The 72,089-nt window shown below is 43.3% G+C and overlaps 3 protein-coding genes across 3 annotated transcripts; 2 read left to right on the top strand and 1 right to left on the bottom strand.

Annotated features, from left to right (window-relative positions):
- The first annotated feature begins 20,013 nt into the window (after positions 1-20,013).
- On the top strand, positions 20,014-28,292 carry LOC123119177 (anaphase-promoting complex subunit 5). The gene is made up of 20 exons (XM_044538885.1): positions 20,014-20,794; positions 21,345-21,504; positions 21,585-21,700; positions 21,828-22,071; positions 22,844-22,937; positions 23,031-23,109; positions 23,204-23,289; positions 23,766-23,898; positions 24,414-24,446; positions 24,623-24,877; positions 25,090-25,167; positions 25,286-25,560; positions 26,100-26,159; positions 26,315-26,382; positions 26,485-26,590; positions 26,677-26,818; positions 26,952-27,050; positions 27,142-27,406; positions 27,494-27,561; positions 27,686-28,292. The coding sequence occupies exons 1-20, from the start codon at positions 20,549-20,551 to the stop codon at positions 27,839-27,841; spliced, it is 2,763 nt and encodes a 920-aa protein (XP_044394820.1). The 5' UTR covers positions 20,014-20,548; the 3' UTR covers positions 27,842-28,292.
- Positions 28,293-28,352: 60 nt separating this feature from the next.
- On the bottom strand, positions 28,353-30,897 carry LOC123119178 (basic leucine zipper 23). The gene is made up of 3 exons (XM_044538886.1): positions 30,640-30,897; positions 29,596-30,437; positions 28,353-28,872 (listed from the first exon to the last, which is right to left on the bottom strand). The coding sequence occupies exon 2, from the start codon at positions 30,396-30,398 to the stop codon at positions 29,598-29,600; it is 801 nt and encodes a 266-aa protein (XP_044394821.1). The 5' UTR covers positions 30,399-30,437; positions 30,640-30,897; the 3' UTR covers positions 28,353-28,872; positions 29,596-29,597.
- Positions 30,898-46,408: 15,511 nt separating this feature from the next.
- On the top strand, positions 46,409-46,896 carry LOC123124141 (putative ripening-related protein 7). Its single transcript, XM_044544821.1, has one exon. The coding sequence runs from the start codon at positions 46,414-46,416 to the stop codon at positions 46,852-46,854; it is 441 nt and encodes a 146-aa protein (XP_044400756.1). The 5' UTR covers positions 46,409-46,413; the 3' UTR covers positions 46,855-46,896.
- The last annotated feature ends 25,193 nt before the right edge of the window (positions 46,897-72,089 follow it).

Genomic DNA, 72,089 nt, shown 5'->3' with positions numbered 1-72,089 from the left:
TGGAATAGTATGGTCTATGGTCATATCACTGTGCTTGTTTGTGATTAGAATGAAAATCCATGAGATGTTAGTTGGAGGTTCCTTGTCAACCGGGTCGTGAAGTGCGATACTTGTGGAAAGTGTGTGCACATATGTGATATGTCATGTTCTCCACTCCTCCTGCTCACTCCTAATAAGAATCGAATTGAGTGGTTCCCTTTCCTTACTCTTCTGATAAATGCACCACCCGGGGTAGACTATTTTTACATTGAGTGTTATGTGTCCATGCTATCATTGACTCCAATGCTATATGGTGCACCATGCAGTACGTGCATTGATTTAGTTGCTTTACTGATAGAGTATTTATGCATCATAGAGTAATACAATAGAGTCCTACTTTAGAAAATTGTTTAATAGTATGAGCCATCTATTTTTAAAGGTGTGTAGTTCAAGGGCTCAAGAGTGCGCCGAGAAGAGGAAGAGTGAGACTCTAAGAGCATTGGGAAGAGGATCATAGAGGAAAGTCTAGAGCTCAATTTCTCCTCCTGTGTCAGAGGTAGAAATTTGCTTTGTGTTTTCCTGATGCCTCATATTCCTATCGATCTTAGGCACTCCTTCCTCTTCCTTTTGGCTTGCCCAAATATTTTGACGGGAGAAGGTGGAAAATACGAGTGCATATGATGTTTCAGATGATAAAGAGGTGGAAATGAGTCGGGGAGAGGAATAGAAGAGGTCCGAGAATGGTGGTCATGGAAACATGGAGGAAATCCAAAATTCTTGTCTAGTGGTGGAGCTAGGATTTCCGACGTGGGTATGCAGAGTTCGAATTTTATGCACTACGATGTAACATATAAGAAATTCATATAACGACAATGAATGTATACATTGTTCTTTGTAGCAACAATGTCTCCAATAAATTAGTTACATTGCAAGAACAAGGAGAATCATGATATAACTTTACGATCGCCCTTTTGAAAATGGGAAATGATTGCGTCTTCCTATAATTGAATGAAGAAATTAAGCTCAGGTAAAGTAACAAGCAATCATTTCAGTACTTTTATCCCCATTTTGTTTGTTATATCTTATTCCTCACATAATTCATTGAAGAAAAAATATTAATCAAACAAATATTAAGGACTGAAGAAAAGTATCTATTCTTGATTAACAATTCCGAGAAAGAAATATTAAAATAAATAAATAAACATAACACTCACAAATTATAAACAGACAATGGGTGAAATTGCATACGCCACCGTTGGTGACTTGCCTGCTAGACAGTGGATACGTCGTGCACGTCGTGCCGCTCCCGAGCGCGTACTGTGGTGGATGTGTATGGTTCATCGATCATTGGCAGGTGGCTGGTGGCAGCCTAATTGGTGACAATCCACGATGAACGGTGCGACGGTTGCTTTCGGTGGCCGATGTGGCTGCCGTGAGGCCCTAGTTTTACGATGCGGCAATTCAATCAGCGGAATCAGACATCGAGTAAACGCACTGGATCCTAGTCTGACGTTTCTCCTCGGCTTAGATCGTTCTCTTCTTCTTTTCTCATGTCTTTTTTTAAGACAGTACAGACGCAAACGCTCATATATACGCGCATACATTCACTCATGTGAGCGCACACACGCACACCCTACCCCTATAAGCACCTTCATCTTGAGAAAGCGTATCACCAATCCTAAAATAAATTCAGAAATAATGCGAGCACCAGGATTTGAACCCTGATGAGCTGGGGATACACTGTCCCTCTAACCATCCAACCACAGGTTGGCTCTCTCATTTCTCATGTCTTGTACGCATAACTAGGCCGCCATATGCTATATAAATCCATATTAGAGCTTAGGCCAACTGTAGCTGATCCCCTAAAAAATAGAGGATGATCCAGTCTACTAAATTTAGTGGAATAAACTTTTACTACTCTGTGGCCGCACCTACCCTATCCCCTAACACTAGTAGAAAAAGGGCCTATTGTCCCGGTTCGTGAGGGCCTTCTGTCCCGGTTTGTGAACCGGGACTAAAAGGTCGTTACTAATGCCCTTGGCCTTTAGTCCCGGTTCTTACACGAACCGGGACATAAGGTCCTCCACGTGGCCGCTGCGGCCAGCCCAGGACGGAGGGCCTTTGGTCCCGGTTGGTGACATCAACTGGGACCAATAGGCATCCACGCGTCAGCATTTCAGGGGCTGGGTTTTTTGTTTTTTTTTGAAAGGAGGGGGGGTTTGGGGGTTTTGGGGGGTTAATTTAGGTTGTTATTAGGTAGCTATTAGAGAGAAGTGTCCTCTCTTATATCTCCGTGCTTGGTTTACCAACGCTACGTACTGCTATGCCTAAACATGGCTTAGATTGAAGTGAAGGCAACATGTGGTGCATGTCGAAAGTAATACTAATCCTAACTTGATCAAGTTTGGATTGTACTACTTTCGACACGCACCACATGCATGTTGCCTTCACTTCAATCCAATCCATGTTCATTTCACCCGCTGATATATAATAACTCTTCATGCGCGCATCATGCATCATCATATATAATAACAAGTCCTACTAATCATCATCATACAACTTCTACTCGTTATTAATAACAAGTCATACGATCATCATCCTCACAGTCATCGAACCAACCCTACTTAATTGTTCTTAGCACATGATCATCAGTATTAGGTAGGACCGAAATACCCTCTTTAAGGTAAAATAGCATAAAACAATATAGACCCTGACTCTCCATTATGGAGAATGGAGATCATCCTGTCTCCAATTCTTGCGCCTCGCTTCCTTTTGCTTCCAAGAACCTCCTTGCGACTGTCCATACATTTTTTCCATTCTTTGATTTGCATGTCTCCACTTCTTTTAGAAATCCGGTATGGACAGTTGAGATTCGTAGGATGACCTGGTTGTATATTCAAAACATCAAGCCTACCATTCTGATACATCAAATGAGGCACACAATCCTCTGGGATTATCTGTTGAAAAACATAGTAATAACTTCATAGTTAGCAATGATGTACTAGTTTTAGAACTATGCAAAATATGCACGGATGTCGTAATAGTAAGAAATCTTACCAGGGTATCTCCATAGTAGTTACCGTAGTTCAACACGTGCACTAGTGGCACGTATTGACCATAATGTTGAGGAGTTTGATTGTAGATATTGTAATTCTCAATATCAGTACAAAATCCGACCAGATGAGTTTTCTCCTTATAAGTTAACTCAGAGCCATCGGTGTAGTAGGTTCTGTCTACCATGTTCCGCACATTGTTTGAACAATCAAAATAAGCTGTCAATGAAAATAAGCTGTCAACTATTTTGAAATGAACAATATAAATTAGCTAATAACTATGTTTGAGAAACTCACATAGCGGTAGAATTGGAGGCGTATCAACAAGGACCCAAATGTCCATATTGTCTTGCTCGATGTCAGGATCACCAAGATCCATGGTGACAAGCATACCCTCATCAAAACCATACATCTTGCAAAATGCTTCCCAATTTTTGCAACCAAAATGGGTTACGCTCTCAGAATTATACAGCTTTACTTCAAAATCTATATCATGATGGGTCCTTAGGTGAATTTTCTTTGTTTCCATACTTTCATGGTCTTCAAAACCCATCCTCTCCAAGACGTAGCGTCTTGCATGGCATGGGATAAGCTAGCCGAATTGTAAAAGATGAAAAGTACACGTTGAAATAGTTGAAGTCGTGCTTAATTACGAAAAAATAACACTTGTCGTCGTTGCGTACCGTTTCAACATCGAAGGTCTCCTCCAGCTTAATACTGAAGCGCCGATCTTCGTCCAGGTGAGGCCTGTCGCACTGACCTCGGTCGTCGTGGCACCAGTCGCACTCCCCGGGAGACTTTCGTCGTCCGAGTACGACATTTCCTATGTTCATAATTCAAATATTAAACATCTACAATTAAATATATGTACTAAAAAACCTAAGTTAGATCATTATTATTCATCACGGGTTGACTATCGGTTTGTCGAGTCTTTTCTTGAAAACTCTCAGCTCACGTGGTGTATACATTCGACCGTTGGTGATGGTCGCTCCTCCCTTTGTCCCCGTGTGCATTACACCAAAATGTCTAGCACACGGGAACAAAGGAGAAGCGACCCCCACGACAACAGTCGGGATTCTTCGTCCTCTCATATATATATGGTGGAACTCTCCCTCACTGATTCCTCTCTGACATTTGCGACCGTCGGTGATGGTAGCTCCTCCTTTCGTTCTCGAGTGCATTACACCAAATTGTCTAGCACACGGGAACGAAGGAGAAGCTACCCCCACGACAACAGTCGGGATTCTTCGTCCTCTCATATATGGTGGAGACTCGACAGACTTACAGTCAACCCGAAATATCGTTTAATTATCTTTCTAAAAGAGGATTTGGCTGGTCTCACCTCGATGTCGGAGGGGGCGGTGACGGGGACGACGGCGGGGATGATGGAGGGGCCGGGGGCTCCTAGATTTCTGCGAAAACAAAAACCCTATAAGCTATCAACTAATCATAGTGCTCTCCAATTTTAGCATTCAAAGTAGGATCGGAGTAGTTTTCCACTTTGAGCATTCAATAAGCAAAATCAAATCACAAAATAAAGTAGTATTCAAATTAGGATGCATTCAATTATAAGCAAAACTACATCATCTCCATGCGTCCGTACATCGTCGAATATTATCACTAATACACCTCGAATACTATCATACATATAGCATCGCTAGTACAGCTAGAACAGTAGCGCCCGACGGGTATCGGCGCGGGCGGTGGACACCCAAAGGGACGGAACCATCACAGGATCATAGCTCCAGTGAGATCCCTGAAGAACCTGCCAGGTATTGTCGAACCTGCCCTCCAACGCAACCATGTAGCGACGGACGTGCTGGTCCTCCTCGCTGACACGGTGACGTACCACCTCCGCGGTGTCCGGAAGCCTCGGCACCGTCACTGGCCCACGCGAGCGCCACCAAACAAGGATCGGGTCAACGACGGGCTGGTTCCTCACCAACCTACGCCCACCGGAAGGTAGCACCTCCCAAAACCAGCCCGGCGGAGCCCAGTCCCGGACATGGCCCCTCTGATCAAGCCGGCCTCCTCCGCCGAGTCGACGACGAGGATGCGGGATAGGCATCGTCGACGTCGATGCGGGAAAAATTGCTTTAACTAAAAAAACAAACTAGTTCTATTAATTTCCTTGCTAAAAAAAACTACTTCTATAGTAAAATAAACTAGTTTTGTTAAACCAACTAGTTCAACTACTAATTAAGCACTTACTATAAATAAAATAAAGTAGTTTTATTAATTAATCAACTAGTTCAACTACTAAGCACTTACTATAAATAAATAAAATAAAGTAGTTCTGACTAAAAATAAACTACTTCTATATATAGTAAAATTTAATAAAATAGTTCTATTAATTAATCAACTAGTTCAACTACTAAGCACTTACTATAAATATATAAAATAAAGTAGTTCTTACTAAAAATAAACTACTTCTATATATAGTAAAATTTAATAAAATAGTTTTATTAAATCAACTAGCTAGTTCAACTACTAAGCACTAACCTAAAATCGATATGTACTAATAATTAACCTCAATAAAAAATTAATACATATATGAAAAAACGTATATAAACAAAAAATTGTATGAACATTATATTCATACATACATAGCCACATCCATTCATCATATAGCTACCACATACATATATATATACATTATATATATGAAAAAATGCAATGAACAAAAAAAAATACAAATTATATGAAAAAAATAAACAGAGCCGTGGCGTGGCGGCGGCTCACATCGGGCGACGGCGTGGGCGGCGGAGGGCGACGGCGTGGGTGGCGGAGGGCGATGGCGACCGCGGCGGGCCGGGGGCGGAGGGCGACGGTGACGTACGGGCGACGGCTCGGGGGCGCGCGGCGGAGGCCGACGGCGACGGCGGCTGGGGGCGGAGGACGACGGCGACGGGTGATGGGCTCGGGGCACGGGCGACGGCGACGGCGGCGGGGCAGCCTGGCGGCGTAGATCGAGCTCGCGGCGTCGTCGGGCGGGGGGAAACTGGCGATGGAAATCTGAAAATTTCCTAAGTGCTGGCTTATATAGCAAAGGCTTTGGTCCCGGTTCAACGCACAAACCGGAACCAATGACCACCCTTTAGTCCCGGTTGGTGGCACCAACCGGGACCAAAGGCCTCTTTTCACCAGCCCAAAGGGCGGGAAGCAGAGGGCTTTGGTCCCGGTTGGTGGCACCAACCGGGACCAAAGGGGAGCATTGGTTCCGGTTGGAGGCACCAACCGGGACTAATGTGCTGGCGCGGTGCGATGGGAAGTTTAGTCCCACCTCGCTAGCTGAGAGAGCTCAGCACCTGTTTATAAGCTGCGTTGCAGCTCAGGTGCTGAGCTCCTCTCTAATATGCAGGCATTACATGCCTACCTTTGTCACTGCCATGTTGGGCCTATTGGGCCTGCGGGCCTGCATCCTGGCCCATGTGCAGATGGCTTTCTAGTCGTATGCAGGCCGTGTGGCCCATTAGGCGGCATTTTTTTTATTTTTTCCAGTATTTTTTTGTTTTTTGAATTATTTATTTTCTTTTGATTTTTGCTTTATTTTTTTATTCTTTTTGCTTTTAGCTCAGAATAATTATAAACTTTCTGTTACTCCATTAGTTTCCAAATTTGAATAGTTTAAATTTTATACGGAAACTCGTCTGTTACAAAGGGATTTCATTTTTTAAAACTTATTTGAACTCCTGACTTTTTGTGTGTTCAAAATGCATCATTCGAAGCCACATCATCATTTTTCAATCCTTTCTGACTTCATTTGTTATTTTTCATGCATTTACTAATTATTTTGAGCTATAAGACCCTAAAATTGAAAAGCATTTCAAATGAACTCTGAAAAGGTTGAAAGTTGGCATGGTATCATCATTTCATCCACATAGCATGTGCAAGAAAGTTGAGAGGGTTACGGCAAAAACTGGATGCACTTCGTGTACAAAACGGACAATCTCTTTCAAAGTATCAGGATTTCATCCGGAAACTCGTCTGTTACAAAGGGATTTCATTTTTTAAAACTTATTTGAACTCCTGACTTTTTGTGTGTTCAAAATGCACCATTCAAAGCCACATCATCATTTTTCAATCCTTTCTGACTTCATTTGTTATTTTCATGCATTTACTAATTATTTTGAGCTATAAGACCCTAAAATTGAAAAGCATTTCAAATGAACTCTGAAAAGGTTGAAAGTTGGCATGGTATCATCATTTCATCCACATAGCATGTGCAAGAAAGTTGAGAGGGTTACGGCAAAAACTGGATGCACTTCGTGTACAAAACGGACAATCTCTTTCAAAGTATCAGGATTTCATCCGGAAACTCGTCTGTTACAAAGGGATTTCATTTTTTAAAACTTATTTGAACTCCTGACTTTTTGTGTGTTCAAAATGCACCATTCAAAGCCACATCATCATTTTTCAATCCTTTCTGACTTCATTTGTTATTTTTCATGCATTTACTAATTATTTTGAGCTATAAGACCCTAAAATTGAAAAGCATTTCAAATGAACTCTGAAAAGGTTGAAAGTTGGCATGGTATCATCATTTCATCCACATAGCATGTGCAAGAAAGTTGAGACGGTTACGGCAAAAACTGGATGCACTTCGTGTACAAAACGGACAATCTCTTCTGAAGTATCAGGATTTCATACGGAAACTCGTCTGTTACAAAGGGATTTCATTTTTTAAAACTTATTTGAACTCCTGACTTTTTGTGTGTTCAAAATGCACCATTCAAAGCCACATCATCATTTTTCAATCCTTTCTGACTTCATTTGTTATTTTTCATGCATTTACTAATTATTTTGAGCTATAAGACCCTAAAATTGAAAAGCATTTCAAATGAACTCTGAAAAGGTTGAAAGTTGGCATGATATCATCATTTCATCCACATAGCATGTGCAAGAAAGTTGAGAGGGTTACAGCAAAAACTGGATGCACTTCGTGTACAAAACGGACAATCTCTTTCGAAGTATCACGGTTTCATACGGAAACTCGTCTGTTACAAAGGGATTTCATTTTTTAAAACTTATTTGAACTCCTGACTTTTTGTGTGTTCAAAATGCATCATTCAAAGCCACATCATCATTTTTCAATCCTTTCTGACTTCATTTGTTATTTTTCATGCATTTACTAATTATTTTGAGCTATAAGACCCTAAAATTGAAAAGCATTTCAAATGAACTTTGAAAATGTTGAAAGTTGGCATGGTATCATCATTTCATCCACATAGCATGTGCAAGAAAGTTGAGACGGTTACGGCAAAAACTGGATGCACTTCGTGTACAAAACGGACAATCTCTTTTGAAGTATAAGGGCATCTATTTTCACTTTAAGAGAAGCCCAACAAGGCATAGAGGGACGGGCTTATAAACTGGTGTGAGCGCCCTTCGGTTGGCGAGGTGGGACTAAACACTGGCCGCAACTAGGACCAGCCCTTTAGTCCCGGTTTGTGGTATGAACCGGGACTAAAGGGTGGTGGGCCAGGAGCGTGGCCCATTGGTCCCGGTTTGTCCCACCAACCGGGACCAAAGGGTCCGGACGAACCGGGACCAATGCCCCCACGAGGCCCGGCAGGCCCCTGGCCGCACGAACCGGGACCAATGCTCACATTAGTCCCGGTTCGTGACTGAACCGGGGCTAATATGAAAACTGCCCTGTGACCTAAGCCCTGTTTTCTACTAGTGTAAACTTAGTGGAGTAAAATAAATTGCATAGGTTATGCGTCCTAGCCGCATGAACTTCAAACACTTCGCAATATGTATCATAAAATATTCAAATTTAAACATGCATAACGTAATCGTTAACAAGCATATAGTTTCATCATTGCGATTTTGAAATTAAATTATGCATAGTTCATCCAAAAGGCATCACTTGAAACACAATGTTTGGTCCAAAATCACCACAAAGATAGCATGTGTATGTTGTGGATCGAGCCAACCAATGGATGGGGCAGCCGGACGCGCCAGAGCAGTGTCCGTAGGGTGGGCGAAGATGCTGCACGAAGCATTGAGCATGGATGGGGTGCCGGAGTGGCCGTTGGTTTTCTAGCTCTCTTGGCGCTGGCGGGAGGGTGGCCGAGCATTGCCAGAGAGGCAGTCGCCGCCCCGGTGGCCTTTGGTGCGGTTGGAGCTGGTGCTTGTGGCCGGTGGAGGTTTTTCATCCCCAACCTTTTTTCCGGCGTGGGGGTGGTTTCCTGCAGCGACAAGCCGACCGTGGTGGCGGAAGCGTCTTGGCTATCCATTCCAGCGACAGGGCCGGTCATCAGTGGAGACCACGGCGCATGGGGGCAACAGTGGCGGGAATGGCGGAGCCACGAGGGCGGGAGAAAGAGGCACGCAACTTTTACTTGGAGGCGCAAGCGTTAAGTATATTTAGGCGGATTGGAGGGGGTTTTCGGCGAGGGAGTAAAAATTATCCCCCCTTATAGATTTTAGTAGTTCAGATAGGTGCGGCATAGAGGAGTAAAACCCAAATTATCCTCCCTTATAGACTTTTAGGAGATCGGCTAGAGTTGGCCTTATACACTTATATCTTTTTGCAAAAAAATATTGGGTATGCATTGCATGCCCTTGATTAGCCTAGCTCTGCCTTGTTTCCCTTCCTGACTATGCCTCACATGCCTATTGTTCTCTGATGCTCCTTCCTCTTCCTTTGGACTTGCTCGATATAGATTTTGGAGATAACAAAAGATATTAAGTCATATACTTAGCATATATGGCTTTGAGGATGAACCGGGAAGATGAAAAGAAAAAGTATCTGCAAGCACACAAGTAGTGACCATGGGAACAGAGGAAAGAACAAAAAGTTCCATCTAAAATTAGAGACTGAGGTTTTATTATTTTCTATTATTTTTCTTAAAAATATCCTTGGCAGACAAACAAGAGACAACTTCATTGTTTAGTTGATCTTTTTGGCTTGCACGATTTCTTGGCTCATTGAACAAAAGGAAGTTTCAACTTTCATGGTTCAATTGGTTTGTCGCTTTTTTACATTATGGAAAGTAAGTACTAGGTGTTAATTATTCATTGGCATGCGCGGAAGCCCTGCATATGCTATTCCTAGATCAATAGTTTGAGTTAGTAGCTATTAACTAGTGGCACAATGGCTCGTGAATGGCGATGCCCTATACGAACTAGTGAAATAAATTATAGGATGGGTAAGATGCCAACTAGTAGTCAACCCTATTTGTTTTTTACCTGAAAACCTGAAGGAATTTCTTCCCATATAGTACTTCAGTAAAAAAAATAGTTATGTACAAAAGGGAAAAATAGCCATCCCTAATGAGATATTTCTTTTAAGAAAAAGGCATAATGTATTTGAAGTTAGCACATATGCAAGGGTACATTCTTTTTTCTTGCGGGGATGCAAGGGTACATTCTAATGTTGCTTGTAAGATGTTAAATTTGAATGTATACAGATTACTTATGAAAAATGCAAAAGGTACATTGGTAAACAAAGTTCAGCAGGAATCACCATTGTAAACAAGTGTGGTCCCACTTGTTGGGAATCGTAGCATAATTTTAAAATTTTCCTACGCTCATCAAGATGCATCTATGGAGTGTACTAGCAACGAGGGGAAAGGAGTGCATCTACATACCCTTGTAGATCGCGAGCGGAAGCGTTCCAATAAACGTGGATGACGGAGTCGTACTCGCCGTGATCCAAATCACCGATGACCGAGTGCCGAACGGACGACACCTCCGCGTTCAACACACGTACAGTGCAGCGACGTCTCCTCCTTCTTGATCCAGCAAGGGGGAAGGAGAGGTTGATGGAGATCCAGCAGCACGACGGCGTGGTGGTGGATGTAGCGGGTCTCCGGCAGGGCTTCGCCGAGCTTCTGCGAGAGAGAGAGAGGTGTTGCAGGGGAGGAGGGAGGCGCCCAAAGCTGTAGGTTGCTGCCCTCCCTCCCCCCCTTTATATAGGCCCCCTTGGGGGGCGCCGGCCCAGGGAGATGGGATCTCCAAGGGGGGGCGGCGGCCAAAGGGGGGGAAGGGGTGCCTTGCCCCCCAAGGCAAGGGGGAAGCTCCCCCCCCCCAAGGGTTCCCAACCCTAGGCGCATGGGGGGAGGCCCAAGGGGGGCGCCCCAGCCCACTAAGGGCTGGTTCCCTTCCACTTTCAGCCCACGGGGCCCTCCGGGATAGGTGGCCCCACCCGGTGGACCCCCGGGACCCTTCCGGTGGTCCCGGTACAATACCGGTAACCCCCGAAACTTTCCCGGTGGCCGAAACTTGACTTCCTATATATAATTCTTCACCTCTCGTGACGTCCAGGATCTCATCCGGGACTCCGAACAACTTTCGGGTTTCCGCATACATATATCTCTACAACTCTAGCGTCACCGGACCTTAAGTGTGTAGACCCTACGGGTTCGGGAGACATGCAGACATGACCGAGACGCCTCTCCGGTCAATAACCAACAGCGGGATATGGATACCCATGTTGGCTCCCACATGTTCCACGATGATCTCATCGGATGAACCACGGTGTCGAGGATTCAATCAATCCGTATGCAATTCCCTTTGTCAATCGGTATGTTACTTGCCCGAGATTCGATCGTCGGTATCCCAATACCTTGTTCAATCTCGTTACCGGCAAGTCTCTTTACTCGTACCGCAATGCATGATCCCGTGACTAACGCCTTAGTCACATTGAGCTCATTATGATGAAGCATTACCGAGTGGGCCTAGAGATACCTCTCCGTCACACGGAGTGACAAATCCCAGTCTCGATCCGTGCCAACCCAACAGACACTTTCGGAGATACCCGTAGTGCACCTTTATAGTCACCCAGTTACGTTGTGACGTTTGGCACACCCAAAGCACTCCTACGGTATCCGGGAGTTGCACGATCTCATGGTCTAAGGAAAAGATACTTGACATTGGAAAAGCTCTAGCAAACGAAACTACACGATCTTTTATGCTATGCTTAGGATTGGGTCTTGTCCATCACATCATTCTCCTAATGATGTGATCCCGTTATCATTGACATCCAATGTCCATAGTCAGGAAACCATGACTATCTGTTGATCAACGAGCTAGTCAACTAGAGGCTTACTAGGGACACGTTGTGGTCTATGTATTCACACATGTATTACGATTTCCGGACAATACAATTATAACATGAATAATAGACGATTATCATGAACAAATAAATATAATAATAACCTTTTATTATTGGCTCTAGGGCATATTTCCAACACCACTAGTAGAAAACGGAGCTTTATTACCGGTTCGTAAGGGCCTTTAGTGCCGGTTCAAGGGTGGAGACTAAAGCCCCCCCTTTAGTCCCGGTTCAACACGAACCGCCACTAAAGGCCCACCACGTGGCGCGAGCCCGCGCCGTGGTATGGGGGACCTTTAGTCCCGGTTGGTAACACCAGCTGGTACTAAAGGTTTTTTTTGAATTTTTTGAAAAAAAATGATTTTTTTTATTTTTTATTTTTTGAATTATTTGACGATTTAGTCTCTAATCACCCCTCATAACTGCTCAAGTGTGGATCACTCATTCTAAATCGTCTAACTTTCCGGCCGATCACCCATCCTCTCACTACTCCGGCCTGAGCACGCTTAACTTCTGAGTTCTATTCCCCCTAGTTTCCAAGTCTGCACTTGTTGTTTTCCTGACAATAGTAAGTTGTCAATCCTATTAACCCTCAGGAGTTTATCTTGAGCATTAGGTCACACGTTTCACCGTTTGAGTTTGAAACTATGATTCTAAAAAACAATAATTATTTAGTAACACTAATATTTCTTGAATAAGTAGTTTGACCATAGTTTGATCAGATTTGACCAAAATTCAAAAAACTGAAATAATTATTTAGTAGCACTAATATTCTTGAATAATTATTTAGTAACACTAATATTTTCTTGAATAAATAGTTTGACCACAGTTTGACCAAAATTCAAACAAACTGAAATTTGAACATATCTTTTTCTCCTTTTAGAATTTTTGACGGCCGTAGGCCGTTCTGCAAATTTTTAGAATCCTCAAATTCTAAAAGGAAAAAAAGATATGTTCAAATTTCAACTTTCATCACACTTTTTTGCAAAACATGTCCAAATTTAAGTTTTTTGAATTTTCCTAACTAGTACATGTAGTAACATAACTGCATCTCGAAGGATTTTAATTTTTGAAGTTTTTAACATTTTTTTTGTTTTCTTCAAACTGAAATGGCGATACACCGGGGGGGGGGGGGGGGGGGGGGGTGTAGAGTTTGAAAATTGCCCTATAGTACCGGTTTGTGTCTCCAACCGGGACTATAGGTTAAGACCCCTTTAGTGCCGGTTTGTGACACAAACCGGGACTATAGGTTAGACCTTTAGTCCCGGTTTGTGTCACAAACTGGCACTAAAGGGGCTCGTGGGGCCCCTGCCTGACGCCAGCCTGCCATAACCCCTTTAGTACCAGTTCGTGGCACGAACCGGTACTAAAGGTTCAACACGAACCGTCACTAATGCATAGCCGTTCGAACCGGCACTAATGGTCACATTAGTGGCAGTGCCGGTTCAGTTACAAACTGGGACTAATGTGCTTCACATTAGGCCCTTTTTCTACTAGTGTCCCTACGCAGTATGAATGAACATTGTCACATGATAAATGCAAATATAAGAATACTATGAAGATATTACAACATTGATACTCTAGAGCTACTTGATACTAAGAGATCAAGTGTACACAAGCTCAAAACGAGAGTTGGAACAAACCATGGAAGGGAATATGACATAACATGAACATGTAAGAATTGCAATATTTAGAATAACTAGAGTAACTTATAGGCTGAATCCTGATGAATTAATTCTTCATCAAAATAAGAACGCTAAGAAAATTTCTTAGCAGTGAGCTAACATGTTCTCAAAAGAAGATAACTCAGGATGATGCTATCGAGATGAATCATGAGGCCTTCAGGTGCCTGAAGCTAACTTGTTCCGGCTGTAAACACTGATCAAGCATTAGACGGACCCGCTCTGGAGAAAAACATCGCTAGTCTAATGCGACCTCGATTAAGATCAGATAGTTCACGGTCCTACTACTATTGAGTATTGACCAACATAACTATCAACCACTTAATTAAGAAGGACAAACCTTCACGTAGCTAGCATATCAATCTTGTGACAAACTAACAATTGGTCTTGAGAGTTGAGAGCACCCTACAATTTCCATGTCAAATATAGAGTTTCCTTGGAATCTTGGTTGGTGGTCATTTGGTATGTGCTCTTTCTGTATTTATCTTTCTTAGCATGTTAGTGTTTATAGGATCTCCCAACATAATATTGGTGCCTTTTGGTTCCTCCTTGCCCTCGCAACTTCCTTGGTTCCTCCACATCATCATCACTGGTGGTTGCCCGATGTGGCGCGGTTCCTCCCTACGATCCACCTCATCCATCCACCCACCCTGACGTCCGGCTGTCCGGCGTCCTCCCGATGGTGGAGCCTCGTCCCGGCCAATCCTTGTCCTCTCAGGTTGGTCGTGGGGATGCTGATGGCGGTAGATTTGGGCCTCCTGTTGCAAGATCTGGCATGTGGCAGTTTTCGGTGCTGGCGCCACTAGTATAGACTAGTGCTATTAATCCCCCCTATCGTGTGTGTGATTAATGCATCACATACAATATATAAATAAAACTAAAACAAAAATGTGTGCAAAGCTGGAATCATCACACACACATATTTTCGGACAAACTGGGTGTGAAATATTGCACACATTTCACATAATGATGCAAATGAACTATGCACAATAAATTTCGTATCATACACACCTTTATTACATGACCTGTATGCAATGTATTGCACACGATTAGGCAAAATGAAATTACGTGCAATGAGTTCAACTATAAAACAAGATTCTGTTATGTGAACTATGTGCGATATTGTTCCACGTTAATATCAAAACATTCGTGTGTGCTATTGCAAAATCGCACATGGGTGGATAAGAACGCCCGTCGGTCCACATGTCTTCTCTTCGCTTGTCAGGAATGACTCGGCTGGATCGGCCTAGTTTCCACCTGTGATGACTGGGCTGGACTGGGTTGGTTAATTTCCACCTGTGCGCTAGGGCGTGATTACCTTTGATCTAGTTCCAGATGTAGATAGTCCCTTCCTTTTTCCCAAAGGTGACCTTGGGTATCAAACCCACGCGAAGGATGATAATTGAAAGGCGATTCTTGCAAGCTTTTGTTGTCGTAAAGAATTCCAGTTTCCTAGACCAAAATCACATAGGTTTTAGAGTCAAAACAATGATAGGAAAATTGGCCAAGGCTAAGGTCTTAACTTGCAACCATATACTTGCACTTGCAATTTCATCTAAATATTCAACATGGTCCCGGTAGACACCACTATTATGTGTTATCAACGTGTATATGTGGGGGATGCGTCCTATTGACCCCGCCACGGATCAACAACTTGCATTGTAAGACAGTTCCATCTATTGAACAAAATGATACACCGATTTGTGTATTCTCTAATACAAAAAATCTAGCTCATCTAAAAGTAGATACCACATGCAGGCATATGCTACAATTGACACCAAATCATTAAATATAACATATGCATGTCTAAAACAATACATGATTCCAAATTGTAAAGGTTCATGATAAATTAGTCTAGTTATTAGCACAACAATATCAAGTAATTTTGGTACCAGAATATAGGAGAAATCTTGTATCGTGCGAGGGTACATACTGAGTGAACCAGAGTAAGAATCTGAGATATCAAATTTAACAAGCTTTGAATTACTGTCAGGTATATTTGGTAATAAAGATCGATTGAGAACTCTAGCGTATATGGAAAACTATAGAATAATTACAATTTTATCATTGTCAGTACTAAGTGCATATTGCATAAAATGCATTAGTGCTATCTTATTACTTCTAGCACTTTAAAAAAGAGCAACACCCCATATATTGATTAAATTAAAATATTGTTACAATCTTTCGTTATAGGATATGCCATGAGGGCGGAACACTACTAACAAGAATCCCATCAGAAAGGTTATAAAAACTGAACTTTGCTAACTCATGCACCACCACATTTGCGTTCCTACTTATCTTAACCAATTTAAAACTTTGAAGAAGTTTTGTGATGCCCGATGCTTCTTCAAATCAACAAGCGGGGGTCTGTCAAGGAGCTCATTTGCCAGGAAAAATCTTACACAAAGGAACAATCAGTTACCAGAATAAACGATCAATATCCGATGAGTTATCCGAAGTTAATATTAGATGTTTCTCAACCAATCAACACATCCGGGAAGTTTTCAAACAAAAAATAAATCTCATGCAATTTATCGAGAATCATCCGATACAACGATATGTTCCTTAGTTCAAGGAATTCCATATTGGTTTGTAATTGTGACAATTATTTGCTTGGTTCTGGTGATCTTCCATCACATGGACTATTCTCTCTTCATCTACCTTACTCTCATAAAATATACTGAAGGACTGTATGGTTTATTGCCTTTCCACTTCCTGTGAATGCAAGTTGAGGGTCAATGACAAATCTTTTTGTTCTTTATCTGTAAATGAGAAAAATACCTCCTAGTATCCTCCCTCCACATGCCCATAATAGCAATAGACGTTCGATGGCCAATGTCATTCATTGATACACTATGGTGTACCATGCAGATATACGTGTGTTTTCATTCATTTCAACATTTTGCTCACAAGATTCAGCACAGTTTACACTAGAGCCCTTCATGAGAGGCCTATATATACCTCACGAATTCAAGCTTCTTCTTGGATTTTTAGAGTCATACTCCTTCGAGGTGAGCTAGGAAGAGGAATAGATAGTCTAAGAGCCTTGAGAATGGAAACACAGAGGAAACCCTGAGCTATCCGTATGCGCCTCTAGAACCAGAGGTGTATATCTGTCTTAGTGTTTCCCAATGCCTCCCATTCCTACTGTTCTTAAGTTCTCCTTCCCCTTCATTTTACCCAGGAAAATATCTCTGTGCTGAAAGCTTAATAAATTTATGTATGTAATGTTTAGGTCATGAGGTCTTGAGAGCGAGTAGGGAAAAGAAAGCCATGAGTATCTTAGAGCTATGGGCATGGGAACATGGAGGAAAGCCTAGACTTCTTGGCCTCTAAATTTAGGGGCCAAGACTGATTTGTATTTTCCCGATGCCTCTCATGCCTATTATTCTTAGATATTCCTTCCTTTTCCTATTTGCTTGCGCAATTATCTTAAAAAAATGTGCACATTTTAGGTTTAGATGATGGGGACGTGAAGGCAACTGGAAGAGGAAGAAAATGAGCATCTCAGAGCATTGGACATGGGAACATGGAGGAAGGTCTAAACTAGTGTGTCTCTCTACAACTAGGCCAACCTTTTTCTTCGGAATTTTCTCAATGCCTCCCATGCCTGTTGTTCTCAGGTGCTCCTTCCTCTCCCTTATGATGTGCAAAATTGTTGTGAAAGAAGTGACAATAGATATCTTCGTGACTCCAGTTCCAGTTTCTGGTTGTGCTTCTGTTTTAGTCCTATTTCTTTATTCTCTTTCACTATTTGTTTGGATAACTTAGGTACCTTTTCAGCTTTGATTGGGCTTTTTTGGATATACTCAAGGTCACCTTGACAACTTTCTTTAATAGAAAACAACAAGCAATTGGCTGTGTGTTAAGGGCTCAAAAAAATTGGGTGTGTGTTCAAGAAAAGGACATGTATTGTACGATGCTTGGCCTTAGAGTTACTCATATGCACCAGATAACTGGATACGCATGCCACATTTCCATCGAATTGCGTCATATGAAATCTTACCATCAACTTGACCTATGAAGATTTCACTTAATTTAACCGAAGGCATTAACATGGACAATTCCAATGCAGTGACTTTGACAACAAAAACCACATCGCATATAAACGAGCTATCACGGAAACAGGAGCAACCAATTATAAATATAGATGATGAGAAGGAACGATTGAAGAAGGGAACTCACTGTACAAATCACTCTGTGCATTTTAAATCCAAACCGGAAAACATTGAAAATAAACCGAACTGAATGGTTTTTTGTTTAGGTATGGTATGAACTTTCCATACCGGTTTGAATTTCAGTTTTTATGGTATATACCCAAAAACCGAACGGTTTACCGAATAAACCAAGATAAAAATGTATTTATATTTCTTGAGGCAAACAACGATACAAGTTGTTATTTTTCTTATATAGGAGCTAGATTTCTTGCTAAGCACGTCCATTTTCTTGTAACGTAGTCATTTTTATCTTAAAATAATGCTAAGCACGTCCTTAACAATCAAGGCATGAATACAGGCATGCATATATACTTATATATAGTTAAACTACATTTGTGTAAAAAAGTATGTGTTTTGAGTCATACATTTGTAAATTATTATTATTATGTTATTTTCAAATTCACGACATCTTTGGTTATTATGGTATATACCAAAAGTACGAAACCATACCAAAATAATTTGGTATGTACCAAAACTAAATTGTATTTACCAAAGTACAAATCACATAAATCAAACCATGTAAACCGAAAAAACAGAATGCAGAGATTTACCGTACATAGTCGATCCACCGCCTTATCCATCCGTGCAGAACATAGGTGGCCCCTGCCTTAGCCCATATCCCAGGATCCCCGTTCCAGCGCTCACCCACGACCCCCAGCCTCGCCATAGCGGCTGTTCCTTCAGAGGAGTGGGCGAGTGAGGATGATGGCTACTACTCTAGGTCTCTGTTGTGCCTCAAACTCCAATACTCCTTAGCCTGTACGGCTTCCAGCTTCTCCCTAAAAAACTCAGAGTTGAAGATGCTTTTTTAGGGCATTTGAAGATATGTTCAGCATCGCAGCTTCGTGGTTCAATCATTGTACCAGGCCGCCGATCCATTTAGGCGTATGTGGCCTGATGGCCTACTAATGTAGCAAAACACCATACCTAAGCTAATCAAAAGATTAGCCACCACTAGAAAAACAGACACAATGTAAAGGGGCCTGTCCTAAACAGATTGACAAGGCGAGCCTCGACCAACACCGGCCACTCCAAAGAGAAACAACTTCCACTGAACTTTCCTCGTCGACGCACCAACCTCTCCTGTATGCCTACTAAGAAGAGACGGTGAGTGGGTAGTGGGACTTAGTTGGACCTGAGAAAGTCATCATCTTGGCTCACTAGCAGTTGCGTACATAGCGCCCATGAAGATCCACTTTGACGAGCAGCAAGCACCGGAGAAACACATCGGAGGACCTCCAAGCCAAGTCTCCATCCACGATGCTCCCAACGGAGTAACGACGCCATGGCGCCGCCATCGCCGGTCCGCCAAAGAACCTTGGGTTTCGCCCGGAGACAACACCCCAATCGAGAGAGGAGAGATGCCGACACACATCAACGTTCCATCCATCCTCCAACACACCAGCGCCACAAGCAGCCCCTTCCGTATTCCAACACCCGCACCAGCACGGCCAGGCCACTGGCACCACGATCAGCAAGTCCACCACTCCAGGCGGACAACCGAGTGACCCAGATCAGATCCGGTCGACGCTGCCGCCATCCACACGTGCGTTGTAGCCTTCGATAGACTCCCATGACCCCAGGCACCCACGCACAACACAAGTGATGCAGCTTCAGTGACTTTATGAAGCCAAGTCTCACCGTAACTTAGCCCCTATTATCAGCCGTCCGTGAAAGATCCAACGTTTCAGATTGACCTATTTTCCATACTGAAAATTTTAAAGTGTTAAAAAAATAAAAAAAATAAATCATAAATGTTTTGTTTTGTATTCTGGGAAAGTTTCAACCCATTTGGATGCATGGTTTGCGATTAAATAGCCTTTTGAGCTCAAATAAATAAAAATGTGTATTCACAAACTGTACATCCAAACGGATTGATTTTTTTCACAGAATACTAAACGAAACATTTACGATTTATTGGAATCTATTCAAAATTTTCTGAGCACTTTAATAAAATTCAGTTGAAATATGAATCAATCCGGTCCGTCGGATATTAATTGGATGACTGATAGTCGGTGAAGCTGCGTTGGTCCCAGCACAAGCCGCCGCTCGCGCAGCATCTTCGGGCCGAGCCGAGCCGCGCCGCGCCTCCCTCTGCAACCACAGCCCAACTGCGCCGCCACCGACGCGTAGCCTGCCGGCCACTCCTCTGCGTGCTCCCGAGTCCCGACCCATCTCCGCCGTACCACGAGCTCCCCGCCGCACCGGAACTCATCCCGCGTCGCCCCTTGACGCCGCTCCCCCGCGCGAACGAGGCCCGTCGGGGCGCGCCGTCCACGCCCTCCCTCCGCCTTTGGCGGCGGCGGCCAGGGGAGCACAGGGAAGGGGGTGTCGCGCGGGGCTCCCCTCCGGAGCCGCCCGGGACGGAGAGGTGAAAGTCGCATAGTGTGGTGGCGGCCCGATTCAGTGGCGGCCTTTGAGCCCACGAGGACGAGCCTGAACTGAAAGCCCGAAGCCCCCACTCCACCACACTCCACTAGCTTTCGGGATCCCCTAGCTTTCCCAGCCAAAAATTTCAAAACCCTCGTCTCCGGCGGCGGCGGCGGCGGCGCCATGAATGTGTTTGCGGGTGTTGGCGGCAGCGCGGGGGAGGGCGGCGGGGCGGGCGCGGGGACCGGTCCGGCGGCGAGGGACGCGGACTTTGGGGCGCTGCTGGAGCTGACGCCGCACAAGATGGCGGTGTGCCACCTCGTGCAGGTCTTCGCGCCGCCGGCGCAGCAGCAGCAGGCCCCGCCCTTCCCCTTCGACTCCGTCGCCCACCACAACCGCCTCGGCCTCTTCCTCTTCGCCCTCACCCGCGTAACTTCCCCTCGCTCCTACGCTCGTGCCCCCTCTCACTCTTGTCCCTGTGCTCCCGCTGCTACCATTTGGTGGAGATTAGCTTTACCGTTATCTCTAAGCCCCATTGCATACAGTAATGTAATTAGCATCAAAATGCAGAATGGGCTCCATCTGCTCAAGTACTCATCTAGTGAGCAGCATTCAGTAAAGCATCAGTTGTTTGCCAGTTTAGTCGATTTTGTTATTGTAACTTCTCCGTAGCTGCTATATTTTGTATGAGAAACTTGACAGCTGATGCTGCCACATTATCGCTGATTCGCTATGACCTTGCGAATGACGGTGTTGTTGACATATGCAATCTGGACTTGGCTCGAGGGAATGTTCATTAATACATTTGTTGTTGATCGATTACATGTAGTTCTTCTACTGTTTTTGATATATACAGCTATATGTTGCCAAGTTCGTGGGCTTGTGTGTATTGCATTGTAGCTTCCCTTTTCTTGTCTCCTTCTCCAATGCAACATTTTGACTCATAGATGTCCTGACTCGCACCTTATTCTTTTTGCAGTCATGTGAGGATTTTCTGGAACCGCCGCTGGAACAGCTTTTAAGGCAGTTGAAGGCGATAGATGATTTAGTTAATGGTTGGCTTTGTGAGCAGTTGACAACCACACTGGCTGGGCTTAACTCACCAGACGATTTGTTCAACTTTTTTGATAAGCTGAGAGGTGAGCTTCACAGTATGGATGGATTTTTGAGTCCTTGCTATTCCCTTCAGCAGTTGACAACTTGCAGTGTTTTTCGCCAGGTGTGCTCACTTCACCAGAGGGTGGAAATGTGGAAGATGAATTTCTGGACCCAAATAGCCAGCTTGGAGTTTTTCTTCGTTGCTGTATACTGGCCTTCAATTCCATGACTTTTGAGGTGCTACAAGTAGAATATTGCACTCAGAGCCCTTCCTTTTGATATTTATGCCCTTCTTTTGATTATTTATATGCCCTTCTCTTTTCTTATTTGGGATATTAACTGAGTAGGCTGAAAATTCTTGTAGGGTGTCTGCCATCTGTTGGCAAATCTTGTGGCGTACTGTAACTCCGCTGACGCTTCATATGATTTGGCAGAAGATGAGGACTTTAATGGTGAAATAGAAATGAGCGACCCGATGGATGCAGATATAGGGGTTAGATCTGGTGTATTTGACAGATATACTCAAGGCTATGCCACTGAGAGCCATATGGGGGAGAGCTCTTCGTCTCTAATCCATGCACCTATCTCACTTCATAATTTTGATGAAGGTAAACTTGAATTCTAAACCCTTTTAACCTAATTTTAAATTTTAAATTTAACTTTGATGGGACTGTGGAATTATTTGAATTTGCCAAGGAAGAAAGAATAAATGGCACACCAGAATTTTTAAAATCATCTGTGACCAATAAGAAAGACAGAATGCAACAAGTACAACATGGAAGCAATGGTAGCTCAGAATTTAGCATGTAGTCAGTCTTTTTTTTTGTGCTGTCATATGTGATCATGCAGAGTTATCCGCCCCTGAGTTAGTATTGACATTAATGTCAAGCTTGTAATGTTTGCCTCCCAAGATGCTATCTTGACATCTGGATCTGGTATTAGAAAAATGCACACTATTATTCAACCGATTTCCTCCAAGCCATTTAAATAATGTCATCTAGCTGTGTCAGAATTGCTACACTTTCTTTTTCCATGATATAATTATTTGGTTATAGTAATGCCAGCATTTGCGGCTTCACCACCTTGCTTCTTTTTCTAATGCCATTCATGTGCTGGAAAGTGAACCATTTGCCACTCTGGTTATGTGAATTGTGATTCAAAATATTACCAAATGATGCTCCACCACAAATTATTGATGATTGATCTTTTATTTTTTATATATGCTGGTTTTTTTGTTAGCAAACAGATTAAGTGACTGAATTTTAGTCTTCTTATCCATACCACATGAAATCTATTTGTGAGAGTTACTTCGGTTTTACCAGGATGGTGGGATGTCAATGATCAACTATACTTATTAAGTATTTGTCTTTTCTTTTCCAGCCGATATTTTCAAAGCAGAGGATAATCCAACTTGTCTGAGATCAAGGTGGCAATTGGAAGCATATCTGAACCAGCAAGCTGATGTTCTTGAAAAGTGAGTGCTGTTTCCTACATTTAATCAGCTAATCCACGTATTGAAAACTGAAGGATATGCGCAGTGCCTTTAACGACAGCTCTTTTACTGCAGGGATCCCAGCTCGGTGCCTTTGAATTCATTTAACAACACTATGACACAGCTTCAGACATTAGCTCCGGAGCTTCATCGTGTAAGTTATGCCACAGTATAATGCATCTGATATGTGACTATGCAGGACAGTGAACAGCTCCCAATTTACTTTGTACCCTTGTTCTACCTGTCAGGTCCAATTCTTGCAATACTTGAATGCTCTTTGCCATGATGACTATGTTGCTTCATTAGACCATCTTCACCGCTATTTTGATTACAGGTCAGTCCCAGACCCTCAACCATAGGGGAGTGCTGATATTGTGACCACATTTTTCCATAATTCAATGTTACTATGGGGAGTCGCTGATAGTGTGACTTTTTGATGTTTTAACATCTGTTCTGTCCATTTAAGCAATGCGCCAATGCCTGATGACATTTTTAAAGTTAATGAATGCCTTTTGTATGGAATGTCCTGATAAATCAGCATAGTCATGTTATGCTATATCTAGACTGTTGAAGCATATACACGAAATGAAACCACCAAAAGTCTTTTTCATTCAACAGTGTCACTTATATTACCCTAGTGTAGTGTTGCTCAATGCTACAGCTTATTTGTTGGCCTGCTCGCTAGGCTGAAAGGTTGGAGTCTTTTGCCCACAACCCAAGATGTGATAATGGCATGTTGCGTATGCTGTATATTGGAGACACAGTAACCTCTTGTAAATTTATTCTTAACTGGTTATACTTTATTTATAGTGCTGGGATGCAAGGACTTTTCAGTCGTTCTTTATCTCCCCACCAAGATAATATTGTCGGAAAGTATGAGAGTGCTCTGCTCTGCTTAGGCAACTTGCATTGTTATTTTGGACATCCAAAGAAAGCCCTAGAGGTAATACCATCTTGCAATATAGACCGTCCGATCTATATCTGACGGATAGAAAGCAAACTATGGCAATTTTGCAAAAGGATACCCGCACCTCTCTCGTTCATCCTTATCTCCCACAACTTCATTGTTGAGTAATTAAAAAAGGAAGCCTCTGGAACAATCTGGCATGGTGGCCGCTGCCGGCATCGTCCATCCCCATGCCTCTGCTAAGTCCGACCACCAATCACCACCGCGCCCCACTCCTCCTCACCTTATCTCTCATCTTTCTCGATATATCATTTTTTTGATGAAATTCTCGAGATATCATTAGTTTTTACACATGGGATTACTCCTACATGGGTCAATCACAACAGGTGTTTTGAAAAAAAAATGCATCTTGATGTTCCGTGCAATGCACGGGCATCTTGCTAGTAAGGTATTGGTTTATCTTGTTTTCTGCTATCAGCATATCACTCCATTGAGCTATTTATCTCAACATTGCACATTAATTATTGTTCTGCTGGGTTGCTTTCTTGCAGGCATTCACAGAAGCAGTGCGTGTTTCTCAAATGGTTAGTTTACTGAACTTGTCTCTTTCTCAAATAGAATTCTATCCAACCATTTTTAAAGAAACAATGATGATTCATGCCTTCCATATGTGTTACATTTTTTCAGCGATATTTCAGTATTAATGCAAGCCACTCTTCAGTTGGCTGCTTAACAGATGCGATAATTTGGTTTTTTTCAGAACAATGATGATTCATGCCTTGCATATATATTAGGAGCCATTTCGAATCTATTATCAAAGATAGGAATATCAAGCACAGTTGGACTAATTGGTTCTCGATATTCCCTTGGAAACAATATTGGACTGGGCACGCCATTGTCCATTCAGCAGCAGCTGCTTGTTCTTTTGAAGCGATCCCTTAAGAGAGCTGATATGCTGAAACTCACAAGCTTACTATCCTTTGATCACATCTCTCTTGCAAAATTTGATTTGAAGGTAAGATCACAATTTGGTATTATTTGCCTTTATAAGGTCTTTAACATACTTAGCTATGTTTAAGTTTCTTTGTTCATCTTCCTGCTTTTGTACGCTGTCGGGCTGTCCTAGTTCTATTTTTCAGACATGGCATCACAACTTTTATTATACAGTGTAGTTGTGCATCCTTGTTGATCTGTTTTTTCTTTTGACTCTAAACCTTTGCTTGCCAGCATGTCCAAAGACCGTTGGTGTCCTTTGGCCCTAATGGTTCTACAAAGCTTAGAACATGTCCTGCAGATGTCTGCAAGGTATGTCACACTTAAGCTATACTCAGTAATATCACACTCAGTCACTCATCCTCAATATGGAGGATGTATATGTTTGCTTCTAAATTAATTAGTTTTTCTTTCTTATGTTTTATTGCAGAATTTGAGATTAAGTTCCCACGTGCTGTCCGACTTTGGCACAGATGGCTTATCAATTGCGAATGATAATGGTAGTTTCAGCACGTCATGGCTTAGGAATCTGTCTGATGCTTCCAGTTCTTGGCGTAGTAGTTCAACAAAGCCTAGAAAACTTATTACAAATGACTTTGACAATTTCCACTTTCATGCACAACCAAGTCCAATACCTACATCAGTATTGCAATTAGCTGGCTCAGCATATTTGATGAGGGCCACTGCCTGGGAGCACTATGGAAGGTACTTATCTGTTCTCTGTTAATGTTTACTATAAAAATGCATTTTCATAGCAGAAATTGCAAGTTGTATAATTATTTTGCCAGCTTGGCACATAATTGTGGATGTGCTGGCGAAAGGGAGCGTTAGATAAACAATGACCAAGTGTCTCAGTTTAGGAAGTGCAAATACTTGGGCCGCATGTTGTTGGACTATTCATTGATACTGCTAAATATTAGATACCTTTAAATACTAGAAACAGCGGGATATTGGCCCCACCTGTTGTTACTTGTTTGATGTGCATAAGACCTTTTAAAAACTTTTGGTCTTACATAGCGTTAATTCAACCCTTGGTCTGCTTCAGCATCGTGCTACATGAAACATTTGATTGTCTCTTTGTTGCCAACTTTCAGCTGACGTTTTATTACATTCCATTGTTACTTGAAGTTGTGGTAAATCATATTAGGGAATGAACTCCAATGTTTCTCCCTTTTTATTTTATTTTGCCAACTTGCTATCTATATCCTTTCTAGAAAACTGATTTCGGTTAACCCTCTCCACAGTGCTCCGATGGTTCGAATGAATACGTTGGTCTATGCAACCTGCTTTGCTGATGCTGCAAGGTAGAACATAATGAAATTCTGGCAGTTATATTTGTGTAACACTTAAACTTTATGTACATAATTATCCTGTAGAATACAATGCAAGCAGTAGCTTTTAAATCATCTTGATGCTTTGCTAATCTAGATATGTGATAGTATTGTATTTTCTTTAACAGTTCATCGGAGCTGTCACTGGCATATGTCAAGTTAATTGAACAGTTAGCAGTCTTCAAAGGATATTCAGGTTAGTTACTTGTATATGACCAACATGTATGTGCTACAACCTCCAAGAGCTATGTAAGTTTCCATAGTTTCTTATTGCTTGATAATATCCATTTTTCTGCAGCGGCATTCTGTGCGCTCAAGCTTGCCGAAGAGAAGTTCCCATCCTCGACGAATTCACAGATCCACCTTCTCAAAATGCAATTGCTACATGAACGTGCCCTGCATCGGTACGAAGCTGTTTCTTCACTTCTATCAACTGCACTGCGTCCACAATTTGATCTGTTATTATTTGGTGTAAAATTGATCTATGTAGAGGACACCTGAGAATTGCGCAACAAATCTGTGATGAATTTGGGGTGCTCTCATCTTCTGTCAGTGGAGTAGACATTGAGCTAAAGACTGAAGCTAGTCTACGGCGTGCCCGCACGTTACTCGCTGCAAAACAGTTTAGCCAGGTTCTGAATTTACTTGCTTACTAGTGTTTACCCAAGAAGCACGTCATCTTATTGATCCTTTTATCTTTCATCCCTGCAAGTGGATTAACATATTTTGAACGTGTTTACTGTCTCCTTTGTGTCCTTTGTGCAGGCAGCAGCTGTGGCGAATTCCCTTTTCACTACATGCTACAAGTACAACATGCAAGTAGAGAATGCAAGTGTCCTTTTGTTACTTGCCGAAATACATAGAGTAAGACAGATCATTTTTGTTGAGACTAGAACCTCATAAATATTGCAATGCCACACAGAGAGAACTAATATTTTCCCTCCCTCTCCCACAGAAGTCCGACAACGCGGTCCTTGGCCTCCCTTACGCATTAGCCAGCCAATCGTTTTGCAAATCGTTTAATTTGGATCTGCTTGAAGCTTCAGCCACACTTACTCTCGCTGAACTGTGGCTAGCTCTTGGATCTAACCACGCGAAGAGGGCCTTAAGTCTTGTTTATCAAAGCCTTCCTATGATTCTTGGCCATGGCGGTCTTGAGCTGCGTGCTCGGTCTCAGATAGTCTTAGCAAAATGTCATTTAACTGATCCAGAATTTTCAGGTATATAACTGGATGATGATTTCCTACCGCATGCTTCCTACTTCACATTCAGTTGCTTGATGGACCTCTCGTTATTTATTATGACAGTTTCTGAAGATCCTTGTGCTGTTCTGGACCCTCTAAATCAAGCGGCTGAAGATCTGCAGGTTTTAGAGGTGAGCTGACGGCTGCATCTCAAACTTTCCTTCCTGAATTGCTGAGACCTTACCAGGATCGATTCAAAATGCATAAAGAGGATTATAAATCTCACGCAAATTTAAAATCCATTGTGATACGCAGTACCATGAGATGGCGGCAGAGGTGTACTATCTCAAGGCGATGACGTATAACCACCTGGGCAAGGAATATGAGAGGGAGGAAGCCGCGGCTCGTTTCAAGGAGCACGTCACTGCCCTCGAGAACCCGCGCGACGAGGAGGATTCACTTGTTTACTGACGTTGCACAGTTAATCACTAGATTCTACAATCGCCGTGTCACAACAGTATTGCAGACAGGCAGCAGAAGGACAAACAGAAGTGCCTGCTTTGTCCACCTGATCTCGAGACTCTTTCCATGACTAACTCTGCAAAGTTGCCTCACCGGTGAGTGAGCGAGTACCACACTGGCTAAATTTCAGCATGGTTCGAGAGAGCGTCGTACGAGGAAGAAAAAAATGGGTGGTGTCACTAGGTAGTCATGGCCTGATGCATTCTATTGATGCCTACTGAGTTGTGAAATCAATTGAACTTTGCAACTGCATCATCTCAACTTTCGACCAGTTGTCTCAAGAGTGAATGTATATCAGGCATGTGATGCAACTTTTTTAACAGCTTCTTATTGTTTTCCTGCCTAGAACTTGTTCTTGTACCGTGTTTGTCTGATGATAATAACATATATGCTTCAGCCATCCAGCTCGCTCACTTGCAACGGATGTTTCATGACAATTTTTGTTCACTCAAGATTCAAATAATGAAACATCTAAATGAATAATTGAATCAACAACATCAAAGGCACATACATGCATACCAACTACTCTGAAACAATCCATGCAAAATGTGCTTTACACAAGGTTCATATATCATATCCACTGTTGGGGTCTATATATCCTGGTTGCCACATAACATGGATGACTGCTTTCTGGCCATTATTCATGGTTCCCTAGGATCCGGTCCATGGCACTTTGACCCTTTTGTAAGAGAGGGTGCCTCGAACCGGGAGCAAAGGCTGTCGAACTCCATAGCAAAACTTGAAATGGCGACCAGGGAAAATTGAAGGAGAATGCCCAAATGGCTCCCAACAAAGTTTCAGCGCCTCAAGCCATCGTCAAAGAAGCATCATTGGCGACAGAATCACACACACACACACACACACACACACGCACGACAGTTTGAACCAACACGGCCGATAGAAGCTAGCAATTTATACAGTCTTCCCTCAACGGGAACCGAAAGTGCCTGCCTAAGGAGAAGATTCACGCCATGGAAATCCTGAAAAAGGGCAGTAGAAATGTGGGTTACTAGTTTACTGGAAACAGACAAGATACAGCAGCAGCAACAAGACAGCAAGTTTGCACACTAAAACAGGAACTAAAGCAATGTTCACAACTAAAACAGCCTAAACTACATAAAGAAAATCAATACTAGTGAAAGGCAGGCCCAGTCTAAAATATGCAACGGGCCACACTTCATAAATGAACGAAGTTTCTAGTGATAAACTGGCAATCACTACTTGCTCTTCATATAAATAGACGACGCAAAATACCAAGCACAGGTCGCAGCTGGAATGTTTGCAACGAAACCAATACTGTAGAAGTAAGTGAACTAACAACTGGTGCTGAATTGATAAACACAAACAAGAGCAGATTATTCATGGAGCACATAGGTCCTTCCAGTTTCATTATCACTTGACACACAAAACTGACTATTACTACAACTTAATAATGATACATGGACAACCATGAACAACGACACAAAAATCACATTGTGACATTGCTAATTGCTTTCTAATAATATAATGTGTTACTTTTCCTTTAAAACAAAGTTATATTATCCAAGGAAAATTAGTTCGCAAACAGATATTTTCTCATGAGTATGCATATACATAATTTGAACACGAAAGCCCAACAAAAAATTAGTTCGCAAACTATTGTCGTAGACTGGTCTGGCCAGAAAAGAATTTATCTAACAAAAGCAATAAAAGAAGACACTAACCTTCATTGCTTTTCAGAACCGGGTAAGCAGCCAGAAGGCATTGTCCCCATACCCCCACAGCCTGGGGGCATTGTGAATCCAGATTTGGCACCCCCCATGCATTGGATGTTTGCAATATCCCCAGTGCCTTGCCCAAATACCTGACCACTCATAGCACCATCATCACCCATTGCTCTCATCTGCATTCCTGGATTGCAATACATCTGATCGTTGCATCTGAAATCACACGAGTTCATAACCTGGGCACTGCCAAGAAACCCCCCCTGATCAACACCAGAAACCAAATCGCCGTTCTTCACAGGCCGCTGGTAAGGGAAAGTGCCAATCTCCCCGTCGATTCTCCCCCTGATATCAACAAGCAGGCAGCGGAGCCTGGCAGCCTCGGCCTCAAGTGCCGCGTGATTCTGAAGCTTCTTCAGCAGCTGCTTGTTCAGAGCCTTCAACTGAACCACCTCTTCCTCCAGCAGCGCCGTGTGGGCCTTCTTCTTCTCCCGGTACTTCCTCACGGCTGCGCGGTTGCCAGACGGCCGCTTCTTGGAGGCACCGCTGTTCTCGGCCGGGGAGTCGGCGCCGCCATCGGACGACGCCGAGACGATCTTGGTGTGGACGTGGACGCAGGTGTGGGTGTGTGAACTGTCGTCGACGGGCGGGTTGCAGGTGTGGGTATGAGTGCAGGCAAGGTGCTCTGTGTCGTTGAGGTATTCATCAAAGTAGCTGTCCATGGAGCAGCCACCGCCGGGCAGATCGGCGCCGGTGTCCAGGTACGCCTCTGGGTTGGAGAAATCGAGGTCCCCATCATCCATTGCTACAACCAGCTGCTACCAAGAACGCACACCAGTCACCTGGCAATGGAACAACAGGCATCAATCAGTTCTAGACAAAGGGGAATTCGCACCATAAAAATTATTAAAATTAAAACTAAAAGGGAATTCGCTGCCAAAATTGGATCTCGTCTAGGTGGTGCGCCGCTCCCAAAATTCGTGGAGGTTAACTGGCTGATTGGTTGATTAATAACTGGATCGATGCCGAGAAGCTCATACGTACCTCAGGAAGCAAGGTTGCGGACGGAGCAGGGGCGCGACGAGGTTGGGTAGATGGGAACTGACGGAGATGGCGACGCGCGCGATAGGTGCGCAGCGGAGGGGGCGCGAGTCGCCGGCGGTGAGGCGGCACGGCGGCGGCTCTAGGGCGTGGCGGTGGTGGGTCAGATGTATTTTTCGCAGGACGAGATTCCCCGCAAAAGAAACAAACAAATAAACAAGAGAAGAAAAGGGGCCGTGTCGATTTTGACGATGAAAGGCTAGACGGCCGATTGTCTAGAAGAAAAATAGTATTGTTAGAGACTCTTTTAGCAACCCTTCTATCTTTGATGCCTCTGAATTTGCTCCCTTCTAGTTCACAAAAGATTTACATTATTGATATTATGGTCTTAGAAATGTAGTTTTGACCGCTATTTCTTGTTGTAATATATGTATGATGTCGAGCAAAACCGTAATATTGCAAACAATACTTTTTGAGAGAAATTTATATTTGTAATGTTGAAGTTTTAAATCCAAATAAACAGCATCGCAAGTACAACAACGTGGATGAAGCTAGATCCAAGACGGTTAAGGGAGTATTCGGTTAGCACGTACAACGACGGTGGTTGATTTTGCGGCATGATCTCAAGGCAAGATATCATCCGAACATTCTCGCACTTCATTGAACTTTCCAACTTCACGAGTGCACAGTTGTACGAGCTGATATGAAGATTTATGCCATAGTCACACCTAGACAACAGAGTACGAGGGAGATGCACCACGTAGGTGAAAGGGACAATGTGCATGCCATTATTCTAGTTATCCATTGGTAATTCCGGATGCCTTCTATGCCTATATGTACCAAATTAGGATCCCTAATATGTAGAGTCACAACAAATAATGGATAGAATGATATTAGATAATTCTAAGACATCATTTGCTTGGAGAAGCCTTGCTCTTTTATAAGGTCGTGGGTGCCCCTCTCCACCTCCGTCAATAACCAACATGGACCTCAGGTAGGTCAGATTTTACAAGAGCTTTAAGCAAGTGATGCATTCACTTAGCCTTTTATTTTTGGAAAGGTATTAATTTTATGGACATTTTGACCTCTACAACGTAACGTGATGATGCACAAGGACAACACACAATTTTGGAGTACAAAGTCTGGATGGTGCGCCTCCCGAAAAAACATGGAAGTTAACTGACTGACTGATTGATTAATAACTGGATCGATGCAAAGAAGCTCATACGTAACTCAAGAACCAAGGTTGGCAGACGGAGCAGTGGCTCGACGAGGTGGGGTAGATAGGAACTATCGGCGATGGCGATGGCGACGGCGGTGACACGCTAGAGGCGCGCACCAGAGGGGCTGACGGCGACGGTAAGCAGCGGCACGACGACATCTCTAGGGCATATGGGCGGTGGTGGGTCAGATGTATTTTCCACAGGACAAGATTCCCCACAAAAGAAACAAACAAATGAACAAGAGAAGAAAAGAGGCCATGTCAATTTTGAGGATGGAGACGGGACGGCCGACTTTCTAGAAAATATACATATTGATATTTGGTAGGGACTTTTTAGCAACCTTCCTATCTTCTATGCCTCTGGACTTGCTCCCTTCTGGTTCGCAAAAGGTTTATATCATTGATATGGAGCATAGCTCTAACGGTTAGACTTGTGGTGAAATAAACCCACCTGGGTTTAAGTCCTGGTGATGTTGGTTTAGTGAGAGGAGGAGTTTCGGTCAACTACAAAGGCGTTTGTGGTGACTTTGTCAATCTCAGAATATAATGCCGACTCAGTATATCAAAGGGTCTGTGTGCATGCGTTTGAGTGTATGTGCATATATGTGGGCATCAATGATTTTATTGTATAAAAAAAGCAATTTTTGCTAATATTTTTTGTTCTAATATATGCATGTGTGATGTCGAGATTTTTTTTTTTTTGATTTTCAAGTTCTAATTCTAAATAAACAACATCACATGTACACTGTACCGTGGATGAAGCTAGATCCAAGACTCCACTCTCTTCCAAAATGAAGGGAATACTCTGTTAACACTTATAACGATGGTGATTGTTTTGCAGCATGCCCCCGCAGCAAGAAATCCGTTAAACTTTCTCGCACTTCATTTAGCTTCTCTTCATGATCATGGCTGCACAGTTGTGCGAGCCGATATGTGACAAAGAAGGCCATAATCACACCGACCCGGCATAGTAGAAGGGGGATTCACGATGAATGTGCAAGACAAATGGTGCATGCTATAGTTATAGTTATCCATTGGTAATTCCGAATGCCTTCCACGTCTATACATATCCAATTCGAATCTCTAATATGTAGAGTCACAACAAATAGTGAACATGACGGTACTAGATAATTTTAAGACATCTCTTGCTTGGGGAATCCTTGCTCTTTTATAAGGGGCATGGGTAACACCCTCCCACGATCATTAAGTAGCTTGGACCTCGGGCAGGTCGGAGGTCACGTGAGCTTTAAGCAAGAGTCCTTTTACGGTACATCAAGTATATTAGGGTCGTTGATTTTTGTGATTGAAGGCCTAGATTAACCAACACTACAACAGATTTTCAGTAGTGTATTGATTAATTAGGGGCATTTTAGGTAGTTCACTATGTTCATCAATCTCGTAGGCAGGTTCACGCATGCAATTTTCCTCCCCGCCATGGCCAAGTCTTTCTCCCATCATCCAAGCGTCCTCCAGGCTCCAGACTCCAGTTAAGTATCAGTTCTATGGCTAGCACTCGTCGTGCTACACGTGCGACTTCTCGTTTCGGCCACGGCGAGCTCTCCTTGTGGCCTCGTAAATTTTTTTTTCGAAACGGAGGCAAAAGATTTGTCTCATCCATTAATTAAGCAGAAGAGAATTGCCCAGTTAATCAACAGAAAACTGGGCGAAAACCGTCACAAGCCGTTGAGCGGCACACAAGATATCCCACGCACACCTTTACAAAGAGTGCCTCGTCAAGCTAGAACACAAACATCATCGTCATCACTTCTCCCCAAACAGGCATCATCGCCATCCCTAATCCCCGAGCAAGCGACTCCGACTTCACCGTGGACGAACGTCGAACCAACACTCACCGCAGAGGCTGTGTAGGAAAACATGAAGATCCATGCCAAAACTCAACCACCCGCATTGAGGGCGACGCAGCTCCGACTCTGAAGCAAGATCCAAAGGAGAACTATGCAAGACTGGTGTCGTGGAAGACCACCGAACGGACCACCTGCTGCCTGTCATCGTTGCCACAGGGGCCCGCCGCCGCAGCTCCGACTTCACCACAACAACCAAACCGAGGTAATCCCACGAACACGCCGAAGCCACTGCAGTGTCTCCGACTTCACTTGCCCTATCGTCGTGGCCACAGAAGCCTCGACGCCACACCAACACATACCACCAACCTCCCAACACACCAGCTGGTCCCTCTGACCGGATTGAACTCCAAAATCGATGCCCTCGAGAGGGAAACGACGCCAACACGCCGCCAACGGCCGACCCTCCGGGTCTGGGGTTTCTCCTGGAGCTGTCCCTCACAGAGGAAGAGAGAGCATCCTGCCGACGCCTTCAAGAAGGTTACGGCGTCCACAGACGCCGCCGTCACAGGCTCCGGCCATGGCCAGAGACGGGTTTTCACCCATCCCTCGTAATCCTCCGGTCGACAGCCAATCCGGCATCCCACCTTCCCTTGCTGCATCTCCACATGTCCTCCACCTCGACAGCCAAAAACTGCAGCCTCTTCGCCACATCAGGAAGAGATACCTCGTCTGCAGGTCGCTGCCTAGAGCCGCCACCAGGCCGGACCTGATGCAGAGAGGCCGACAGAGTCTGCCCCTAGCCGCCAGCACAAGATGCGCGCCTGCCGGATCCGCACCGCGCCTCGCCGGCACCCCTGCCAGAGCGCCTGAAACCGCGCCAATGCGCACTGTGCGACCTCGCCACACCTGCGCCGCGAACCGCCGCCCCTTGCCACATCGGACGATCCGCGCGACAGCCTCCGAAGATCTGCGTGCACCGCGCCCTGGTGCTTCCGTCGCGGCCTCGAGTGACCGCGTCGCTCCTTGCCGTCGTGAGATCGACGAACCCCTTGACGGCGTCCCTGAATGCCAGATCCCGTGCCGCTTGAGGCCGCCACGAGCCAACCGACGCGCCGCCCCTCCGCTCGGACCACCGGGGCCTCGTCAGCCCGCGCCGGAACTTCGCCAGATCGCGCCGGAGCCACGCTCGCACGCCCGCCCAAGGCCGCCACGCCACCATGCCAGATGCGCCCTTGCGCCTTGCGGAGAGATGCCCCGCCGCCGCCCTCCCTGGAGCCTGGCCGGGCTTTGCCGGCGGCCTCCTCAGGCGGCGGCGAGGTGAGGGGGTGGAGGGAGGTTGGAAGGAGGCGGCGGCCGAGGGGTTCCCCCCGTGCCGCCAGAGAGAGGCGACGCGGGGGTGGATTGTGCACTCGTAATTTTGGATAGGGTGCGAGTGCGAGGTTCCTTGGGGGGAACTTAACGCTGGCACCAGCACCACTGCTTGCCGTGTTCACATACGGTGTGGCCCAAGGTACGTCGAAGTTGATGTCGAGCATCGCGCTTGCCGGACACGTCGTGCTCTTGCTCGAGGCCTGCTGACCCACAAGTATAGGAAATCACAACAGTCTTCAAGGGTAGTATTTCACCCAAATTTATTGATTCGACACAAGGAGAGTCCAAAAATATTTGCGGTTTGCTTGTTGGGATCCTATTAATTATGGGTTTATAATCAGTTTATTTATGAATATTATTTGAGTCTTCTCTGAAATCTTTTATGCATGATTGTTATAGATTTGCATTTCTCTCCGATCTATCAATTTGGTTTGGCCAACTAGATTGATTTATCTTGCAATGGGAGAGGTGCTTTGTGATTGGTTCGATCTTGCAATGCTCAATCCCAGTGACAGAAAGGGACATCACACGTATTTGTATCGTTGCCGTTAAGGATAAAAAGATGGGGTTTATTCATATTGATTGGGTTTACTTTGTCTATATCATGTCATCTTTCTTAAGGCATTACTTCGTTTTTACTAACTTAATACCCTAGATGCATGCTGGATAGCGGTCGATGGGTGGAGTAATAATAGTAGATGCAGACAGGAGTTGGTCTACCACGTGATGCCTATATACATGATCATTGCCTTAAATATCGTCATAACTATTCAGTTTTCTATCTATTGCCCAACAGTAATTTGTTTACCCACCGTATGCTTATGTTCAAGAGAGAAGCCTCTAGTGAAAACTATGGTTCCCGGGTCTACTTTTATCACATATAAAATCCAAAAATATATTGCTGCAATTTATTTACCGTTATTTTATTTTACCTATCTACCACTACGAGGTTTGATCCTTGCAAATAACTGCCGAGGGGATTGATAACCCCCTTGATTGTGTTGGGTGCAAGTGTTTGCTTTTGTGTGTGTAGGTGCTGCTAATGAGGTTGTGCGTGGTTCTTCTACTGGATTGATAACCTTGGTTCGTAACTGAGAGAAATACTTATCTCTATTGTAATGCTTCATTCTCTCCTCTTCGAGAAAATCCCAACACAGCTCACAAGTAGCACTGCTGCCCAGGTTCCGCCTCGAGACGGCGACTCTTCTTCTCGAAAGTCCTCTCTTGATTTTTTCTAGGTCAAAACCCTCATATAGCAGAAGATGAGCACCGGAGGCTAGCTGTGGGCCCCACAAGGCACCAGGGCGCCCAGGGGTGGCTCCGCCCTGTTGCCTTGTGACAACTAGTGGGCCCCCCTCTGGTATTTCTTTGCTCCGGTATTTTATATATATATTCAATATCATAAATTCTCCGTGAAGTTTCAAGTCATTTAGAGCTCTGTAGAATAGGTATCTCTGCTATAGCTTTTTCAGGTCCAGAATTCCAGCTGCCGGTAACCTCCCTCTTCATATAATCTGGCAAATTAAGAGAGAAAAGAAATTAGGATTGCATCACAAAGTGTAATAAATGATCAAAAATATTATAAATATCAGTAAAAAAGCATGATGCAAAATGGATGTACCAGCGGCTGGATGAACCCTTGTCTCTCTCGATCGTCTCTCTGTCTCTTTCTCAACGTGTCAGTTGGACGGGCCGCTCCCCTCATTGATATGGTTGGGTTAGCAATCCGGGACCGATGGAAGCTTGATGCGACCTTTGACACCGCGAATAGTGTTCCCAATCTTTGAAAGTACGAGGTCCACCGATGCAATCACCATGGGAACAACATGTACACCCTACAAGAGGAAGTACATGGCTCTGAAATAAATCTCACACCAAAATCACAAAGCCTCAATAGACCCGCCGGAGACACACCTCCACACGTCCTCCGACGATACTAGATACACCACTAGGATGGGGCTAGGTCGGGAGAACCTTATTTCATTTTCAAAGAGCCGCCCTCGCCTCGCCTTCCTGAGCAGGACACAAACCCTAACAAAACTCAAAGAAACATTTAAAAATGGACTTCCAGTGGCAAGGGTCAGGATCAACCGCGCACCCATTTTCCTAAGGCCACAGGAGACGAGCCAGATCACCGCCGCCGCCGACGGGTGGCAGAAACCCTAGCCACCTTTTCCCTTAGGAGGAGAGACAAAGGGCTGGGGGAGGACAGACGCCTCTGAGTTTTCGAACAAAAGGTGCTAACAGTTTTTTTAATCATCCGATTTCTAATAAAGAAAATTAATGCAACCACTTCTATCTTCTATGCATGTGCAGTTACTCCCTTCGGTTCATAAAAGATTTAAGCTTACATGTCGATACGGTCTTCAAGATGCAGTTTGACCACTATCTATTTGTAGTAATATACGACCGATACCTGATAAATTACAGTATTAAAAAATACACTTTGATATAAATATATACTTGTGAATAAAAAATCTAAATAAATGACGTCGAAGGTCAGAGTTTGTAAAAGAGTTAAATACACCGGAGGTGCCTAAACTTGTCCTGCACGGTTAGTTTGGTGCCTAAAGTTGCAAAATACATAAAATTAGTGCCCGGACTTGTCCAGTCGTGCAAATACGGTGCCTCCTTCCGTATTCAAACATACGCCCTGCCCACGTGAAGTTCCAGCATTGCAGTGGCCCACATGTAAGTGGATACGTGCAGGGAGGAATTATTTTGCAGAAACATCCCATGTATTTTATTTAATCATGTAGGAAAGTCCTCAAATACAGTGTATGCTAGAGAGAAATAACATGAAAAAAATCTCCATGACGGTGTTTAGAACCTGCACCTCCAGGTTACCAAACGTCACGATCTGCCCACGTGGGCAAACTATCCGGTATGTACAAGTAATAGCTAGAAAATTATGTAGACCAATTCCACGTGTTGCTTTGCAATTTTTCTGATGCGTAATCTATCGGTTTTATTTTTTACCTTTTTCCAAGTTCCTGTTTAATTTTATGACACGCAAATTTCCCATATAAAAAATACAATAATTATCGATATGCAGTTACTATTTATTTTTTATCTTTTCATTGTGTACTTTGAAGAGGTAAAATTAACTTTTTCAAAAATATATGTGGATTTAAAAGTTTCAACAAATATTTAAGATTATTGTATAAATTTATATATCTTCATTCCAGACCAGAAGGATACATGATTATGGTGTATCTTCATTGTATTTCCGAAATACAAAATTATTAAACAATTGACAACATTGTATTTTTTTGAAATTATTCAACATATATGAACATTACTGTGTAATAATAGTAAATTCTAGAAATGTATCAAAACATGTCAACCGTGTTTGTAGAATTGTAAGGAAAATTTTACACAAAAAAAAAACTCTATGGACATATTCTAAAACATGTTGAACCTGACAAATTTCGAAAACATGTTATACCTTTTGAATACATGTGAAACATTTTCCAAAAACATGAAATGCACTATCGCTTTCTTTTAAGTTCATGGCAGTTGTAACTTTTTCTTGCATTTCTTCTTTCAAGAGGTAAAAACAATATCAAAGACAAAAAATAAACATAAACTTGAAAAATAAAAATAAAACTTGTGTGGGCCCAAACGAGTACCATATATAAAAGAATAGCTTGAAGAGGTACATAGCAGCCAAAGCGGATTTTCGGAGCACGGTGGCCACTGGGTATTTTTTTAAAGGTTAAAAACTGTCACTTAAAAGTTCAGCTTTTTTCACACCAGAAACGTATGCACGTGCTCTGACTGTCAAATTTCATATGAAATTATGTTATATTATGCCCTGCAATAAAGACAAAATTCCTGACAAATAACAAGCAAAATTTTGCATGTATGTATATTTTTGGTATCTCTCACATACAAACGCGAATTTTGATGAAAATTCGCACAATATATTACACTTCTATGTGTGCACGTATAAAAGATTTTGGAATTTTTTTTAGTTGTAAAAATCCAATTCTCTGAACTTAAGAGAAACTGGCACAATATGCCCGTGCTCCAAGCCTTTTGCACAGCAACACCGTATATATAATTCGACCTCATGAAAGTCCACTGTGCATATTTTGGCGTGGTGGATAGCCTATGCGTACAATACAATCTGGGACCGTGAGATCTCAGCATGGATTCTAAAGCATGCAATTTATTTTTTACTATTGGCTTTCATACGTGATTAAATAAAATATGAGGCGACTCCTCACGCGTAGGCTACCTAGCTCCTCCCCTGCTCTCAGCCACTTACATGTGGCCCACCGCCATGCTGTCACTCCATGCCGGCATAGCGTACGCGGAAGGAGGCACCGTATTTGCACAACCAGACAAGTTCGAGCACCAGTTTCATGTATTTTACAACTGTAGGCACCAAACTGACCGCACCGTAACAAAACTCAAAGAAACATTTAAAAATGGACTCCCAGTGGCAAGGGTCAGGATTAACCGCGCACCTCCGATGGGTGGCAGAAACCCTAGCCACCTTTTCCCTTAGGAGGAGAGACAAAGGGCTGGGGGAGGACGGACGCCTGTGAGTTTTCGAACAAAAGGTGCTAACAGTTTTTTTAATCATCCGATTCCTAATAAAGAAAATTAATGCAACCACTTCTATCTTCTATGCATGTGCAGTTACTCCCTTCGGTTCATAAAAGATTTAAGCTTACATGTTGATACGGTCTTCAAGATGCAGTTTGACCACTATCTATTTGTAGTAATATACGACCGATACCTGATAAATTACAGTATTAAAAATACACTTTGATATAAATATATACTTGTGATTAAAAAATCTAAATAAATGACGTCGAAGGTCAGAGTTTGTAAAATATGAACGAAGCTATATCATGAGGTCACCACTTGGTGAACTTGAGAGAATATTAATTCGATTATCCCGTATCACATTGTGACTTATTTATACAGTTGACCTCTCAGAGACTGATCTGCCCAACATGCTCTCATATCATCCACCTTCCCATGGTGATCCTTAGTAGGCAGCCATGCGGCGGTATGACGATGCAAACCATGGCCCCGTCGAGGTGGCAGAGTAGGAATGAGATGCACACCGCATATGAAAAGCATGTGGTGCAGGTTCTATTTTGAGTTATCTATTGGTAATTCCTGGTGCCTTCTAATCCTACACCTATCAAATTCAAATCCTTAGTGCGCATAAACACGACAAAAACACACATAATGATATTAGATAATTCTAAGACCAAACTAAATGACAGTCTGGGTATTCATCTTTGCTTAGGGAAGCCTTGCTCTTTACAAGAGACTTGGATAGTACGCAGTGATATAAACGTACTGGCCCTCTAGTAGATAAATAGCCGAGAGTTTCTTTGTTAGGATTTGGTCTTCAGGTAGGTGGAGGCTATGATACCTTTAAATAAACCTACATTTACTTGCCTTTTCTTTTCAAAAGGCGTAGTTTGATTGATATTTTGACTGCATCAAGATGTTGTACCTACTGAACACACAATTTTATAGTACAAAGTTCATGAAAAATAAAGCCCAACGCTCGACGTTCCATCCTCAGAAACAAAAGGCAAGCCGCTAAAACCAACGTCATCTAGTAAATTACCATGCGGCGATCACACCAGTGCTTATAACATAAAATCATAGCTTTGGTGTCAGGTGAAGGATTCCTTTAAATTTAGGTAGCCCAAGATCTTTTGTTTGTAGTTAACAAAGCCACTGACCTAACATGAACTGAAGCAAATATCGTCAATTAATGATTTTATTAGGAAGAAACAAGAGCAGCCCATACTGAAGACTAAATCATAATGATTCTAACAACAACATGAACATCAACTTCTATACCAAACTATTCTTGCAAGTCAAACAACTGGACGTCATATCTGGTACACGTAATAAATTATCATGTTGGCCATCACATCAATGCCCAGAGCAAAAAAAAAAAATCATAGTTTTGGTGTCACGCGCATGACTCAATTTGCATTTAGGTAGTTCACGCCCTCCAGTTTGTAGTTACGAGTGCTACCCGCCGAGCATGACCTGAAGTCGATATCACCAGCAAATCATATTGATCTTCTAGACTAAGCTCGATGAATATCCTAACATTAACATGAACATCAAGTTACGTATTAAGAGCTATTATCTCAAATAAAAAACTAATTGGACGTCACATCATATACACTAATTTGTGCTAGGGAACAATCTCAATAATATGACATCAAAAATAATTGGACGTCATATCATATACACTAACTTCTGGTTCGGAACAATCTCAATAATTTGGGAGCTAGGTTGACAAATAACAAGACAGCCTTGAATTATGTTCACACCAACGCGACACACTTGTAGATTGCCGTTCCTCGGTTAGTCATCCACGTGCTCTTGTATCCCTATGTTGGCAGCCAATCAGCCATGCAAGAAAAGTTCATCCCAAGCCAATAGAGTGCAGCTTGTCGCCCTCAGCCAAGAAAGTATCATAATGTTCAATCCAGAAGATGTTTTGAGGGCATGGCATACATGACAGCCGGATCAAAATTCGAAAGGACATGGCATGGTGAGAATAGTTATTGATCGGGCAACAAAGTAGGAGAGGAGATGCACGAGGATTTTTCAGATTGAGGAATGGTGGTTGTAATTAACTCCGATTATCAGTCGATAATCCATAGTGCCTTGTATAATGATCTTGGTGTGGGCGTGGATACTGGTGTCGGTGCGGGAAGGAGGGTTGCAGGTAGGGGTGTGAGTGCCTGCAAGGTGCTCTGTGTCCTTAGGATGTCATAGAAGTAGTACTATTGCAATCCACAACGTTGCTCAGTGCTAAGTTGTTTGCCTAGAGCATTGTGCCTTGCACTTAGCAAAGACAATGGAATACCGAGTGCAAGCAAAAAAGAACCTGGCAAAAGAATGAACTTGCCAAAACGTGCACTTTGCCCAGTATGTCCGAAAAAGAACTTGGCAAGATACACAAGGGACACATGTTCTGGTCGCGGCGGTTGATGAAAGGGTTGACGAGGTTGGCTTTTTTCTGAGTACTAGTATATCACAAGAAGAACTAGGCAAAGCCTTGGCGTTTTGGTGTTTCCCCCCTTTGTCAAGTTCTATATACGCAGCATTAGGCAAAGCATTTTAAATATTTTTACTTTTCTCCCCCCTTTGCCGAGATCCATATATGTAGCACCCGACAAAGCATTTTTTATATTTTTTGTTTTTATTTTCATTTATTTTCTTTCTCTCTTTGTCAAGTTCCTTATATGTGGTTGTCCATGGAAGAGCTAGCGACAGTCAGATCGGCGACGGTGGCCGAGCACTGATAAGTCTCTGGGTTGGAGAAATCAAGGTTCCCATCATCCATTGCCGCAACTAGCTACCAAGAACACACACCGGTCACTTTTCAGTGAAACAACGGGCATCAAATTCCATGGTTTGCCACTTAAATTCCCCAACATCTCGGTACTAGAGAAAGCGGAACTCGCCACCAAGATTGGATCTAGTCTAGATGGTGTACTGCTCTAAAAATTTGAGGTTAACTGTTAGTTTGGGTTTAAGTAATCAATCACTAGAACGATGCAGAAAAGCTCATGCATACCTCCTTTTTAGAGAAGCTCATGCACACCTCCTATGTTGCGGACGTAACAGGGTTCGATGGGTAGGGGTGCTGCAAGGTGCCATCGGTAATGCTAAGCTATGGCACATGCGGCAGCTCTAGGGCAGGGCAGTGGTGGGTTAGATGTATTTTTGAAAGCATCTAGTGACTCTTGTTCATCTTTTGATGGACGTGTTCCGTGCTCAGGACTATCTTGCCCGAACTTCAAGACAACCAAGTGATCTTGCTGTGAGGCCTGACCTCATCCACGTTACACTTCTCTAATGGACTAAGTCCCTCTACTTTAGTGCTAATTAGCATTTCCTCACTACATTTGGCCTGAGGAGATAACCATTGTACATATAGTTGACGAGATTCATTAATATAGAGCACACTACTCCTCTGTTCCTCTATGCCATTTTAGTTTCTGTAGTTTTGTGTCTTGGTGAGATCGATTACTTCCTTTAGATGTTTGTTTCACAACCCTTGGACCAGACTCACCCGCAAAGGTTGCCAGACATTTCATGGTCTGGCAGATGAGTCAGTGGTCCAGTAGTACATTGAGGTGGACAGAGACGGTTAAACTTGACGATCGTGGGCATGTGATTTTCCATGGGCTATGATTTTCGTCACTTGGGCTGTTAGCAGGACCGCACTTGCCAAAATAGTTTCCATTGTTTGTCAAAACAGATGCTCTCATTTGTCTGATGAATTTGGTACTGACGCTCTAAGCTTAGACGTTTCCTGTCCCCCCGAATCATGCAACACTCGTGGTGTCTAAATGCTCTGAATCAATCTCTGGATCGAATGGATAAAAGCTCGCGACGCATACTTCAGTAACAAAAAGATGAGAAGAAATGAGTCACCCCGATTTTTAGGAATTAAAGTAGTGATACAATTATTCTATTTTTTTATTATTATAGTAAATAAAATCAAACAACCCTTCTATACCCACACAACAATTACACCCACAAACCAATAGAAGTAGAATGTTCAAGACATTAAGATATAATGTGATATGGTCTTTCAAATGTCATTTTGGCCACTATTTTCTCACAGTAGCATACGTATGGTACTTAGTAAACCATGGTATCATTTAAAATAGTTTTGAAGACATTATGTGTATATGTGTGTGCATGAGCATGTGGTGTATCGTTATGCACAATTTGAACCCAATTGTTCTTTGTGTCACGTATAACATCATTCCTAAATTCAAAAACATATTCTTCATCCTTTTCATGCCTTGCCTCTTATTCTATTCATGGGGAAACACCAACTTATGCCTCCCCACCACATCGTGCTGGACACTAGAATGCCCATCAACATGATGGAGTCTCCTCTAATGGGTGGGAAGTTGTTTGTCCACTAGTTCAAAGAAGCTATCAATGGAATGAACAAAAACGTCATATGGTCGCTGCTCTACTATACTGGGCAGCCATAAGACCACCACTAAAGGATCCCTCGTCTGGCCTCAACTGAAAGTCTGCTAAAGGGCATCAATACACTCATCAGTGGAAGTACACCACTAGTGGGAAGGTGACCATAAGTACGTGGAAACTAGTCGATATAGGGGTAATCTACAATAGTGATTCATTTGTGATTCCTGGTGCCTTCTTTTCCTAGACCTACAAACTCAAATCCATAGCATGTAGAGACACAACAAATAATGGACGGATTGGAATTGGATAATTCTGAAACAAACAAGTAAGATGACAAATAAGCTATTCGCCGTTTTCTTAGAGAAGTGTTGCTTTTTAAAAGAGAACTGTGCAGTAGGCAATGACATAGAGCTGAATAGTCCTCCAGTAGATCAGCAGGCGAGAAACCTTTATTATGTGGTTGGTCCTAAGGTTGGTTGCAAGCCATGAGAGCCTTAAACTAATGCATTTAATTGCCTTCTATTTTTGAAAAGGAAAAAAAAAGCATTGATCATTTCTTTGCTTCAAAACGACGCACCTAGACAATAGACAATGTATTAATACAAACTTCAAGAAGAAGAAAGCCCAACCAATCATCTTCTTTTTTTTTTGCAGGAAAAACTTCCTATCTATTCAGCAAACATCATGGCTGTACAAAAAATACGATAAGTAAAAAGAATTACATCCATATTCGTAGACCACCTTGTGACGACTACAAGCACTGGAGCGACCGTCATTGCCCCTCCCTAATCGGAGCAGTCAAATCTTGTTGTAGTAGACAGTCGGAAAGTCGTTGTGCTAAGGCCTCAAAGGACCAGCGCACCAGAACAACAACAACCGCTAATGAAGAGAAGCGTAGATCGAAAGGATCCAACTTGTATGAATGTAGACGAACGAAGATGGGATCCACTGAAAACAAGAAACGATCAAATCCCGCAAGATCCGTCGAAGGCACACCTTCACACGCCCTCCAACAACGCGAGATACGCCGCCTGGACGGGGGCTAGGCGGGAAGAACCTTGTTCCATCTTTAGGGAGTCGTTGTCGCCTCGCCTCGCCTTCCCGAGAAGGACACAAATCCTAAACAGACAAAAAAGAAACGCCTATAAACAAAGCATGAGCATCCCGCAGGCAAGGGCCTGGATCCACCGCGCCACCATGGTCCTAAGGCCATAAGAAACAAGGCAGATCGGCGGCGGCGCCAATGGGAGGCGGGGAAACCCTAAACTCCTTGGAGCCTTTCTTTGTTTGTGGGAAAAAAGAAAACCCGACCGTCTCCATATCTCATTCTTCAGCCCTCATAGAAAGAAAAGTGAGCCAAGTAAAAGAAATGTTATCTAGTAAATTATCATGTGGTGATCGCATCAATTCTCGGAGCACAAAATTGTCATTTTGGTGTCACGTGAAGGATTCCATTCGCATGAGGCGGCCGCGTGGAAGGTCTTCGCGGCGGCGGAGGGCTAGTGGCGGGAAACCCTATCCCCTGCTCGCGCTCATTCAATGGGGGAAATGAGAAAATGGTTATGTTTGTTGCGGGAGCTGTGGGGAGTAGGATCGAATCGGTAAGTGAGTGGCAAGCTGGGTAATTTCGCTTAGAAGTTGGTCTGGCAAGCATGGAAGTTGGTGTTACCATGCTGTGGAAAATGCACTATGATGAATCTCTAGCTTTTCAAAATCTACTCTGAGCAGGCGACCTTTGGTCTAGATTATGCTTTTCCAAAGCAGGGGTTAGCTTAGAAGCCAAACCAAACGGACCCTTAGATAATTCATGCCCATCTGTTTGTAATTACGAATGCCACCCACTAACATGAACTCACCGGATGATTTTATTCAGAAGTAACAAGGGCAAAAAATACTGAATTTCCATATAAAACTAAAGGAAAGCCTAACTGTAACATGAGCATGAGCTTCCATCAACAAACTATTTTGCAAGTCACATAACTAGACATTAGATCGTATACCCTAATTTTTTGTGACTTACTTGCATAGTCATTGTTTTTCAATTCTTTTGATTGAAACACACACTTCGAATAAACACACGGAAGCGTGCACAAGCTTTTGGACGTGAATATTTTGTGTCAGACTAAATGCGCCGGTTGTAAGAGTATGAAAGAGAGGAATAGAGTTGTGTGACTGTACTACTCATCCCTCTGTAGTGGAATAGAGTTGTAGAAAGTGGTGACATCGGGACAGCAGCGTTGCTTTGGCAGCTGGCGTAGACGAGATTTTTAGACGAGACACACGAGGGCGGCATGCACATCCGTAAGTACGCCCCGCTTTGTCTGCAGGCTGCACTTCGAGCCTATATAAAGCCTTGATAAAGCAAAGCACGCAAGGCAAGCTAGCTGATAAACCCAAGCAGCAGCTAGGATCTCAATCACCATGGCAGGCACCACCAAGGTCGCAGTGGTTTTGGGCATTGTTCTAGTTTTTCTGCAGGTGTTGTGCGCCGTTTCCGGGCGGCCCACTGTCACAGAAGGCAAGTTTGAACTTCGACAGAACGTCCCGGCGACAATGACGGTGAACGGCTTCCAGCAAGGAGAGACGGGCGGCGGGCCGGCGTCGTGCGACGGTCAGTTCCACAGCGACGACGACTTCGTGGTGTCGCTCTCGTCGGAGTGGTACGCCAACGGGGCCCGGTGCGGCAAGTTCATCCGCCTCGCCAACTCAGGCAACATTCACATAAACGCCATGGTCGTCGACGAGTGCGCCGGCTGCGATAACGAGGTCGGCGCGTCGATCCATATCTGGAAGAACTACAGTCTTGACCCCAGTGTCGGGCAGGTGGACATCAAATGGTCCGACGTGCCGGACGAGGCCTAACTCAAACTAAAACTTAAACATGCATGCATGCATGCATCCATGGTGTCAGTCCATTGGTGGATCGAGTTATTTGCTTTCAAGTCTGTATTTGTAACTGGGGTATGCCTTAGCCCCTTAATGTCTCAGCGTCGTTACTATTTGCCCGGCCGTCTTCGGAGCAGAGTACGTATGTAGCTGAATAATAATGTAAATAAAGTATTCCCTTCGTGCAGCCCCGTATCATGTTTCTTTTAGCATGTTATAGGGTTATTGCCTTAGGCGTGGTGAATTGCTTTATACTATAAAGTGGGAAGAAATCATGTTTCGAGGAGTTGACAATGGGGTGACCGTGCTGCCCTGTTTGCCGAGTGTCGGCAAACATGCACCGCAAAGCGATTGTGCCGGTAGTAAAGTTGATCACTAGATGATAATCCTTTTGTGTTTTATAAGTCATTTAATTGCATTTACTAAAAGGTGATTATACATTTCACGCAAAGAAAATGTGTAAACAAAGTGATAAAGCGTGGTAGAAATTCAATCGATGCATATGCACCTCAGGTGTTCTTGAAGTGATGCGATCCCCCACCCAACATTCTCCAACTCATGCACTTTGCCATCACGAACACGAGCTCACGGCCACTGGAGGCGATCTGATGATGCAGATCATGTCCACACAGAGGCGTCATAGCAAGAGACTAAAAAATTTGTTAGTCGTCTAATCACCCTCCTCTAATAGACCATACCGATCCTTTCACCAAGTTGACGGCAGATCAAGTCCCCAGGCACCGGGGACATGAGCAACCTTGTAGCATCCTATGGCGACTCTGACATGGTAATGAAAACAACTGATTCAGTGCTGGGGAAACATTCTGTGATAGAGAAGGCTGACGTGGAGGTGATCCTGGAAGGATCTTTGGCCATGGTACCATGCACCCAGCAACCAAGCCGGATAAAAAACGGGGCAAGATGGAGGTGACACACTCCAAGGAGGATCAGAAAACATAGGTGGATGGAGAGTCTATGGAAGCAAGCGGCCCAGGGGCTGCGTGTCAACTGACATGGCCGAGTGTGGTGCCCGGAGCAATGAATATCTTAAGCTGGAATTACTGTGGTTGTGGGAATGCTGCGATAATTTCTGAACTTTGTATCCTGTCATAGGCACATCATCCCAAAGTTATTTTCCTCTCTGAAACTCGTCAAAAACAAGTCCGTATCCGTTGTCTTAGAGGCCGCTTAGGGCATAATGGTTTTGCTGGAGTGGACAGTGGTGGGAATGCTCAGCTCGGATCCTGCTTCACTCGCTTACTTAGCATTTTTTTTTCGCCGGCTCCACTACTATCTTATAGAAAGCGAGCTATCATTTTTGAAAAAGTTTGCTAGATCAAAAGATGACTGGATTGCTTATAGAATTTACAAATAAGAACATAAATTCTAAAAAAATGGCCAGGAACTATAAAAATATTCATGGAATTTTACAAATATTAGCAAATTCGATATAATGTTTGTAATTTTTTCTTGAAATTTAAAAATATTCATGATTTTTTTAAAACTTCAAGGATTCTACAAAATGTTCACAATTTTTATAAATGATCATGAACTATAATTTTGAAAAAGGGGGAATTTTAAAATAGAATTTTTTTGAAATTTTGAAAAATAAAAATAATAACAAGAAAAAACAAGTTTTTTCTTGAAATGGTCGGGGGGGGGGGGGGGGGGGGGGGGGGGAGACTCCCCACCTGAATATATTTCAAAAGTCAAGCAAGTGTTACAGGGTTCACAAATTTTGTGGGGAGAGGAATTCACGCCACAAGCCGGCGCATCCCTTTAGAGTTTCAGACTTAAGTCGATGAGTCCAGAGAATCAAATCATCCAAGATAGCTCTAATAGAAACAGAAGCATCAATATCCAGCCCTTGGAAAACCTTTTTGTTTCTTGCATCCCAGATTTTTCAAAGGTCGAGGAGGAGTATGAAGGGTCGGACGGAAGAGGGTAGCTGAGCGGGGGTAGCAGTGTTGAAGAACTCGCTGATCAGCGTGGCCCTAGGCCGGATACCTGTTGCTCGCCATATTCTTCTAGCTGCAGGGCAGGAGAAGAAGAGGTGGTCGCGGTCCTCCACTAGATGCCCACACCTTGGACAAGATTCATTGTCCAAAATGTGTTTTTTGTGCAGATTCTTCCGAGTGTTGAGGCGGTCGAGGTAGAGCAGCCACCCAAAAATCATAACTTTTTTGGGCACCATCGAGTCCCAAATGACAGCAAGTGTCGGGTCGTCCAGCTGATCAGAGAGAGCTGCATATGCTCCGCGAGTGGAGAAGGCAGTACCGTTGAGCAAGCAACGGTTATCCGGGACCTGAGAAAGCACACATCCCTGCAACAACAAGTTTAGAGAAGCAAGTTCTGCGACCGCAGTAGAGGTTAGCCGATTACGAAGAGCAAGTTCGATCCCATCCTGCAGTATAGTGGCAACCATGGCATTTGGGTTTGTATGGTGGGGAAAAAAGAGCAGGGAAGACTAAAGCCAGGGGCTCCAGCTTTAGCCAACGATCTAACCAAAAGAAGGTGGAGCAACCATCTCCAACTACACACTATGAAATCTCTCTCAAACAATGCAAATGCTTAAAAATTATTTTTGCTAGGAAGGAGCTGTTCTTACCATGGCCTATGTGGAGTGGTGAGTGATGCAGGACCCAATCCTTACAGGGAAGGTTAGAGGAGTGTAGGAATTTGTAAGCAAATTTCAGCAGTAAGCAAAAGTTTTGAGCGCGAAGGTTTTTGACACCCAGACCACCTGCATTCCTAGGGGAGCAGACTTTATCCCAAGCAACTAGGCATTTTGCCCCTGAGCACGTATCATCGTTGGATCAGAAGAAGGTTCGTCTACGCTTGTCGATAGCCTCAATAACCTTGATAGGGAGGGAGAAGCAAAGCATAAAGTAGGTAGGGAGACTGTCAAGGACTGCCGAGAGTAGAACTAGTTTGCCACCACGAGAGAGTAGCAGAGCGCACCATCCAGCGAGGTAACTATCGCAACGGTCAATGACAGGTTGAAAGGCCGATGGTGGAAGCTTGTAGGGGGAGAGAGGGAGGCCGAGGTAGGTTTGCGGGAAGGTGGAGATGTTTGTAGCGAGATCGGAGGCCATTTGGGCAGCATCAACGGGATCAACGTTAAGGGGAATGAAGGTAGTCTTGGTGAAATTAATTTGTAGGCCGGTGACAGCAGCAAAGCGGTCTAGGATATATTTTAGATGTTTGGCGGCGACAGGAGTGGCCTTGACTATGATGAGCATATCGTCGGCATACTGAAGAATGGGGCAGGGGAGGTTGGGGCAAATAGGATGAAGAACTTGACCCTCTTGAAAGTGTTGGGGAACATAGTAATTTCAAAAAATTTCCTACGCACACGCAAGATCATGGTGATGCATGGCAACGAGAGGGGAGAGTGTTGTCTACGTACCCTCGTAGACCGAAAGCGGAAGCGTTAGCACAACGCGGTTGATTTAGTCGTACGTCTTCACGATCCGACCGATCCAATTACCGAACGCACGGTACCTCCGAGTTCAGCACACGTTCAGCTCGATGACGTCCCGCGAGCTCCGATCCAGCAGAGCTTCGCCGGAGAGTTTCGTCAGCACGACGGCGTGATGATGGTGATGATGTTGCTACCGACGCAGGGCTTTGCCTAAGCACCGCTACGATATGACCGAGGTGGAATATGGTGGAGGGGGGCACCGCACACGGCTTGGAGAGATCAACAGATCAACTTGTGTGTTCTAGGGTGCCCCCTGCCCCCGTATATAAAGGAGCAAGGGGGGAGGCCGGACGACCCTCCTAGGGCGCGCCAGGAGGAGGAGTCCTCCTCCTAGTAGGAGTAGGACTCCCCTTTCCTACTCCTACTAGGAGGTGGAAAGGAAGGAGGAGAAGGAGAAGGAAGGAGAGGGAGGAAAAGGAGGAAAGGGGGGCTGCGCGCCCTGCCTCCTCTCTTCCACCACTTGGCCCATGAGGCCCATTGCTTCTTCCTCGTATTCCCGTAACTCCCCGGTACCCCCGAAAATACCCGAATCACTCGGAACCTTTCCGATGTCTGAATATAGTCGTCCAATATATCGATCTTTACGTCTCGACCATTTCGAGACTCCTCGTCATGTCCCCGATCTCATCCGGGACTTCGAACTACCTTCGGTACATCAAATCACATAAACTCATAATACAATCGTCACCGAAACTTTAAGCGTGCGGACCCTACGGGTTCGAGAACTATGTAGACATGACCGAGACACGTCTCCGGTCAATAACCAATAGCGGAACCCGGATGCTCATATTGGCTCCCGCATATTCTACGAAGATCTTTATCGGTCAAACCGCATAACAACATACGTTGTTCCCTTTGTCATCGGTATGTTACTTGCCCGAGATTCGATCGTCGTTATCTCAATACCTAGTTCAATCTCGTTACCGGCAAGTCTCTTTACTCGTTCTGTAATACATCATTCCGCAACTAACTCATTAGTTGCAATGCTTGCAAGGCTTATAGTGATGTGCATTACCGAGTGGGCCCAGAGATACCTCTCCGACAATCGGAGTGACAAATCCTAATCTCGAAATACGCCAACCCAACAAGTACCTTTGGAGACACCTATAGAGCACCTTTATAATCACCCAGTTACGTTGTGATGTTTGGTAGCACACAAAGTGTTCCTCCGGTAAACGGGAGTTGCATAATCTCATAGTCATAGGAACATGTATAAGTCATGAAGAAAGCAATAACAGAATACTAAACGATCGTGTGCTAAGCTAACGGAATGGGTCAAGTCAATCACATCATTCTTCTAATGATGTGATCCCGTTAATCAAATGACAACTCATGTCTATGGCTAGGAAACATAACCATCTTTGATCAACGAGCTAGTCAAGTAGAGGCATACTGTGACACTTTGTTTTGTCTATGTATTCACACATGTATCATGTTTCCGGTTAATACAATTCTAGCATGAATAATAAACATTTATCATGAAATAAGGAAATAAATAATAACTTTATTATTGCCTCTAGGGCATATTTCCTTCAGTCTCCCACTTGCACTAGAGTCAATAATCTAGTTCACATCGCCATGTGATTTAACATCAATAGTTCACATCTTTATGTGGTTAACACCGATAGTTCACATCGATATGTGACCAACACCCAAAGGGTTTACTAGAGTCAGTAATCTAGTTCACATCGCTATGTGATTAACACCCAAAGAGTACTAAGGTGTGATCATGTTTTGCTTGTGAGATAATTTTAGTCAACGGGCCTGTCACCTTCAGATCCGTAAGTATTTTGCAAATTTCTATGTCAACAATGCTTCACATGGAGCTACTCTAGCTAATTGCTCCCACTTTCAATATGTATCCAGATTGAGACTTAGAGTCATCTGGATCAGTGTCAAAACTTGCATCGACGTAACCCTTTACGACGAACCTTTTGGCACCTCCATAATCGAGAAACATATCCTTATTCCACTAAGGATAATTTTGACCGCTGTTCAGTGATCTACTCCTAGATCACTATTGTACTCCCTTGCCAAACTCAGTGTAGGGTATACAATAGATCTGGTACACAACATGACATACTTTATAGAACCTATGGCTGAGGCATAGGAAATGACTTTCATTCTCTTTCTATCTTCTGCCGTGGTCGGGCTTTGAGTCTTACTCAACTTCACACCTTGCAACGCAGGCAAGAACTCTTTCTTTGACTGTTCCATTTTGAACTAATTCAAAATCTTGTCAAGGTACATACTCATTGAAAATCTTATCAAGCGTCTTGATCTATCTCTATAGATCTTGATGCTCAATATGTAAGCAGCTTCACCGAGGTCTTTCTTTGAAGAACTCCTTTCAAATACTCCTTTATGCTTTCCAGAAAATTCTACATCATTTCTGATCAACAATATGTCATTTACATATACTTATCAGAAAGGCTGTAGTGCTCCCACTCACCTTTTTTTAAATACAGGCTTCACCGCAAGTATGTATAAAACTATATGCTTTAATCAACTCATTAAACGTATATTCCAACTCCGAGATGCTTGCACCAGTCCACAGATGGATCGCTGGAGCTTGCACATTTTGTTAGCACCTTTAGGATTGACAAAACCTTCTGGTTGCATCATATACAACTCTTCTTTAATAAATCCATTAAGGATTGCAGTTTTGTTATCCATTTGCCAGATTTCATAAAATGCGGCAATTGCTAACATGATTCGGACAGACTTAAGCATAGATACGTGTGAGAAACTCTCATCGTAGTCAACACCTTGAACTTGTCGAAAACCTTTTGCGACAATTCTAGCTTTGTAGATAGTAACACTACTATCAGCGTCCGTCTTCCTCTTGAAGATCCATTTAATCTCAATGGCTCGCCGATCATTGGGCAAGTCAATCAAAGTCCATACTTTGTTCTCATACATGGATCCCATCTCAGATTTCATGGCTTCAAGTCATTTTGCGAAATCTGGGCTCATCATCGCTTCCTCATAGTTCGTAGGTTCGTCATGGTCAAGTAACATGATCTCCAGAACAGGATTACCGTACTACTCTGGTTGACCTACGAGGTTCGGTAGTAACTTGATCTGAAGTTTCATGATCATCATCATTAGATTCCTCACTAATTGGTGTAGGTGTCACAGGAACCGGTTTCTGTGATGAACTACTTTCCAATAAGGGAGCAGGTACAGTTACCTCATCAAGTTCTACTTTTCTCCCACTCACTTCTTTCGAGAGAAACTCCTTCTCTAGAAAGGATCCATTCTTAGCAACGAATTTGCCTTTGGATCTGTGATAGGAGATATACCCAATAGTCTCCTTTGGGTATCCATGAAGACGCATTTCTTCGATTTGGGTTCAAGCTTATCATGTTGAAACTTTTCCACATAAGCATCGCAACCCCAAACTTTAAGAAACGACAACTTTGGTTTCTTGCCAAACCATAGTTCATACGGTGTCGTCTCAACGGATTTAGATGGTGCCCTTTTTAACGTGAATGCTGTAGGGTAACGCAGCAGAAAACAAAAAATTTCCGACCTACGCACCAGCACAGAACCACTATGGAGACTGCATACAAGGTATGATCTTTTTCGTTACCGAGTCGTAGCACAGCGGAAGTAGAGTCGATGACGAACGGCGGTGCAGATCCCCGCAGCTAGGATTTACAACCTCCCAACCGCGAGGGTGTATACCCTCATCCGCCCCACGGACAGCCCTCCGGGAGGCGGTCGGACAGTCCCTCGGACGGTGTCGCGGACAGCCCTTCGGGAGGACCCTCAAAACTCGGACGGTCACTCGGACAGCCCTTCGGGAGGATTCACAGAACTCGGACCGTCACTTGGACAGCCCTTCGGGAGGCACTCTCAAAACAGCCCCTCGGGCAAAAGGATCGAAACTACGACCTCTCTACGGGGTTGCACACATACGGTGTCATCTATCCGGCAGGGCTTCGCCGTCCAGAACTAGTTCCTGCCGGAACCCAGACAGCCTTACGGCTCTACGAAACTCTTTTCGTGGGAGGGAGAGAAGAAGCCAGATAATGCATAGCATGTGTATGAGAGCAAGGGATGAGAGTGGAGGGCTGACCCTCCACCTCTATATATAGGAAATCCCAAGGGGTAGGGTGGTTTTACAAGAAAACCCAAAACCCACATGAAATGGAGTCCTTCCCAAGGACCTAAAGAGTGAAAACAAGGGACAAGTGGGGCCCCATGGATGAGCTGCACCCATGAACGTCCCACCCCTTGTGGGGCCCCCCAAAAGGAGGTTCCCACCCTTCCATGTCATCCCTAGATCTTTTGGGCAAAGCCCCAAAAGTTGGCTTTCCATAAAATATCCCAAAAAGCACTTTCACTATTCACGACGACATTTTTCAGCGTCCGTTCGAACTGAAAATATTTATGTGGGCTTAAAACATTTCCAGTACCCACCATAATAATTTTCAACGCGTTCTGGAACAATTCCAGTTTAGTGATTTTCATCTGCGAAAAGCATCTGAACCGGTTCCTGCAGCTCCGGAACATTTCCGGTTTTCATTTCTGAAAATTCCAAAAAGTTTCCAGAATGATTCTGGCAGCCTCCAAGAATTATCAGGCATGTGCCGAAACCATTTTGACTTACTGGCATACCCCGAAACAACTATTTTGGTTTCACCGAAACTCATCCGGCGACCTCTCTCTGCAGAACTTTTCCGCTGTCCGAAACTTTTCGGTGTCCGAAACTTTTTCGATGATTTTCTCTCAGACTGCCTGTCTAGTATTCAACAGATAGATGACCCTTAAGCATGTGACCCTATAGGTTCGGTGAAGTATAGACATGACCCGGAACCCCTTCCGATCAATGATCAACATCGGAGCCGTGGACACCCATATTGACCCCTATACCCACACGAATAAATATTCGAGTGAACCTCCAGTTGCAGTGAGCTATTCCTCTTGCTTCGCGATATGTCACAAACACTTGAGGTGATATTTGTTGCATCCCCGTGGATGAACAATTTGTCCACCATGCAAGTTACCTTGTTACCGGTTTTGTTCTCTTTTCTCGTTTCCGTGTTCCGGCATCCCAGTGATCAAATCACACTGTGTCTGGCCAGACGATGATGGATACCGTAATACCGAGAGGGCCCGAGAATATCTCTCCATCGTCGGAGGTGCAAATCCCAATCTTGAGCTATCAAGTTACTTGACACACTTTTCCATGAACCTGTAAGCCGCCGTAATAGCCACCCATTTACGGATGACATTTCACAAACCCCAAAGTTCATGAAGCAAGCATGAAGAAACTCGATACTCTCATGGTCTAAGGAATCATGCAAACGTTAACCATCTCTGTGTTATGCACCATTAACTTGTGATGAATGAATCTCTTAGCATAACATCAATCCGGGTCGATTCAACACAAATGTTCTCTTAACATTGTGCCCTCAAAATTGCTAGCATAGACATGCCCATGATCAGGAAAACAGAACCATCATGCAACACTTGAGCTAGTCTTAGAGGCCAGACTAGTAATACTTCTTACCGTTTATTATTCCACACGTGCATATGAGTCTTCCTCCGAGCCTCGTGGATATTGCAGACTCGAGAATCATTGCAGTTATAGCATGGAACATAAACATAATTATGAACTCAGAGATAAATAATATCATTTATTATTACCTCTAGGGCATATCTCCTACAGACTCCCACTTGCACTAGAGTTAATAATCTAGTTAATGCTAATGCACTTTACATCTATGGCATATTGGTGTAAAAAATGCTTCACATGTGGTATAGCCTGATGTCCATCGGATCTGACAATTTCAGCTCCGTGTGTATCTCTGCATATCCTCGCATTTTCATGCTTTCACAAAATTCATATTTTGTGTGGACTTGGCGTTGTATGTATGTGAATCATAGGTCGAACCTGGATTCCTCAGACTGAGTTATGGAGCAACTACCTACAGTAGTGTCCCATTGACAAAAGCCATCTTGGAACCATACTAAGTTCATGAATGAACTATATGATTCAACATCTTCTTTTGTCGCTTCTAAAGCGTCAACATACTTAATCATTTGTTATAGAATTCGCCACAGTATCCTGTTGGGAACAATTTCCAACTACCGTGCCACCATATTGTGTATTACACAAAACCCTTAACTTAAATCGAAAATCGCATGGAGAAAACATGAAGACTGTATCGATGTAACATTTTACAACGAACTCTTCATGATCTCCGCTTGCAAGAAAACATATCATCAGTACTTACTCTAGTACTCAATGACATCTTTCACTGTTGTCCCACGATCAGTACTTTGATCACTTTAGTATCCATACTCGCAACACCTTGGGAGTATCGGACATATCTGGTTGTTTTACATACCATGGAATACATGATTAATCCAAACACAAAAGTGTGTGGAATCTGCATCATGTATTTTTCTCATCAGTGTTTTGGGACACCGAGTCTTGCAAAAAACTCTTCCATGTGACTCCGGCAAGAATCACTCCTTGGCGGTTTTAAATGCTAAAAGGTTTTAGCACCTTGTCAATATGTATTCATTGCTTAGCCCTATTAGGTAATCTATCTCCATAGATCATTATGCCTAATACTGAGGCTATTTAGCCTAAGCACTTCATCAAAAAACTAATTTCAAATGAAGTCCTAATTCGTGTCAAGAAATTTATTTCCAATTAACAATGTGTCAAGCACACAAGGTTTTTAGAAATATTATTACGCTCCCACTTACTTTCTTGAATTACAAGCATCTTCGTTACCCATTGATGAAGTCAAACCCCTTTGATCATTTCATCAAAGCACGAAGATTCCAACTTCATTTTGCTCTCTTCTGTCCATCGCTGGAACTCTGAAGTTTGCACCCTTACTAGCATCCTCTGGATAGACAAAATGCCTTGGACTATAATACATGCAAGTCCTTGGTTTCATTTCCATCAGATGGAAATCCTATTGTCATCCATGTTTCATATCTCATGATTGAAATATGTATTAATTGCTAGTTCAACCCGAACCGACTTTAAGCGTCGCTACGATGAAAACAACCTCATCGTAGTCAACTCTTGAACTTGTCATTTCAACAAGTCGAGCTTTATGGATAAAACATTTTTATCCGTATCAGTTTTAAGTTCCATAAATATTCGTTAGACTATAAGTCTTTCGAAAGGTGTATCAAGGTTTTAATCTTGAATCACTTATATGGAAACTAACTCGGCTTGTATTGGCATTTAGCCAATTCCGGAGTCAGGGCCCATCAACGCTTCCTTGTGTATCGTAGGTATAATGTTGTCTAACAACAATATCTCGTTTGCGCACCTGAGAGGTTTGCACGAGCCTTGCCTACGTGGTTCAGCTGCAAGTTCGACCGAAGTTCATACATTTAATTGTAGAGACTTCCATATCAGTCGCAGTAGGAAACCCTGGAATTACTTCCAAGGTCTCTTTCCTTTGATCTGATGACGAAGATACTGTTTATCTCGTCGAGTTGCACTATTCTCCCACTCACCTTTTTGAAAGAACCATTCTCTTTAAAAGCACACCGTTTCGCGGCAAAACTATTTGCCTCGGTATAGTGAGGGAGGAATACCCAACATTTTGGTATAACCTACAAAGTAGCACTTGTCTGATTTGGAATAGGTTTGTAACCTTTTACACAAGCCCCACATTCCAAATGTTAAGAAAAGATATAACATGGTTGGGCGTACCATACCATGGCTTCATTTCAACAGACCCGATGTAGCTCTTTTCAGTGTAAAAGCCGCAGTCTCTAAAGCATCACATTAAAAGGGATAAAGGCAAATTTATTTATGTCCTCTTTGACCTTACCATGTCATAAATGGTTAGATTACATCTCCACGGACTTTCCACTTGTAGTGGTGTTCCGGGAGGCTCAAGTTATGAAACCCCTTTCACAACTCATCAGACATTCGCTAAACATGTAACTGAAATATTCCTTTGTGCAATCAAATTGCAGAAACATAATTTTCTTGTTACAATAACTTCTACTTCATTTTTGAAAACCTTTCGAATGATTTCAAACGATCCAGACTTACGTCTCATCAAGTAAATATCCATATATCTACTTGAGTCATTTCTGAAGATGAAAAAATCCACCACTAACAACACTTATCGGACTACACACATCAAATGTATGATCACTAATAAGTTTGTTGTTCGTTCCTTATGGCCTGTGAACGGTATTTTAGTCACTTCACTTTTCGGAGGAAAGTTGCAAGTGTCAGATGATTCAAAATCAAAAAGACTTCAAAATCCATCATAATGGAATTTTCCATGCGGGTTTCTCCAATGTGACCAAATGTAGTGCCACACTTGTGTGGTATTCTTTTAGTCTTGTGACATTTAGCGTCAGTGTTATGGATGTATCATATTACCATCAATATTCGTAACATACATCCCATCTTGGATGGAAGCATGGCCCTTCATGTTATTCATAATACTTAACAACAATTGTTGTTTTTATGAACAACTCTTTTGCAACAAACATTGTGCAATGGGCTATAGTGTATGACACTCTAAAATGAATTATGAAAGTAAACCCAGAGGTATTGTATTATTATCAATATTCATAACATACAACTCATTCATAATGAAAGTATGGCCCTTGTGTTATTCATAACATCGAACATAAAAAGTTCTCTTATGAACAACCTTCTTGCAAGATACCTTATGCAATGGGCTAGAGTTTGTAAAACTCTAAATGAATTATGAAAGTAAATACAGACGGCAATACACCGATGGAAGGTATACTAACATTTACTATGTTCCCTGTGTATACCTTAACCTCATTTCTGGCTAGTCTTTTTAGGCCATAGTAGCTCTTACATTGATTCGCAACAGAATGCAATCGAGCGGGTATCTTTGTGATTAACTCACAATACCCAAGAATTAGTGATTAACATGTTTAACCATAATTCCCAAGAACTATGTCTTTGACCAGCCTACTATACATCAAAAACTTGTATGCCATTCATACATGAGCTGGATATTCCAGTCATCTTTCTTTCTGCCTTTATACTTCTAACAGTTTAACTTTTAGTATTTCTCCTACTCGCAAAAGAAGCAGCCAACTTAAGAGTGGCGTTAGCCCCGGACTTCCTAGGTGTGTAAGTCATACTAACACCCTTTGGACACTTCCTTTCTCTTTAAGTTGTTGTTTTATTCACCTTTCATTATATGACAGGCGTTCTTCTGGATCCCTTTCCCAACAGTCAAATGCATAGTAAACACTTTTACTAATACTTGCAAACAAACATTGCTTTGTTTGTATCTGAAAATAATTTTCAGTTCCATGAATATCATATAACTATCCCAACTTTCGAAGTTTGGGTTTCATGGAAGCAAACATATTCCACTTGACCGTAACAGAATTCTAGCTTTTGGATCGAAGGACGAGAGTCACATGATCCATAGCATTAGCGGGAGGATACGGAAAGCATGCGATAGGACAAAGTCCTTCTCGGCACTTTTGAGGACAATCCTCATATTACGTTACCAATCGTAAAGTTTTAACCAGATATTTAACAGCTATTCAATTTTAACAGGGAAGGTGGAAACGCGAGCCATTATTCTACAACTATTTTGCAAGAAACACTTAGACAGTGTTCATAATTAATTGCACTGAGAATTAAACATGTTAATTCAACAGTGCGCTCCCACTCAAATCAATATCTCTCATAATTGATTTAGAGTGATTCAAGATCCATATTTCTATTCGATGCCATTGACGGGTTCATCACTGATGACACGAATTTCAATTGGTAGGCCAACTTGCCGATCACATCTCTATGTGATTCTTGTTCATCTTTCGATGGGCATGTTCCGAGCTCAGGACTCTCCTGCCTAAACGTCAAAGACAACCAAGTGATCTTGCTGCGAGGTCTGACCTCACCCGCCTCATTCCTCTCGATTCGTTCGTGCTCATGTGTACATGGCGCACCCCGAAAAGATACGAATTTTAGACGGTTCTACACTTGGGTGAACACTAACTACTTTGGTATTTTAAGTGAGAGATCACCCTAATAAAAAGCGACTACCGCGGAATCAAGAAGGGTGCATCATAAGGGATAAACATCTCAGGCAATTCATAATAGCATGATATGGTATAGCCCTTTCTGACGGAGAAGTATTTCATTTCTTCGTCTTCGGCATTCGCGTCGGTGTTCTCCTTCGCGAAGATTGCCACCACCTTGTCGATGCGCCAGATAATATTGCTATCTCTATAGCCAATAAAATAAGTGCATTACTTAAGGTTGACACGCAGGTCATTAAAGTGACAATCATATGGCTCCAGTCATCATGCCGAATCATGACACGCAGGTCATGTTAATTACATCATATAGTCATCTCATACATAATCAAATTGAATATGAGGATTGCTATACCACATCACATGCACATCGTGCAAAACCAAGTTAGACGCCTCTAATCGGTTTATGCAAAATTTTATTTTACGTGGCTTCTAAGGTTTTGACTTAAACCGCAACTACCAACGTTTTATCATCAAGTATGATTATTCAAGTTGCTAGATTAACATCTCGGGGTGTATGAAACACGAGATAATTAAATCTCGAGCCCCATACTAAACTTCGTCATACGCATGACCCCGTGCAGATCATATCTGCAATGCTCTTTCATCAGCGAATTTCATCTTTCTTTTGACTACGGCAGAATCCATAGAACTGATAGCACTTCCATGATCAATCAGGATCATGGATTGCCAGAACTTTGTCAAATTCCACCATGCTGTCTCGAGATTGAGCAAACGCAAATTCTAGGGAAGCAACAAGAACGTCGGGTAACAGATTTCATCTGTCACCCGCATAAATAATTTTCAGCAATAGATCTCATCTACTACCTAATTATATTATGCAATACCCATACATCTCCATGTATTCTAGATCGAAACCTGCATCTATGCATAGCACGGCTCTTGATGCCACTGTAGGGTAACGCAGCAGAAAACAAAAAATTTCCGACCTACGCACCAGTCCAGGACCACTATGCAGAATGCATACAAGGTTTGATATTTTTCGTTACCGACTCGTAGCGCAGCGGAAGTAGAGTCGATGACGAACGGCGGTGCAGATCCCCGCAGCTAGGATTTACAACCTCCCAACCGCGAGGGTGTATACCCTCATCCGCCCCACGGACAGCCCTCCGGGAGGCGGTCGGACAGTCCCTCGGACGGTGTCGCGGACAGCCCTTCGGGAGGACCCTCAAAACTCGGACGGTCACTCGGATAGCCCTTCGGGAGGATTCACAGAACTCGGACCGTCACTTGGACAGCCCTTCGGGAGGCACTCTCAAAACATCCCCTCGGGCAAAAGGATCAAAACTACGACCTCTCTACGGGGTTGCACACATACGGTGTCATCTATCCGGCACGGCTTCGACGTCCAGAACTAGTTCCTGCCGGAACCCAGACAGCCTTACGGCTCTACGAAACTCTTTTCGTGGGAGGGAGAGAAGAAGCCAGATAATGCATAGCATGTGTATGAGAGCAAGGGATGAGAGTGGAGGGCTGACCCTCCACCTCTATTTATAGGAAATCCCAAGGGGTAGGGTGGTTTTACAAGAAAACCCAAAACCCACATGAAATGGAGTCCTTCCCAAGGACCTAAAGAGTGAAAACAAGGGACAAGTGGGGCCCCATGGATGAGCTGCACCCATGAACGTCCCACCCCTTGTGGGGCCCCCCAAAAGGAGGTTCCCACCCTTCCATGTCATCCCTAGATCTTTTGGGCAAAGCCCCAAAAGTTGGCTTTCCATAAAATATCCCAAAAAGCACTTTCACTATTCACGACGACATTTTTCAGCGTCCGTTCGAACTGAAAATATTTATGTGGGCTTAGAACATTTCCAGTACCCACCATAATAATTTTCAACGCATTCTGGAACAATTCCAGTTTAGTGATTTTCATCTGCGAAAATCATCTGAACCGGTTCCTGCAGCTCCGGAACATTTCCGGTTTTTATTTCTGAAAATTCCAAAAAGTTTCCAGAATGATTCTGGCACCCTCGAAGAATTATCAGGCATGTGCCGAAACCATTTTGACTTAATGGCATACCCCGAAACAACTATTTCGGTTTCACCAAAACTCATCCGGCGACCTCTCTCTGCGGAACTTTTCCGCTGTCCAAAACTTTTCAGTGTCCGAAACTTTTTCGATGGTTTTCTCTCAGACTCCCTGTCTAGTATTCAGCAGATAGATGACCCTTAAGCGTGTGACCCTATAGGTTCGGTGAAGTATAGACATGACCCGGAACCCCTTCCGATCAATGATCAACATGGGAGCCGTGGACACCCATATTGACCCCTATACCCACACGAATAAATATTCGAGTGAACGTCCAGTTGCAGTGAGCTATTCCTGTTGCTTCGCGATATGTCACAAACACCCGAGGTGAGATTTGTAGCATCCCCGTGGACGAACAATTTGTCTACCATGCAAGTTACCTCGTTACCGGTTTTGTTCTCTTTTCTCGTTTCCTGTTCCGGTATCCCAGTGATCAAGTCACACTGTGTCTGGCCAGACGATGATGGATACCGTAATACCGAGAGGGCCCGATAATACCTCTCCATCGTCGGTGGAGCAAATCCCAATCTTGAGCTATCAAGTTACTTGACACACTTTTCCATGAACCCGTAAGCCGCCGTAATAGCCACCCATTTACGGATGACGTTTAACAAACCCCAAAGTTCATGAAGCAAGCATGAAGAAACTCGATACTCTCATGGTGTAAGGAATCATGCAAACGTTAACCATCTCTGTGTTATGCACCATTAAGTTATGACGAATGAATCTCTTAGCATAACATCAATCCGGGTCGATTCAACACAAATGTTCTCTTAACATTGTGCCCTCAAAATTGCTGGCATAGACATGCCCATGATCAGGAAAATAGAACCATCATGCAACACTTGAGCTAGTCTTAGAGGCCAGACTAGGAATACTTCTTACCGTTTATTATTCCACACGTGCATATGAGTCTTCCTCCGAGCCTCGTGGATATTGCAGACTCGAGAATCATTGCAGTTATAGCATGGAACATAAACATAATTATGAACTCAGAGATAAATAATATCATTTATTATTGCCTCTAGGGCATATCTCCTACAAATGCAGCTATCTCTAATGCTTAACCCCAAAACTATAGTGGTAAATCGGTAAGAAACATCATAGATTGCACTATATCCAATAAAGTACGGTTATGACGTTCCGACACACCATTACGCTGTGGTGTTCCAGATGGCGTGAGTTGCAAAACTATTCCGCATTGTTTCAAATGAAGACCAAACTCGTAACTCAAATATTTGTCTCCGCGATCAGATCGTAGAAACATTATTTTCTTGTCACGATGATTTTCCACTTCACTCTGAAATTGTTTGAACTTTTCAAATGTTTCAGACTTATGTTTCATCAAGTAGATATACCCATATCTGCTCAAACATCTGTGAAAGTGAGAAAATAACGATACCCGCCGCGAGCGTCAACACTCATGGGATTGCATACATCAATATGTATTATTTCCAATAAGTCAGCTGCTCGCTCCATTGTTTCAGAGAACGGAGTCTTAGTCATCTTGCCCATGAAGCATGGTTCGCAAGCATCAATTGATTCATAATCAAGTGACTCCAAAAGCCCATCAGCATGGAGTTTCTTGATGCGCTTTACACCAATATGACCTAAACGGCAGTGCCACAAATAAGTTACACTATCATTATCAACTTTGCATCTTTTGGCTTCAATATTATGAATATGTGTATCACTACGATCGAGATCCAATAAACTATTTTCATTGGGTGTATGACCATTGAAGGTTTTATTCATGTAAACAGAACAACAATTATTCTCTGACTTTAAATGAATAACCGTATTGCAATAAACATGATCAAATCATATTCATGCTCAATGCAAACACCAAATAACACTTATTTAGGTTCAACACTAATCTCGAAAGTATAGGGAGTGTGCGATGATGATCATATCAATCTTGGAACTACTTCCAACACACATCGTCACTTCACCCTTAACTAGTTTCTGTTCATTCTGCAACTCCCGTTTCAAGTTACTACTCTTAGCAACTGAACTAGTATCAAATACTGAGGGGTTGCTATAAACACTAGTAAAGTACACATCAATAACATGTATATCAAATATACCTATGTTCACTTTGCCATCCTTCTTATCCGCCAATTAGTTGGGGTAGTTCCGCTTCCAGTGACCAGTCCCTTTGCAGTAGAAGCACTTAGTCTCAGGCTTAGGTCCAGACTTGGGCTTCTTCACTTGCTTGCCGTTCTTCTTGAAGTTCCCCTTCTTCCCTTTGCCCCTTTTCTTGAAACTAGTGGTCTTGTCAACCATCAACACTTGATGTTTTTCTTGATTTCTACCTTCGTCGATTTCAGCATCAAGAAGAGCTTGGGAATCGTTGCCGTTATCCCTTGCATATTATAGTTCATCACGAAGTTCTAGTAACTTGGTGATAGTGACTAGAGAACTCTGTCAATCACTATCTTATCTGGAAGATTAACTCCCACTTGATTCAAGTGATTGCAGTACTCAGACATTCTGAGCACATGCTCACTAGCTGAGCAATTCTCCTCCATCTTGTAGGCAAAGTACTTGTCAAAGGTCTCATACCTTTTGACATGGACATGAGTCTGAAATACTAATTTCAACTCTTGAAACATCTTATATGCTCCGTGCCGTTCAAAACATTTTTGAAGTCCCGGTTCTAAGCCGTAAAGCATGGTGCACTTAACTATCAAGTAGTCATCATACAGAGCTTTTGTCAAAACGTTCATAACGTCTGCATCTGCTCCTGCAATAGGTCTATCACCTAGCGGTGCATCAAGGACATAATTCTTCTGTGCAGCAATGAGGATAAACCTCAGATCACGGATCCAATCCGCATCATTGCTACTAACATCTTTCAACTTAGTTTTCTCTAGGAACATATCAAAAACAAGGGAGCTAAACGCGAGCTATTGATCTACAACATAGATATGCTAATACTACCAGGACTAAGTTCATGATAAATTAAAGTTCAATTAATCATATGACTTAAGAACTCCCACTTAGATAGACATCCCTCTAATCCTCTAAGTGATCACGTGATCCATATCAACTAAACCATGTCCGATCATCACGTGAAATGGAGTAGCTTTCAATGGTGAACATCACTATGTTGATCATATCTACTATATGATTCACGCTCGACCTTTCGGTCTCAGTGTTCCGAGGCCATATCTGCATATGCTAGGCTCGTCAAGTTTAACCTGAGTATTCTGCGTATGCAAAACTGGCTTGCACCCGTTGTAGATGGACGTAGAGCTTATCACACCCGATCATCACGTGTTGTCTGGGCACGACGAACTTTGGCAATGGTGCATACTCAAGGAGAACACTTTTATCTTGAAATTTAGTGAGAGATCATCTTATAATGCTACCGTCAATCAAAGGAAGATAAGATGCATAAAAGATAAACATCACATGTAATCAATATAAGTGATATGATATGGCCATCATCATCTTGTGCTTGTGATCTCCATCTCCGAAGCAACGTCATGATCACCATCGTCACCGGCGCGACACCTTGATCTCCATTGTAGCATCGTTGTCGTCTCACCAATCTTATGCTTCTACGACTATTGGTACCGCTTAGTGATAAAGTAAAGCATTACAGGGCGATTGCATTGCATACAATAAAGCGACAACCATATGGCTCCTGCTAGTTGCCGATAACTCGGTTACAAATCATGATCATCTCATACAATAAAATTTAGCATCATGCTTTGAGCATATCACATCACAACATGCCCTGCAAAAACAAGTTAGACGTCCTCTACCTTGTTGTTGCAAGTTTTACGTGGCTGCTACGGGCTGAGCAAGAACCGTTCTTACCTACGCATCAAAACCACAACGATAGTTTGTCAAGTTGGTGCTGTTTTAACCTTCGCAAGGACCGGGCGTAGCCACACTCGGTTCAACTAAAGTTGGAGAAACTGACACCGCCAGCCACCTGTGTGCAAAGCACGTCGGTAGAACCAGTCTCGCGCAAGCGTACGCGTAATGTCGGTCCGGGCCGCTTCATCCAACAATACCGCCGAGCCAAAGTATGCCATGCTGGTAAGCAGTATGACTTATATCGCCCACAACTCACTTGTGTTCTACTCGTGCATATGACATCTACGCATAAAACCTGGCTCTGATACCACTGTTGGGGAACGTAGCAATTTCAAAAAAATTCCTACGCACACGCAAGATCATGGTGATGCATAGCAACGAGAGGGGAGAGTGTTGTCTACGTACCCTCGTAGACCGAAAGCGGAAGCGTTAGCACAACGCGGTTGATGTAGTCGTACGTCTTCACGATCCGACCGATCCAAATACCGAACGCACGACACCTCCGAGTTCAGCACACGTTCATCTCAATGATGTCCCGCGAGCTCCGATCCAGCAGAGCTTCGCCGGAGAGTTTCGTCAGCACGACGGCGTGATGACGGTGATGATGTTGCTACCGACGGAGGGCTTCGCCTAAGCACCACTACGATATGACCGAGGTGGAATATGGTGGAGGGGGGCACCGCACACGGCTGGAAGAGATCAACAGATCAACTTGTGTGTTCTAGGGTGCCCCCTGCCCCCGTATATAAAGGATCAAGGGGGGAGGCCGGCCGGCCCTCCTAGGGCGCGCCAGGAGGAGTCCTCCTCCTAATAGGAGTCCTCCTCCTAATAGGAGTTGGACTCCCCTTTCCTACTCCTACTAGGAGGTGGAAAGGAAGGAGGAGAAGGAGAAGGAAGGAGAGGGAGGAAAAGGAGGAAAGGGGGGCTGGCCCCCTAGTCCAATTCGGCTTGGGCTAAGGGGGCCGCGCGCCCTGCCTCCTCTCTTCCACCACTTGGCCCATGAGGCCCATTGCTTCTTCCTCGTATTCCCGTAACTCCCCGGTACCCCCCGAAAATACCCGAATCACTCGGAACCTTTCCGATGTCCGAATATAGTCGTCCAATATATCGATCTTTACGTCTCGACCATTTCGAGACTCCTCGTCATGTCCCCGATCTCATCCGGGACTTCGAACTACCTTCGGTACATCAAATCACATAAACTCATAATACAATCGTCACCGAAACTTTAAGCGTGCGGACCCTACGGGTTCGAGAACTATGTAGACATGACCGAGACACGTCTCCGGTCAATAACCAATAGCGGAACCCGGATGCTCATATTGGCTCCCACATATTCTACGAAGATCTTTATCGGTCAAACCGCATAACAACATACGTTGTTCCCTTTGTCATCGGTATGTTATTTGCCCGAGATTCGATCGTCGGTATCTCAATACCTAGTTCAATCTCGTTACCGGCAAGTCTCTTTACTCGTTCTGTAATACATCATTCCGCAACTAACTCATTAGTTGCAATGCTTGCAAGGCTTATAGTGATGTGCATTACCGAGTGGGCCCAGAGATACCTCTCCGACAATCGGAGTGACAAATCCTAATCTCGAAATACGCCAACCATACAAGTACCTTTGGAGACACCTGTAGAGCACCTTTATAATCACCCAGTTACGTTGTGACGTTTGGTAGCACACAAAGTGTTCCTCCGGTAAACGGGAGTTGCATAATCTCATAGTCATAGGAACATGTATAAGTCATGAAGAAGCAATAGCAGAATACTAAACGACCGTGTGCTAAGATAACGGAATGGGTCAAGTCAATCACATCATTCTTCTAATGATGTGATCCCATTAATCAAATGACAACTCATGTCTATGGCTAGGAAACATAACCATCTTTGATCAACGAGCTAGTCAAGTAGAGGCATACTAGTGACACTTTGTTTTGTCTATGTATTCACACATGTATCATGTTTCCGGTTAATATAATTCTAGCATGAATAATAAACATTTATCATGAAATAAGGAAATAAATAATAACTTTATTATTGCCTCTAGGGCATATTTCCTTCACAGCCCTCATAGAAAGAAATGATAGAAGTATATTATTTTTAGGTTACAGAATAGGTTTGAACCACGCGTAACTTGTCTTCTGTTGTAAGTCTCTCTTCCTCACCTTGTACTATCTATATATATGCTTCATACTAGTTGCCCTTTTCAGGATTCTGAAACCATGCATGGCCTGCTGACTCAACCTCAGTAGCTGCAAGCATATCAGAGTCATATCAATAAAATAAATTTCTCACTAGCGGTTGGCTAGATGGAAGGGGAAAAGGTGGCTCTGCTATATCTATATTTATATCTATACCTACTAATAAAGCAAGGTACATTTCTCTGATTTTTTCATCCGTTCACGATTAGAAATATTTTTTTCTATTCGAGGTGGTACTAAATTTTTGTCCATTCGTCTATTAGAAAAGGAAACACGCCAGAATTTCGTACATGGCCGCCTGCAGTGTGGCCCAGGAAAGACAGCGCATTTATTTTCATGCCCACGCAGGTGGGAAAACCCTATTTCTCGTATCTACCGTCAAATAGTCGTAAACTCACACAGGGCGCCCAAGCTGGCCTGAATCATTTTCCTTTTTTTGTTCTTTGTTATGTTTATATTTTTCTTTTATCTGTTTCCTTCTCCTTTTCTTTCCAGTTTCTTCTGTGTTTTTTCTTTCTCCTTTTTCTTAGTAAATTCAAAACTTAAAAAAAAGCTCAAAATTTCAAAAAATTGGAATTCTAAAAAAAATTAGAATTCCATAAAATAACCCATTTTGAAAAATATTTAGACATTAAATCTTTGTTCTCATTGCAAGATTAGTTCAAATTTTAAAAAATATTCCATTTTTTCTTTGTATTTTCCAGAGTTGTTCATGATTTTTGAAAAAAATTCATTTTAGGAATATTCCAAATCTATACCTATACCTATACCTACTAATAAATCAAGGTGCGTTTTTCCGATTTTTTCATCCATTCACCATCCAAAATATTTTTTCTATTTGAGGTGGTATTAATTTTTTGTCCGTTTGTCTACAAGAAAAGGAAAAATGCCAGAACTTCGTACATGGGCTGCCTGCAGTGTGGCCCAGCAAAGACATCCAATTTATAATCATGCCAATGTAGGTAGGAAAACCCTATTTCTCGCATGGAGCGTCAAATAGGCGTAAACTCACACACGGCGCCTAAGCTGGGCTGAAAGTTTTTTTGTTCCTTGTTATGTTTATATTTTTGTTTTTTCGGTTTCTGTCTGCTTTTCTTTTGCCTTTTTCCTCCCAATTTTATTTTTCTTTCTACCTTTTTTTAGTAAATTCAAAACTTTAAAAAGTTCATAATTTCAGAAAATTGGAATTTTAGAAAATGTTCAAAATTCCAAAAAATATCCTGTTTTGAAAAATATTCAGACATTAAATCTTTGTTCTCATTCCAAAATTAGTTCAAATTTTCAAAAATGTTCCATTTGTTGATTGTAATTACGAAATTTGTTCATGATTTTCCAAGAAAAGACATTTTAAAAATATGTCAAATACAAAAATATTCTTGTTTTAGTGAAATAGTCGCAAATTCAAAATAACATCCGAGTTTAAAGAAACACATTTTCTAAAATTGTTCTGAATGTTTAGTATATGTTTCCTTTTGAAAAATCACTAATTAAAAATTGTTCATGTTCCTATAAAGTTTCATGTTTTAAAATAAAATTGTCAATTTTGAAAGTTTCAATTTTGTGTGTATTTTTGATATGTACATAATTGGGATTTTTCTGGGGATTTTCCAAATTATTCATGTTCCCAAGAATATTCACCAATTTCTATTTTTTGGGGCCTCCACCGCACTCCTGTACTGGGTCGTCCGCATCCGGCCCATCGATCCTCACCGAGGGAGCCAAATATATTTGGCGGTCGTAAGGAATAGAACTTGCGACGTTGCATCCACATGCTCAGACGGATGCCAACTGAGCTAGGGCGGCTTTGTTACATAAAAATAGCTGGTCCTCCTATTGAATATGCATATAGGTTTTGTTTCCCCCGCTCATAGTTCCAGAATTTTTTTTGCTGCAGACAGTCGGGAAGTCGTCATGTTAAGGTCTCAAAGGACCAGCACACTAGCACAACAACAACCGCTAATGAAGAAAAGCATAGATCGAAAGTATCCAGCTTATAGACACATGAATGTAGATTAACGAAAGCGGGATCCACCGAAGGCAAGAACTAATCAAATCCCGTTAGATCCTTCACATGCCCTCCAACGACGCGGGATACACCGCCGGGGTGGGGGCTAGACAGGGAGAACCTTATTCCATCTTCAGGAAGTCGTTGTCGCCTCGCTTCCCCGAGAAGGTCACAAACCCTAAACAGGCCAAAAAGAAACACCTATAAACAAAGCATGACCTCCTGCGGGCAAGGCCCTAGACCCACCGCACCTCCATGGTCCTAAGGCTATAAGAGATGAGGAAAATCGGCGGCAGTGCCAACAGGAGGCGGGGAAACCCTGAACTCCTTGGGGCCTTTCTTTCTTTGTGGGAAGAACGAAAACCGACCTTCTCCCTCTCTCCTCCTTCAGCCTGTTGGGGAACGTAGTAATTTCAAAAAATTTCCTACGCACACGCAAGATCATGGTGATGCATAGCAACGAGAGGGGAGAGTGTGTCCACGTACCCTCGTAGACCGAAAGCGGAAGCGTTAGCACAACGCGGTTGATGTAGTCGTACGTCTTCACGATCCGACCGATCAAGTACCGAACGCACGGCACCTCCGAGTTCAGCACACGTTCAACTCGATGACGTCCCTCGAACTCCGATCCAGCCGAGCTTTGAGGAAGAGTTCCGTCAGCACGACGGCGTGGTGACGATGATGATGTTCTACCGACGCAGGGCTTCGCCTAAGCACCGCTACGATATTATCGAGGTGGATTATGGTGGAGGGGGGCACCGCACACGGCTAAGAGATCCAAGGGATCAATTGTTGGGTCTCCAAGGGGCCCCTCCCTCCCCGTATATAAAGGAGTGGAGGAGGGGGAGGGGCCGGCCACCCTAGGCGCGCCCCATGAGGAGTCCTACTCCCACCGGGAGTAGGACTCCCCCCTTCCATGTGGGAGTAGGAGAGGAGAGGGAAGGAGAGAGAGGGGGGGGGGAGGAAAGGAAGGGGGGGGGCGCTGCCCCCCCTCCTTGTACAATTCGGACTTGGGGGGGGGGGGAGGGGGCGCGCGGCTGCCCCTTGGCCCCCCCTCCTCTTCTCCACTAGGGCCCAATAGGCCCATTAGTCTCCCCGGGCGGTTCCGGTAACCCCCCGGTACTCCGGTATATGCCCGATACTCTCCGAAACCATTCCGGTGTCCGAACATAGTCGTCCAATATATCAATCTTTATGTCTCGACCATTTCGAGACTCCTCGTCCTGTCCGTGATCACATACGGGACTCCGAGCTACCTTCGGTACATCAAAACACATAAACTCATAATATAACCGTCATCGAACTTTAAGCGTGCGGACCCTACGGGTTCGAGAACTATGTAGACATGACCGAGACACGTCTCCGGTCAATAACCAATAGCGGAACCTGGATGCTCATATTGGTTCCCACATATTCTACAAAGATCTTTATCGGTCAAACCGCATAACAACATACGTTGTTCCCTTTGTCATCGGTATGTTATTTGCCCGAGATTCGATCGTCGGTATCTCAATCCCTAGTTCAATCTCGTTACCGGCAAGTCTCTTTACTCGTTCCATAATACATCATCCCGCAACTAACTCATTAGTTGCA

Source organism: Triticum aestivum, chromosome 5D (genome assembly GCF_018294505.1).
Source record: "Triticum aestivum cultivar Chinese Spring chromosome 5D, IWGSC CS RefSeq v2.1, whole genome shotgun sequence".
In the NCBI taxonomy this organism is placed as follows: Eukaryota; Viridiplantae; Streptophyta; class Magnoliopsida; order Poales; family Poaceae; genus Triticum; species Triticum aestivum.
Note: the sequence above shows the minus strand (reverse complement) of the source record. Positions and strands in the feature narration are given on the sequence as shown.

Excerpts from the sequence above, each read along its gene's own strand:
- LOC123119177 (XM_044538885.1), top strand. The coding sequence starts at position 20,549 with ATGAATGTGTTTGCGGGTGTTGGCGGCAGCGCGGGGGAGGGCGGCGGG. Across the intron at positions 21,701-21,827 it reads TCAATTCCATGACTTTTGAG|GGTGTCTGCCATCTGTTGGC; the intron begins GTGCTACAAGTA and ends AAATTCTTGTAG. Across the intron at positions 22,938-23,030 it reads CAAGCTGATGTTCTTGAAAA|GGATCCCAGCTCGGTGCCTT; the intron begins GTGAGTGCTGTT and ends CTTTTACTGCAG.
- LOC123119178 (XM_044538886.1), bottom strand. The coding sequence starts at position 30,398 with ATGGATGATGGGGACCTCGATTTCTCCAACCCAGAGGCGTACCTGGAC.
- LOC123124141 (XM_044544821.1), top strand. The coding sequence starts at position 46,414 with ATGGCAGGCACCACCAAGGTCGCAGTGGTTTTGGGCATTGTTCTAGTT.